This window comes from Saccopteryx leptura, chromosome 5 (assembly GCF_036850995.1).
Source record: "Saccopteryx leptura isolate mSacLep1 chromosome 5, mSacLep1_pri_phased_curated, whole genome shotgun sequence".
In the NCBI taxonomy this organism is placed as follows: Eukaryota; Metazoa; Chordata; class Mammalia; order Chiroptera; family Emballonuridae; genus Saccopteryx; species Saccopteryx leptura.
Genome location: NC_089507.1, coordinates 146319930 through 146392018, shown reverse-complemented (window position 1 = coordinate 146392018; position 72089 = coordinate 146319930).

Below are 72089 nucleotides of genomic sequence, written 5' to 3'. Positions count from 1 at the left end.
AAGTACCAGAGCCGATCGGCACTTGAAATCGGGGGGGGGGGGGGGGGGCATGAGCACAGTCCAAACCAAACCAAGAGAATCCTGGTCAGCCCTGGTCAGAGCAGCTCCCAAGCCTCTCTCCTTCTCTCCTTCTGTGCCCCAGAGACCAGTGGATTTGGGGTGACAACATGAATGAGGCTTGCATGTTCTTCTTTCTTTTTTATTATTGTTATTTTTTTTAATTTTCTGTCTGGACAAAGTGAATTGCTACAGCCAGTGACTCCCAAGAGAGCTCCACGTGACCACATGGACACAGTTTATCAGTGTTGATCCTTCATTTGTGGACTGAGATATAGCTTAAAGAGCATTCATGTGGCATCCTCTGACTCAATCATCTGCACACGTCAGTCACTAAAACATTGCTTTGCAAAAGGAATTTCATGTCCTAGGAACCCTGGGACATGTTAATTGTATAGGTTTCTTTCATTTTTTGTTCAAGTAGAAGAGACAGAACCTCTTTGTGCCCCCTAACGCAGGCTTGCACACAGTTCACCAGACCCCTGCAGGCCTGAGATCAGCTTGACATTTAGAATACAGCATTCACGTTGATTCTGAATGCGGCCAAAAGTACCCGTCTCTCCATCAGTAAATGAATTTTCAATTTACCAATAAGAAAGTCACAGTGTTAGACAATGTTAAACCTGACTCGACTTTGCACTTGCTGTAAAATTAGTATTAATTGGATATGCATTGATTTTTGTTCCTTGAACTAATGGAGTCATTTTAAAAAGAAAAGCTTGTTTCAGTAATTAAGCAGATTAAAATAGATAACATGTACTTCTTGTTTAATCAGTCCAATAATTGAGTTCCTCTAGTTTTAAATTTGCATCTACTCCCTGTTTAATCAAAGTCAAACGCTAAGTTTATCCTACAACTAAATAATGTATGGAGAGGGTATCTGACCTAAAGAATCACATTTCAAAAATCATCACAGGTACAAATGTGCTATTCTTACTTAAAGTTCACCAGGGATAGACTTTCTTTGAAAGCGGTCTGCATTCTGAGGTTTTCTCGGGAACCACACTAATGAGAACAGCGTTTCCACATCTCAGAGATGACACAAGTGACTCATATGGCAAGTGCCGTGGGCCCAAACATGAAAACAAAGCAAGCTCAGCAACATACACAATGGCATGATCACAGGCATGTATTTGCGCCCTTAAAGCCGGGCTCGTTATTTATGGTGGTGGTGAGGACTGAAACCTGTCTTCTGCAATTTTCACTCTTAAAGAGCTAAAGGGCTTTGAAATTCACAGACTAAGAGAATGGGGGCAATTCCAGGAGCTCCCAGAGGCAAAATCTCTTCATGCCTAGAGAAAGGAGAGTTGTGACTCCGAATATTCACCACGGTATTGGAGGAGAAGATCAATGTTGGAGGACTGAGGCCGCTCAACTTCAGGCCTACTACAAAGCTAAGTAAGCAAATGTGGTGTTTCTGCAAGAATTGACAAGCACATCAGTAGAAAGGAAAAGAGCCCGAAAATAGAGCCACATGCATACAGGTAGCTGATCTTTGACAAAGGAGCAAAAACAGTCCCTACACCAAATGATGCTGAGACCACTGGACATCCACACGCAGAAAAGTGAATCTAGACACAGAACTCACAGCTTCAGGAAGGTTAAACTCAGACAGCATCACAGACTCACGTCTAAAAATCTAAAATTCCTGAAAGATAACAGAGGAAAAAACCCAGAAGGCCTCGGGTCAGGAGATGACATTTTAGGTACAACACCAAAGGCACACTTGACGAGAGAAATAATCGGCAAGCTGGCCTTCGTTAAAAATAAAAGGCTTCTGTCTTGCAAAAGATAATGTCAAGAGAGTTGGAAAACAAATTGACAATGGGAGAAAATATTTGCACATCTGATGAAGGACTGTTGTCCGAAATACACAAAACAACTCTTACAATGCAACTGTTAGAAAACGAATAACCAGATTTTAAAATGAGCCATAAGACTCAACAAACACCTCCTCAAAGAAGATACACAGTTGGGAAATAATCATATGAAAAGACACTCCACATCCTACATCATTGGGGAAATGCAAATCAAAACAACAATAAGACACCACCACATACCTGTTCCAACGGCCGCAATCCGGAACGTGGACAACACCAAGCGCTGACGAGAACATGGAGCAGCACGAACTCCCAGTCACTGCTGGTGGGAAGGCAACATGGCGTGGCCACTATGGAGACAGCTTGGCGGCTTCTTATAAAACCCAGTGAACTACTCATGTGACCCAGCGATCACAATCCAGCCATAGTGTCCCTTGGTAGCCACCCAAAGGAAATGACAATGCAATGTATGTCCACAGAAAGACCTGCACCTTTATTCACAATGGCCAAAACTTGCTAAAACTTGGAACCAACCAAGATAGACTGGGTAAATAAATGGTGGTGCACCCAAATGATGGATTACTCTTTAACATTACAAAACAATGTGCTATTAAGCCGTTTAAAAAATGGAAGAAACTTAAGTGCTTATTATTACTAAGTAAAACCAGTCTGAAAAGGGTTACTACATACTGTGTGATTCCAACTATATAAATCCTGGAAAAGGTAAAACTATGGAGACAGTGAGAAGATGGTGGCCGAGGGGATTGGGGGTGGGAGTCGTGAGTAGACGTAACACACAGGGGGGTTAGGAAAATGACAACATTCTGTATCATACTGTGGTGGACGTCCGTCATTATACATTTGTCCAAACCCATAGAACGAACATCACCAAGAGTGGAACCTCACGTAAACGAGGAACTTTTGGGTGATAATGATGTGCCAATGTAGGTCCATCAGTGATAAATGCACCATCTGGTGTGGGGGGTGTCACCTATGGGGAAGGCTGTGCCTGTGTGGAGACAGGGGGTATATGGTACATCTCAGTACCTTCTTTTCAGTTTTACTGTGAATCTAAATCTACTCCTAAAAAAATTAAGTCTATTAAAGCAAACAAATGAACCAAATTGAGCCACCATGCTAGGAGGGAGGCAGAGGGGAGGCGCATGTGATGAGGTCCCTGGATATAGCCTGACCTGAGCCCACTTGCCCACTTCAGAGGGAACCTTCCTGAAAGTAGACTGACTGACTGACCTCGATCCCAGAGAGCCAACACATGGGCCCTGCATGACATAAGGCTACATGTTGGCCATACGAGCCCCAATGAAGTCATCAAACACAACAATGGTTGTTGGTGTAAGCCACAGAATTTGGGGTTATTGGTTAAACAGTAGATAGCAAGCAGGAACAGGGACTCAAGCAATGAGGACTCTCATTTTTGATCAACCAGTATTCATTGCTGGGTCTTAGAAATTGATCTGGTTGTTTTGACTTCCAGCTGCTACATTATGCCCAGAGCCAGACTCCATGGCCCTCAGATCACCCAAAGAACTTTCCAACGTTTTCCTTACAATCACCAGCCTGCCTTTCTGAGATGCTTCAGCCCAAAATATTTTCCCCTCTCTCTGTGAATAGGTACCAAGTACCAGCATAAATATAGAACTAGGGGAACAGATTTCTTGTTCTTTTTTTCTTTTCCAGAGACAGAGAGAGAGTCAGAGAGAGGGATAGACAGGGACAGACAGATAGCAACGGAGAGAGATGAGAAGCATCAATCATTAGTTTTTCATTGCGCGTTGTAACACCTTAGTTGTTCATTAATTGATTTCTCATATGTGCCTTGACCGGGGTGGGGGGGGGGGGCTACAGCAGAGCAAGTGTTCCCACGCTCAAGCCAGAGACCTTGGGCTCAAGCTAGTGAGCCTTGCTCAAACCAGATGAGCCCGTGCTCAAGCTGGCAACCTCGTGGTCTCGAACCTGGGTCCTTGGCATCCCAGTCTGACACTCTATCCACTGCGCCACCGCCTGGTCAGGCAGGGAACAGATTTCTTATCCAGGAATCTCGAAAGCTGTATGTAGTTTTCTGCTTAAAATACCCTCTGGGGAACTCACAAAGAGATGACATGTACACATGGTGACCCGATTGTCCCGAAACTCATCCTGTGTGCACAGTGGCAGACTGGTTTCCGGAGTCACCTTCCTGGGGGAGTCTGTACTTTCCTGCATAGTCGCATATGTGCTAAGTCTGACTGAGCACACCCGCCACCTCGCAGCCATCTGGAGAGAACTGAAAACCTGTCACCAAGGTTGGGCTTCTCCTCAGTGGCTGAGCTCATCCCAAAAGACAAAGCTCTGCTCAAGAAGCAGGAACCCTGCAGTGACAACTTATGGGGTGGGGGCAGTGTTGAGACATTAGAGAATAGAAGGATGCCTGTATATTTATTCAGTGAGGGGGACGCCAAGGTCTATGTTTATGGTGATAAGGGAGGGTAGGTGCAGGGCGGAAGGGTTACCAGTCCTTCTCCTTTGCCCTCGTAGACAACCAACTTGATGAGTTGGCGACGAAGTTGAGCCATTCTCCCATTTTCTCAAGGGGATGTTTCTCGGGCCACTGACCTCGAAAGATCACACCGTGAAGAGACATAGGAAAATCGGCACAATGTGAACTATCACCCCTAGTGCAGAGGGCAGCCTTCACCAGGAGAATATAACAGCGTACAACTGGATCTTAAAAAGTATAGCTCTGGAAATAACTTCAGTGCTCATGATTCTGAGGTCTGACTGAAGAAGATGCCCTTGCTCCTTCCACAAAAACAAAGCTGATCATTGGCCTTGTTCTGATGGAATTGTGTCATCGAGAGCTTGTCTCGTCCTACAAGAAGAGGACGGCCATGGTCAGCATCACATAACGCTTCCTCTGTTAGCTGGAAAAGACCACCGGCCTCTCCAACTGTTTAGTCACACCCTCTTACCTGAGTGGCATTCATGGATAATGACCTCATGGGCACGAGGCCGGTTAGATCAGCAGGAAAGCCTCCCCGTGAAAAGACAGAGCACCCTGTTAGCAAGGTCTCTCCCCCGTCATTCACAGACATCGAGGGGTCCCTGTATACCCCCCCCCCAGTTCTGATAACTCCGCACCCAGGGCAAGATGAATCCTGCTGAAGCAACACTAAATCCTGTCATCCTCCCGTTCAATGTGTGTCCCTTCATCCCTGCTGTCTGTAGAACATAGGCCATCTGGCCTCTCAGAGCTGACCTCCGTCAGCCCACCTGCACTTGGCCGTCATTCAGGTATTTACTGTTTACTTGTACATGTTTCTCTGCTTGCCCATTGTCCCTTGGCTTTAATCGTCCACCTGTCATGGCTGCCTTTCTCTCCACCTGCTTGTCCAGAACACTTAAGAGGAAGGAGGTTAAGTGTTCTTTTCCCCATGACACCACCTCTGACCCTCCCCAAAGGTTAGGACTCCGAGCTCTCCTGTATTTACCAGTACGCTCTGTCTGTAACTTTTCTTGTACAGGGCAGAAAGGCCTGCCCTTGGACGTGGTGAGACCCACATTTCATAGCCTCCTCTTGACTGGAAACTCCCCAAGGGCAGGGTGACACTCAATACAGTGGGTGCATTTTTTGGTGAACAAATATATTGAAGAATAGAACACATTTTTCCTTCCTCATCCACCTGCACGTACAAAGTAGAGGACTGGCTTCCACAGAGAAAAGCTTCTGTTATCAGCAATCAGATGAACTGACATTTAAATTTCATGTGGTCTTCACAGAACCCTTTGAGGAAAAACACCTTTGTGTAGGATACCAGGTCCTATGCTTTTATGGGTTAAATTGTGTCCCCTGAAAAGGACGTTGAAATCCTAACCCCCAAGACCTGTAACTGTGGCCTTATTTAGAAACAGAGTGTTGGTGGATGGTCGAGTTCAGATGAGGACTTTATAAAGAGTGGAGCTTGGGACACAGAGGTACACGGGCAGAATGCTGAGTGCAGATGAGAACAGAGCGCAGGGTGATGTGCCTACAGGACAGAAAAACACCAAAACACCAGCGATGCTAGCAACTCACCGGATGGGCAAAGAGGTGTGAAGCATTCCACCTGACAATCGACAGCTTGTGTTCAGACATCTGCCCTCCACAGCTGTGACACAGCACGTTCTGTTGTTTAAACCACCCAGGTTGTGGTACTATTACAGCAGACATAGGAAACGGATGCCTACACTACATCCACTTTACCTTAACGGGAACCTGCCAGACTGGTGGCCAGCAGTGGTGAATTCCCTCCGGCATTGTGTGAGTGTTCTGTCACTTTTCGTCCCTGCAAGCACCAGGAATTATCAGCCTCCTCAACTGAATCCTTCCTCGTGGTTATGCCATCCATGGTCTCTCACTGTGTTTCTAATTTTTATTTCCCCAGTGACAATGGATGGTTAGGGTCTGATTTACCATTTTCTTATCTCCTTTGGTAGAGTTATCTCTTCATCTGTTTTCTTCATGTTATTTATGTGGTTATTGGTCTTATTTTTGGTGTGGTAAGATACAGTCTGGGTACAAGTTCTTGTCAAGTGCGTGTTTCGCAAATGTTTCCTCTCGATCTGTGGTTTCTATTTTCATTCCATTGCCAAGGTATTTTGAATGCAAAAATAAAAAGTTTTTAGTTTTGATGAATTCCAGTGGCTCAATATTTTTCTCTTATGGTCAATTCTTTTTGTATAATAACAAAAAAAAATTGTTCCAAAGACACAAAGATTTTTCTGGGTTTTCTCCTAAAACTTTTATAGCATTAGCTTATATATTTAGTTCTATATTCCATGTTGACTTTAATTTTTATGTGCACTGTTTTTTATATTGATGCTCTATAAGTCAAGTACAATTTTTTTAAAACAAACCCCTTTCCCACTGAACTACTTTGACACATGTGTTAAACATCAATTGATCTTACATGTGTAGATCTATTTTTAGACTCTCTATTCTGTTTTATTGATCTATGTGTCCATCCCTAGGCCTCACACTTCCTTTATTATCATAGCTACACAGAGATCATGACATCAAGTACTGAGCCTGGGCTTCCAGGTTGATTTCTTTTCCTTTTATTACTTTAAAGATGCTGCTTTTTTGTGTCTGGTTTTCATTCTTTTCTTTTTTTCTGCCAGGACCTGGCTGCCATCTTTATCTTTATTCTTCTGTGTGCCATATATGCTTTTAATATGAGTACTTTAAAAGTTTTCCATTTGTTGCTGGTTTTAAACAATTAAACTGCAGTGTAGTTTTGTTGTTGTCCTTTTGTTTTGTTTTGTTTTTAGAGAGAGAGAGGTAGGGAGAGAGAGACAGGACCATCGAGCTACTCCTGTATGTGCCCTGACCGGGGAATTGCACTTCATTTTTCTTATATTTGGGTTTTCTTTTTTTTTTTTCTTTTTTTTTAGCTTCTTGGGTCTCTAAGGTTAGAGTTCTCATTAAACTTAAGCAATTATTTAATTTATCTACTCCTATGCTTTTCTCTGCTGTGTCTTGACCCATTTTCTCCAGAATTTCAGTTAAATGCGTATTGGGTTAGTTTATGTTTCCCTGGGCTCACTCAGTGTTGCTCACTATTCCCCCCCACCCCAATCATTTTCTCTGTGTTTTATTTTGATTAGCTTTCATGGCAATGTCTTCACGTTCCTATGCATTTCTCCTGCAGTATCTAATCTGCCTTTCCTCTCATCTGATGCCGGGTTGTTTTTTTTTTAATCTCAAGAGACACAGCTTGTCATTTATCGAAGTTCAATTCGGACCCTGGTTATAGCTTCATGTTTCTTCCTGAAGTACATAACCTTCCCTCTGCCTCTCTGGGCACAGCACACCGTGGTGCTGGGTTCCTGGACCCACAGTGGTCTTGTCTTGTGGACACAGCTCCACAAGTCACACACACTGCTGTTTGGAAACCCATGGACTTCTCGGAGAGTCCTGTTTTAACAATATGAAGGGAATCACCCAGTCAGTTCACAAACTGAATATATGGCTTCATCTGGGGCTCAGTCAGCTCCCAACAGAGCTGTAGGGGGTCATAGTATTTGTAAGTGAACCAGCTTGGTGAAACATCAAACCACTAGTCAGTGAAAATAGTATGCTCATACGTTTTTACAAAGGAATGCGATTCCCTACACCCTCTCTTATATATTCTTCAATGCTGTTCTTCCAAGTGCATAAGCATGACTCCAGAGCTCAGATAGGATGTGTAACTTCACCAAAGCTATGTGTCTGATGGATACATTTTTTAAAAAGATAAACCTGGCACGCGGGTTATCTAACTCCTAGTTAAGGCTGCTTCGGTTTTCCAGGTTATATCATCAGCATGTCTGCAAATGCTTTTTTAAAATCCCTGGGTAGACCCCACCCCCAATCCACTCTCTCCAACTTTCCAGGCCAGGCCACTTGTCAGAAGTCCTCAAGTGGGGGGAGTGAGTGTCCCTCTAGATGTCTACACTGGTGAGCCAATGACCATCTCAGGGTCACACCTCTGTTCAGCTCAGAAACCACAACTGCTGTTAACCTATGGCCTTCCAATGCTGTGGGTAGCAGAAGGCTGTCTTCCTCCTGCTCTTTGTTCTGCCAGTCTGTTTTTGATTGATTGAGCTGGATAATTTATTCCCTGCCCCTAGGGTCATGGATAATCTTGATGCATAGAATACAGTCAACATTCAGTAAGGGCTCGATACATGCCCGTTATTAACTTAAAGTGCAAAAGCCATATGCAATGCCATGCTGTAGAACTGGGAATTTTATATCAGCTCAAATAAATCTGAAAGAGTTCCAGGCTTACCTGTCCCTAGGGTGGCTGGCTGCCTTTTACAATGAGCGTGTCTCTGTGAAGAAAGGCGGCCCAACTCCCTAGCTATGTGGGGAAAGAAGTCTCCAGAGCAAACCTCATTGATGCACAGAAATCAGGCACAGAAGGCAAGGTTGGGAATTACATAATACAAGGCGGCTTTATTATTTTTTTCAGCATGTAAAACAAAGCATTGACAATAAATCCCTCCAAGTGGCTGAAAATCAACCCCCGCATGCACCTAGAAGGATCTAGAGGGAGCTTGCTTGACTAATACACAGATGAATTTGCAACAAGTTTATACAATGTTTACCTGCAAATCAATGCTCCCACCATCCTTAAACATAGCTAAACCTGTTAAAGTTGCTGGAAAAGTCGCTCTGATACAATACTAACGCATTCATCTCAGAAGAAGAATTTCCAACAGTTTCAATAAGCAATTTTACAAAGTCCATTAGTGAGATCCTAGTGCACGAGGTCGATTTCTACAGCAAAATCTCTGTGGGAACACTCTTCAAAGACCCTAGACGGCAGATGGGTGGGCGCACCATGGGAAGTGTGCATCCTCCTGTGAGCATGCACTTCAGGGGCCATCATGTGCCCGCGCACAGGAGCTGCACCAGTGTCTTTGAAATGCATTGTACCCCTCAAGTAAACACAACTCTGCTTCACTGACATTCCTTCCACAATGTGTCCAACCAACACTGTTCTCCTCCTATAAAAAGCTAACTAATGCCTAGGCCATATGACCAACTCTCAGCCATCTTGCAAAGACACAGCGTGCTTCCGCGGTCAGGCTGTTGGCGTGGTGATGTCCGTGCAGTCCAACTGCGGCATTCTGCATCCAAGGTTTGTCTTCCTGGTGCAAGTGTTCTAGCAAAAGCTTATTTTATTTTGAGAACTGCAGGGAGGTAGATATTTGATTTCAGAGAGCTCAGAGGGTCCAAGGGTTTTTCAAATGTTCCTGTGGGTCAGCTAATATAGCTAACATTTATTTTACTGCCCCCTAAAAAGGCCCTCTTGAACTTTTCCTCTGCTTTTTTGTGCCCCCAATTAAAAATTACTTATAGAAAGCTCTTTTGTAAATAAGTTCTAACAGATTTTAAGATAGTTTTGTATCTTATATCATATATAACGGTATAGGTTATATATAGAGACAGAGACAGAGAGAGACAGAGAACTGAAACATGTATATCCCTAGGACAAGCCAAGCACTTTCCCTAGGGTGTCCTTTCTTGGCTCCTCTCTGCACGTCTGGGACCCTATCACCAGAGCTGGATTTAATGACAGGTACACCAGAAAACCCCAACTTGATCCTTTTTTTCTAATGACACCAAGTTTGGTTTCCTATGTGCCATTTTAACATGAATAGCACATAATATTTTTTATTTACTTAAAAATATGGTTTAATTGTATTTTTGTTTTTCCCTGTCTCTCTTTTTTTTAAAGGAACCCAATATTTTCTTCTGCGCTCAGGGCCTCACCCGACCTTCATCCGCCTCTGTCTTCACCTGCTGGAAAGGGCTTACACACACATTCTCTGCAGAGAACACGCACTTCCCTCCCCAGGAACCCTCACCTTCTGCGTCGTCCATTCTGTGTTGTCTGTGCAGCCCCGGGTCATGTGCCACCTGGCTCCCCTTGTTTGGAGAGATTCTGTTTTCAGGTAACTGCACATTTGTTTGCCCTGCTCACTGCCCTAGACCCCTACTCAACCCGGCACAGGGGTCGTGTCTCGTGGGATACCCCAATAGTGCTTTGAACCGAACCACGTTGCAGTGACGATGGACCCATTAAAGATCATCCCTGTGTCGGTCGATGCCGAGGCGATGTGGTGGAAGACTGGATCTCGTCTATGCGGGTGCAAGAGGGAGAGGCCTCCTTCCCTGTGTGTCTCTGCCAAACTCTCAGAGGAAAATCTTCCAGCCTCTACTCAGGCTTCTCTTTCCTTCGGTGTTGTTCTCCTTCCCATCCACCGCTCATGACAGCAGACACTCCAGGGGATATATAGGTGGAGGGGGTGTCACCCATGCCCTGTGCCGGCAGGGAGCAGGGAAGAACGTGAACATGACACACGTGAGAAAGACAGAGCTGTCACAGCTCAGCAGCAGGCTCAGCACCGGCACTGACATGCAGAGGTCTGGAAACGCGCTCTGTCCGGCAGAGCCTGCCAGCTGTCCCCAGTCAACACCTCTCCCGCACCTCAGCCGCATGCTGCAACTGCACACACTGTGGGACATGCTCAGAAGTGAGCTGTCGTGCATGACTGCTTCAGAAGCACTCCCTGCAAAGTCAGTTCTGACTCTCCTTCTGCGGCACAGTCCGCTTGTCCACTCGACCTACATTGGCTCGTCATGTGGCCTGTCACCCAGCAGGCTGACCACGGTGGATTGAAGACAGATTCCATGAGTTAAACTAAATATCCCCATACCCTCATCACCATCTCGGTCATTTAATAATGAACCAATTCCTCTTTCAAGTGACTTGACTTTCACTGACTCTGAGAAAACAGAAAACACCAAGAGCGATTTGGAGACAATTTGGAAGCATGCCAGGCAACCCCCGCTCCTGGTAAGCTCTGCTGGAGGACGCACCTTGGGGCTCCAGGACGATCTCCCCCAGCTCTGCTGCTCCCCGTCTTACAAAGTGTCGGCCTTCTCCAGGGAGTGCAGCAACCACACGGGACCACATCCACGACAGAGCTGTGGATTCACCTGCTTTTCTAAGAAAACTGCTGCCGTTGTCGTACTAGCCTTCAAATTCCATCGCAAACAGCTTTTTCTCAGCCGTGCTCTCAGGCCCACCTTGGCCGGGTAAATTGCTTCTCTGGACGTGACTTTGAACTCCATGCAGACAGTAAACCCCGCTCCTAGGTTCCCTTCTAAAGGGGCTGTCAGTGTGGGGTCTGCCCTGGCTCCTGCTGTTGCAAGTCCAAGTACCACGGCGACCCTGAGCTCCGCCTACGTCCCCACTCCGTCTTCCCCCAACACACTTGCAGGTGAGGAAGCTGACATCCTGTGACATGCTTGTTTCGCCGGATGTCCCCTTCACCTGTTAGAGGAGGCATTGCGCCCATCCTTGACTGTCCAATTTCTTCAGCTTAGCTCTTAGGGTAGTTTTCATACATAACACGTTTTTGTTCTTGTGTTCTTGTTATCATAGAATCATCATCAGGAAACAGTACCTGGTGGTCCAGAACAGGGGTCGGGAACCTTTTTGGCTGAGAGATCCATGAACGCCACATATTTTAAAATGTAATTCCATGAGAGCCATACAATGACCCGTGTACGTTACACATTATCCAATAAAAATTTGGTGTTGTCCTGGAGGACAGCTGTGATTGGCTTCAGCCACCCGCAACCATGAACATGAGTGGTAGGAAATGAATGGATTGTAATATATGAGAATGTTTTATATTTTTAACATTATTATTATTTTTATTAAAGATTTGTCTGCGAGCCAGATGCAGCCATCAAAAGAGCCACATCTGGCTCGCAAGCCACAGGTTCCCGACCCCTGGTCCAGAAGGTGGTTCATTTTTTTTCTTTTATAACAGCCATTCAATTTGACAGAATCCCTGCAAACATTTCAGTTTTATAGGACTTTTAATCGGCAGTGCACAAGACGCTAACACACACTTTGACAACCACCTTAACCATTTTGCTTTGTTTGATTAGCAACGTTGACATGTCCCTGTTTTCAGGAGGAATTTTAATAGCTGAGATCACCCAGCAAAGATATTTTGAAGCAGCGTGCTGCCTGTCATTGAGATTCACCGTCCAAGACTCATCCTACGGCAGGGAGACTATGGCGTTGGGTTGGCTGTTGGACGTAACTGCACAAAGGATCCTTCTAGCTCCAAGGTTTCTAACACACATGCACCTGTTTTGTTGAAGCTCACAGCACAGGCAATTCTTTGGATCCTAAAACTAAACAAATAGACATAAAAATACTGTTGGCAGGTGTTGAAGAGAGTGCAAGGAGGGTTTGCGGGGGTCTTGTGGAGTAGTGGATGCTGGGCAGAGATTCTGAGGTGTGGGAGCATTTTATATTGCTTCTCAATAAGTCCTCATTTGAAAATATGTTTGTAGACAAGGTCTCTGTGGCTGTATTTAGTTTAGAAGGAAGACAGAAATGATTAAAACTATTTGGAATTGTGTTGTAAAGTACAGGGTGGGGCAAAAATAGGTGTATAGTTGTTTGTATGGAAAATATACTGCTCACAAAAAATTAGGAGATATTTTATTGCTTCATATTCATTTTGAAATTCCCCCTAATTTTCAGTGGAATAGAATAATTGGTAAATAACCATACAAGAATAAACTGTTTCACACACTCACAGGTGTAAACTTACATTTGCCCTGCCCTGGAAAATAATCTCATTTGGAGTTATCACAAATAGTGATTGAGTAAGGTAGGAGCTGATGACTCCTATTTTTTTTTATATTTTCCTAGGCTTTTTTAAATCCTTCAATGTACAACAAAAAAAAGAGAGAGAGAAACACAGAACTATCACTCCATCTCCCAAAATATTCTGGATAAAATTTTTTCTTACCTTGAATGATTGAGAGCCAAGCACTTCACTGCGAAGAACTTTTGCATTGATTTTTTCTTCTAAATTTTGGATGAATACTTGTGATGTGCTTAAAAGGACATGTTCATTTATAAATGCTGGTCAAAGTCTGCTTCTTTTTCAATTCAAGAGAAGGACAAAGAACTAGAAATGAGTTTGATTACCATGCCCCTTCCTGTTCAGTAGTACTAAGCAGCCTTTAACAAGAATGTGTGTGAAAAATGTTCCCTTCCTAATATTTGTGGAAGTCAGTACTTTACATTGTATCCAAAGGCACTTTAAGCAACACAAAACTATTTAGTGTTCACAGCCTGGCTTTCTCCCAGGAGGGCAAAATTTAAGTCCACATGGTACAGTACCTTTCTTACAAGGTCAATATGCAACCCTCCTAACTGTAGAGCTCTGACTCTGGAAACACTAATTATAATACTATGAAATTTGGTGAGATACAGACAGTAGGACCTGAGACTTAAGACATTCAAAAATAAATTATGAGTAAACATCGTTTTCATTTTGCATTAGCAAATTATGAAAAAAAAAGGCAATGATTTTTGTTTGCCTTTAGAAGTTCCAGTTCTTTAGCTCCGAGTAGATGGGACATTTTAGGATTTGCTCAGCAATTCTTTTAGGAAGATGCATCGCTCTTCAACAGTTCTGAAGCCGTGCCCTTGGCCTGTCCCACACCTGTGCCGCCCTCCGACTGCGGTTCTCGGTATTCTGAGGGTGAGGACCTCTATTACTCTCATGTTAGGTGCATGGTTTAACAATGTGACCATGTACACTTTTCCCAATCCCGGGCCTGGCATGTGGATGAGGTTTGGCATTCCCAGTGATAAAGGCAGCCCTTCCAGTTCCGCCAACCTGAAGCAGGCTGCTCAGAAATGTGGCCCTTCCTGGGCGGAACCGAGCAGGCTCACCTCACCTCCTCAGCACCCTGCCACCTGCCTCACTCAGCCACTCTTTTCCTGTCCTTGGGGCTCTCATCGACAGATTCCTTTAACAGTCGCAGTGACTTTGCAAGCTCCTTGATATGAATTGAAGACATTTCTTTGAATGTCCTATTGTTCATCATTCACTATTCTTTAAAAGCAGAGATAAATAGAACTCACACTTTCCAGCATTACGTAGGTAGTCTTGACTATATGTATGGCAGGCACATTGCTGGATCTGAAAAACCCCATATGCATCTTCATCCATTCACTTCTAACTCCCCCGGGCGGAGGGGTATCTCCAAGCAGCTGCTGAGAAATCTTGCCTCTGAAATATGTTTTGTTTGTCTTTGATGGAAGGACCCTTTCTAAAAAAACACTCAGCTTTACCAAGATATTATATATATAATATACACATTTTGAATGTACAGCTTGGTGAGACCTGACAAATGCATACGTGGGGTATAAAATGATCAGTCCGACCATATACAATGCATTTCCATCACCTGGAACGTTCTCTCTGGCCCTGTGCTGTTCACCCGTCCACCTTCCCCTTCCCCACATGACCAGTGATCGGATCTCAGTCATTGCCACTATGACAATAAGTTGATTTAGCCCGTTTGAGAATGAATGTTACACAGTAGTTCATTTTATGAACATGGTCAACCACGTCCCCTCTGTTCCTTTGATCCACTTACTTAACTTGTCTGGGCCCCGAGTCGCTGATGTGTAAAATTGGGATTACTATAGCCAGCCCCCTCACCCCATTATGTGCTTGTGAAGATAAAATGGAGAAATATTTGCCTTATTCAAAAAAAATCAACTAAATAAAAAACTAAATGTAAATAAAACCTTAGCTGATAAAGTGACTTAAAGCAATGGCCTTCCCTTATTGAATCCCGACAGCCCCCCATGGTGACCATATTGTGGGTGTGTCTGTGTTTTTTATAATGAGGATATGACCTCAACGGATTCAGAGTTTTAAGGGTCTGGGCTGGATTTTCTGTTTCCAGGTTCTCTGTGCCACAGCCCACTGGGGTTGGGGAAAAGAGGTGAGGTTAGGAAGAGTCACAGAGGTTGACATGCAGGTGGCCCCACTGGACTTCACACAGTGGGGCACCTTCCTGTGTTGTTCTGTCCGCTGTGTACAATATCCATGCACATCAATAGGCAGAAGCTGCACTTCATGGTCTGGGAGCTCGAGAGACCACAAGGTCGGAGAGTTTGCTGTGGCCATATGTCCACTGAGACGTCTGGACTGCCCACGAGCAGGCTGGCCGTGGGTCCCAGCACTGTGGACCTCTGCCCCTGAACCTGGCCTGGCAAAGGCAGTCTCAAAACGAAACTGAAACTCCAGCTTCTCAGTCATCTGTCTTTAATAAGTCACCCACCCATCACGTCTGAGGGAGATGTTCTGTAACTTCCTGCGTACCAGAGGCTCAGTGCCCACTCCACTCAGATCTGGTGGATTTCAGGACTCATGGCAGAGAGGTTACAGGATTTTGTAAATGCCAGACTGGACGGAGGGGGCGGGAAGACAGCTCTGACCCCAGTCGTAAAATCTAACGTGAGAGGAGAGTCCGGCTTGTGCGGTGGGCTGAGACGGTCAGCCTTCATGGGAATGGTCAGACCCAGAAGCTGATCCGAAAAGCAGCACCGCATGTGATCCCAGAGGGGGCTGCACTTGGACGCTCACACCCAGAGCTGCTCAGGGGGATTGGTGAGGTGTCCGGGCCACAGAGCAGGGGAGGGGGGAGGTGTCACGTGTCTCCCTTTTAAACAGAAAAAGCAAGCACGATGTTAAAGCTTTTCACTCTGTGGGCTGGGCACATTGGGGTGTCTCTCCTAATGTGATTCTTCAATACACGTGGATGAAATGGAAATGATTTCAGAGGTGACAAAATGTTACAGCCCAGACGACCTTCAGCGGGCTGCCCATCCAGCCTCCTCACAGTCAGGTGGAGGGAACAGCCTCGGAGTTTAGCAGCAACAATGACCCTACCGCCCAGCACTCCAAATCCCCTGTGGTTGTGCCGCAGAGAATCTGACCCTCCAAAACCCCCTCTAGAGTGGAACACAAGTTTATGAATAAGTGGATGGACAAGGAATTAGACTGTCCAAATATCCCTTCCTCCGGTAGGGTGACGGAGGTGTGTGTTCGTAAGGGGAGTGATGACCCACGTTCATGTGAGATTGAACCCCAGCCCCTCTGTGGCTCAGTCCTCTAATCTTCAGAACGTGGTCAAGCAAAGGCAGTCAGACTGACAGGGACTCTGACCTACGTCCCCTTGGCTCTCACAAGATCCGAGGGGAGGTGGAAGAGAGGACGTGCCTCCAGCCCTCGGCAGGCACCTTGCTCCGTGCCTCCCTCTGGCTCAGGAAGCCTGGCCTGCTACAGGGCAAGCTATTCCGAGATGCCACACCCGGGATTTTCCAGGGATCCTGAGCAATGAAAGGGCACATACTTGGCCACTTCCAGCGGACACTCTGGGGCACTCCCCGGAAGCACTGGGCTGACACCCACACAAGCACGCAGCTGCACCTTTCCTAGAAGGAAGTGTAAGGCCCGCAGTGGCAGCTGTGTCCTGGACCTACCCTTGTGGAGTCTGTCTGCATAGCCTCCTGGCCATGGGACTTGTCAGGCATTCCTGGGTGTGGGTGCAGATGCCTCCGACAACGAGCTGGCAAGAGGTCAATGCAATGAATGTCCACCGTATTTATAGCTGCCCCACCGCTGCTTTATTTTCCCTGGGGCTGGACAGACAGACAACTTTCATCCCAAGTTAGTTCAGGCTGCCCGGTCTTCCCACCTGGGCCTGGAGCAGAGTCCAGGGCAAAAAGCGCCGTGTGTCAGCTCTGTCCACTGTCTCCAGCAGGTGCAGTGTCTCCGCCTTCCTTCTTTCCTGCATATTGGATGGGCGAGCAGACATCAGGGTTCTCTGATCCTGAAAGGGCTGACCCTGCCCCATGTCCACGCATAGCCACTATGCAGCAAGGGTAGGGGTCACCTCAGTAACACTAAGACCATCAGGAGTCTCTGTTCACAACTGGCCCAGCTCAGGTGTCCCCTTCCAACTCTCATAGCAAGACTGACATTGCGTTATCTTTCCTAGAAGACCTCTTCCCCTCCCCAGTGGAGGGTGGTCACCCCCGTGAGCTCACAGCTCTGCACCCAACCCTCTCCTGCCCACAAACTCCCTCCGTAGCTAATTCAACAGTCTCTCCAGCAGGAAGAGTTTGAAGGACCTAACCCGGTGAGCACCACAGTAGCGTCAGAGCCAGACATTCTGGTTTGGTCTATGTCACCTGCACCCTGAGTCACTGCCTGGCAAAGCAGTTCCTCCGCCATGACCTCAGTCCCTTTACAAATGATCTTACTGTGACAGGGCCTCATCTTGTTTGGAAAGATCATTATATGAGTTAAAGAAAAACACAAGCCTGGACCTGAATATTGTTTGATGGTTGTTGAGACGTCTTAGTGTGACAGTGTGACATTCAAAGCTCTTGTCGATGTCGCCTCTGTCCACCATTGTACCCTCAAGGTTCAGAATTCCTCCTCATTTTCATATCAGGTGAGTGGTCCCTAAAAAGATATATGGGTTATATGAAGTCTGTTTCTTTCTTTTTAACTGGCAATCTAAATTATTATGTTGATGTCTCTTTTTTGACTCTGAGCACTTTGGGGGGGAAAAAAGGAAGCCACAGATACTACAGTAGAATATAAAATATATATGCAGTTGTATGTAGAACTGGAGTAGGTGATAAGGAATTGTTAGTTGAATTAATATTTTATGTCATTTTTGGGATAAATGATTGTTTTTATAAGGCACATCCATGGCCGGGATCTCCCAGCAGTCTTTGGTCTGATGGACAGACGGACACCAGCTCCCCTTAGAATGCCTAACGAATCGTTACGGTCACGTTGGGAAAAAAAGTGACTGGAACCCCACACCCAGTGTGCCATGGTTGAATGGGATGAAATAAAGTGGTGCTCAGAAATATTATACTTTGTGAAATGGATATTACATGTAAAATGTAATAAATAAGGGCAGCAGGTTTCTGAAAGACGAGATAGGTTTTATTCTCCTAACCATTTTCCACGTCTCAGTCACGGTTCACCGTTTACAAAGCATCTGCTTCTATGCCTTTCATTTCTCTTTACATATTGGGTGTGCTGGGGAAATTGCTCTGTAGATCTCCCAAAATGAGGCACCTGTGACCCTTGAGCTCCCCCAAAAAAACCTCCACCAGGTGCCTGATCTCAGCCCTGAGGTCACGGACCAGCAGAGGGGCAGGTCTCCAAAGGTGGATGGAATGTGAAGAGAGGAAGCAGATGAACGGGGGAAGGAGGGAGAAAACACATAACCCCAAAGGCTCAGAACCCACCCAGGGGACCAGGAAACGGTGCTGCCTGGAAGGGGGGGCTGGGAACGGGCTTGATCCTTGGGACCCCATGTCAGCTGTCAGGACGGAAACGCAAAAAGTCTGACAGATGCCATTGTTCCTCCCCTTCTCGGATGGGGAAAGGAAGTTCTAGGGTCCCTTTAAGTGGCTTGAATAGCAGCAGGAGGGACAGGAGAGAAAACCCACTGTCCGTGGGCAGCCTGTGACTGAAGAGAAAGGGGCGCCCCTCCAGCTCGTTTCCATGGCAACCCGGGATGGACAAATGCGGTTCTCCCTCCATCTCCTTCACTGGGCGCCACCACTGCCCCTGCCCAGAGGAAGAAAAAGCAGGAGGCAAGAGGAGCTCTGAGTGGGGGGTGGCACTGTCTGCATTGTTCACACAGGCAAAGAAGTGAGCAGGACAATCTGTGAAAGCCCCCCCACCTCCACCATCCCTCAATCCCCAACCCCCCACCAAGGCGCTGCTGAGGCCGCGGTTCCCCGAAGGAAAACTGCTTTGGCCTTCAGACGGAAACAGGCATGTCCTTTCCCCATTTATGAATCCTGGAATGACAGATTTTGTTGTTGTTTTGAATATTTGCCAGTGACATTCTAGATCACTGTCTCCCATCTTTCCCAGGGCATCAAAGCTGAGGGAGTCTTATCTTAGGTCGGTTCTGAGATTCACTCTGAAAATGCTGGGCCCACGCCCCTCTTGACACAGGCAGTCAGAGTGGGGAGGAGGGATATAAACAGAAGAAACCCATGGCCACGAATTCAATGCCAGACGAAGGGCACGCCACTGGAGGCAGAGCCCGTGACCACTTGGAGGACACAGGTGCACGGCTGTCGCCGTGGCCACCGGGGGTTAGGATGCTTCCAGAAAGCAGAGGGCCTCCAGACAGGATGATGCGTTAAAAGGCAGTAGTAATCGCTGAGGGAAAAAAAGGCCAAGGTTGGGAAATGGAGCAGTGTCTTCAGGACTGGCACAGGGGGGGCAACAGAGAGAAATGCTACAGAACTATAAGGGACCAGAAATGTGCCTTCCTCTTCTTCATGCCTATTGAGAATCATCCCCTCTCTTTTTTTTTTTCAAGTCTGGGACTGATCTTCTGAACTCTGAAGGCAGAAGTAACGTGATGTGACTGACGATTCTGCTTAATGAGTGACCTCGGCATCCGTGGCAGCAGGAAGCTGGCTTTGGAGAGGTGGTCGTTGGATCCTTAAGCCTGTGCGGTCCTGATTTCTGGTTCCAGTCCCCACCTCCCCGCAGGACCTTCTGCAGAAGCATCTACAGGATGGCAGGGTACTCAGAAGGGTCTCCTCACAGGTGGACATTGGCCCCACATCTGTGTGAAGCTTAGCCCACTCCACAAGGTCATCTTCCCTGGTACAGTTTTGCAAGGTGTCAACCACAATATTGTTTGTATTCTTCTTCCTGAAAATCTTTTGATGCAGAGATTTTTCTTTTCCTCAGAAATTGCAACCCATCTAAAGGCAAAGTGATTTAATCATTGGAAAACAACAACACAATCTTCAATTATCAGGAAGGTCATCAAGGGCTTAACAGTCAAAGAATTTTCAAAGTTAAAAGAAAAGGAAGAGTTACAAAGGTAAAGGAATTAGCCAAAAACCCATGTATACATCACACATAGACCCAGACAACAGTTTGGTGACAGCCAGAGGGAAGGGAGCGAGGGGTAGGTGGAGGTGGGCAAAGGGTGCAAAGGTGTGGAAAGGAGCTTTGCTTGGGGTGTCGTGTGCAGTTGGTGTTTTATTGAATTGTACACTTGAAACATGCATGGTTTTGCCAACCAGTGTCACACCCAATGAACTCAATTAAAAGAAAGAAAAAAGAGCCTGACCAGGTGATGGTGCAGTGGATAGAGTGTCGTATTGGGACGCAGAGGACCCAGGTTTGAAACCCCGAGGTCACCAGCTTGAGTGAGGGCTTATGTGATTTGGGAACAGCTCACCAGCTTGAGCACAAGGTCGCTGACTTGAGCAAGGGGGTCACTCACTCTGTTATAGCCCCCCAGTCAAGGCACATATGAGAAAGCTGTCAATGAACAACTAGGGTGCCACAAGGAAGACTTGATGCTTCTCATCTCTCTCCCTTCCTGTCTGTCTGTCCCTAACTGTCCCTCTCTCTGTCTCACTCTGTCTCTGTCACAAAAAAAAGAAAGAGAGAAAGAAAGAAAGAAAGAAAGAAAGAAAGAAAGAAAGAAAGAAAGAAAGAAAGAAAGAAAGAAAGAATTGTGAAATCAAATTTTTTCTCGAGGCATATTTCAATACACTTGCTCTGTTAACATTTTCAATGGAAGAAATAGATTTTCATAATAGTTTTGAAAATGTTTAATTTACTTAATTTTTTAACCAGCCAAATAGAAGAAGGAGGTGGAGGTGGAGGTGGAGGAGGAGGAAGAGGCGGAGAGAGTTTCAGGTGCTGGAAATACACAGGTTGAGTATTTCCTATTCGCCTCCATCTGTTGAGTTTGCGGCAACTACTCAGGAAACCCAATTACAGGACCTATCAGGTGAGCCACTTGTCACTGCTGGGCCATCGCTTTGACTACAGAAGCCAGCCCAGCCCAGCGGAAGGAGGAGGAAAGAACTCACCAGGCTTCCCTCAGGGTGAGGCTGGCATTATGAAACATTAAACTTGTTCATCCACAGAAAGATGTCCAGTCTCAGGAAGACTTTGCCCCTTACCCTGTAAAAAGCTAAATAATTCTGAAGACTGGCAGTCAAGAACGTAGGAAAGGTTTGAGATTCAAACAGTCTCAAGATCTTCTCTGATCTCAAAACCACGTTGCCTCTCCAGGAGTCCTGCCATGACCGTGCTTACCCTTCCTTCCCGCACCTGCTACCTCTCTGTCCCACCTCTCCTTCACCCGGCACCCAGACTGGCCTGCTCCAGGCACTGTCAGGCCAGCTGAGTAGCTGTGGCACCTGAACCCTCAATGCAGTTCGCCACCCAACACTGTTTTTTGTTTTTCAAGGAAAAAAAATCATGACCTTATACTTGAAAAAAAAAATTATCAGCTCAGTGAAAATAAGCATGACAAATGGTCAGGTTGTGTGCTTTTTTATTTTTCAAAGGTTATTTCTGGGTAGTAAGGTGATCAATCGTCCTCCTTTAGGGAGGACAGTCCTTCTTTTGTAAGTTCCGTTTTCCCTCGGAAAGTGTCCTCCTACATGTCCTCCTTTTTGATATTGGAAGACTAATCTGTAAATGTCCATATTCAATTGATGCAGAGTCAAACCATCGCATGGGATTTGACGTATTTGTATCTAAATGAGTACTTTTTTCTTACAATTATTTTTAAAAATTAATGGGCATGTAAGCATAATTATAATATAAAATATTACAAATGTTTTTATTATGCATTTATCACATTGTGGTGTATTATTGTTGCAATGAATAAAATGTTTCTTTTATTTATGATATTGTTTTCTTCAATTTATTTTTGTCCTCCTTTTCATTGTAAAAAAGTTGGTCACCTTACTGGTTAGCCTTTCTTGATATTTGAGATATTACTCACTAAGCCTAAAAGAATATTTTAATCAAAAAGAGGAAGAGAGACAAGAGGGAAATCCTCCCTTTGACCACAACACTTTGTAGGAAGTTAGTTTCTTTCTAAACACAGATGGTGTGGACACTCAGCCTTCCCAAGAGACGTTCTGCCTCATTCAGCCACAGAAAGAATTGGTTCTGAATAAAACAAACAAACAACAAACAGAAAAACAGAACATGTCTGTCCGGTTACTTGTGTCGGGAGACTGACATTGAACATGTCTGCTCGATGTGAATGTTGTCAGACTCCCTTCCCCTCTAAGTGGCCTGTTTGAACGTTGAGGCTGTCGCTCTGTCCATCTTCCTTGCCAATGTTCATCTTATCAGAGCTTATAGGCTCTGTAGAATGACGCAGTGAGGGCCAGATGACTGAGCACCAAGAGTGGCCTGCATAGGCCAAGGATAGCACTTCTGACTGCTCCCCACTGGCTGCTCTGCCCGGTCCACAGGCCTCCGTCAGTCAGCCAAAGCCTGTGAGAATTCAGAAATCTTGTCAGCCAGCTTCTGCATTATTCCGATTTAGCACCCCCATGTGAATAAGACACTTGTTCTTTGAATTTTTCAAGGCAGTGACAATTTTGTGGCATTCTTTTTAATAAATGTAATGTTTGATTTAATTTTTCACCTCATTTGTGCCTTTAGGTCTAAGTGCTTATTATGTTTCCCATTACAAAATACTCAGTGTAATAACTTGGGAAGATAAAGAAATGTTCAAACCACTCCAAGTTCCACACTCCAGAAACACTAATTATTGATATTTTCATGTCTTCTATTCAGAGTCTTAAGCATTGATTTATTGATTGGTAATATGCATGTAATTATGCTATCATTCTGCCTCCTGTTCTTTTATTTCTGATTGTAATACAAATCCTTCCATGTGATTATCACTAGCTCATTAGAAATATTTCTTTAATAACTTTTAATAACTGCATAATTATGTCCCATGATTTTCTTAGTTCTTGTTGGGCCTTCAGAGGGTTTCAAATGTCTCACTGTTGCACACAAGGTTGGAGTAAACCCTTGTTCTAGAAACGTATTCAGCACTTTAAATTACTTAAGATGGATTCCCATCAAGGGAATTATTAGGCCAAAGTGCTGAAAATGTTCCAAAAATCTTGTACACGTAGCCAAATCACCTTCCACTAGATTCCATGATGGAACTTGTATCTATTAGTAGAATTCAAGCATTGTACAGTTTTATAATTTTTCATAATTATATGGTATCATATATGTATCTGATTATTTTTTGGAAAATATTGTCGCTATATCCATTTTATTGACTGTACATACACTGTAGTTTTTCTAAAGAGAACAGTTATTATATATATGTATATATGTGTGTGTGTGTGTATGTGTGTGTGTGTGTATTATTATTATTTTTTTATATTCAGTGAGAGGAAGAGAGGCAGAGAGACAGACTTCCACATGCGCCCCAACTGGGATCCACCTGGCAAGCTTACTAGGGGGTAATGCCCTACCCATCTGGGGAGTTGCTCTGTTGCTCAGCAACCAAGCTCTTCTTAGCAGCTGAGGCAGAGGCCATGGAGCCATCCTTAGTGCCTGGAGCCAACTCACTTGAATCGAGCCATGGCTGCAGGAGGAGAACAGAGAGAGAGAGAGAGAGGCAGTCCATTCCCTCTCTTTCTTCAAGCTGCACGCCCCTGCCCCATGCCCTGATTATCCTTGAGGTGGGGAAATGCGGAGAGTCAGAGAAAAACGCAAGGCAGTGCCTGGGCTGGCGAGGGGCGGGGCTCTCCGTCTCCTAGACCCAGACTCTCTGAATGACTGGTCCTGGTGAGCCGTGGCTGCCTGGGCTGTGTCTGGGGATGGGATGGGAGAAATCAGGGCCACAAGTATGGTGAGCCCAGGCCAGCCTCTGAAATTTGTTCTTTGTTGTTGTTTTTGTCCAAAACATTAAGACTTTTTTGTGTGTGAACATGATTTTTCCATTTTTCTTCCTCTTCCTCCAAACAATCCATCTAAGTGAGCTCCCGCCCCCATTCCTGGGCAGGAGACAGGGGCTCCCAGAGCTAGCCAGTCTGCTGTCCTGGGCAAGGGTGTGGGCAGGCAGCAACAGCAGGAAGGGCTTCACCAGAAAGAGAGGCTCACAGAAGCCCTCAGGGATTGGACAGATTCAGAGCTGTATTTTGGAAAAGAGCGTGGGGTTGAATTAAGTACCTTCGTTCCCCTCCACTGCCCCACACAGTTCATAGCACAGGACACAAGGTGACATGTAGAGCCAGAAATTAGAAATATCGAATGTGGCACTGAAGGAAGAAACGGAAAATGGAATGTTGCCTTGGAAGCTGCTATCAGAGCTCAGGTGGACCTGACCACGGTATTTGATTCATTTTAAGTGTGTGTCCCTAAATTTGAGAAGGTAACAATTAATTAAGAAAATGAGCATGGGAAAAAACAGTGAAATACATGGGGCTCCGTTCTGACCTCAATATGTCACCAAGGGGACCAGTGACGAAGGGGACAGAGCGGTGCACAAGATGGACACGTTCATTCCCACAGACCTCTGCCTCACGTCTCCTGTGCCATGTTTCTCTGAAATGAGCTTTGTGTGTCCAGTCTGACACAACCACGGTCGACACCCCCTCTCCCTGTGCTCCCCCCCTCCCCGAGACAGGGCTCCTTACACCCTCTCTCAGAAGCATAAGAGGCTGGCCCTTCCACATAAAGTTGAACAGAAGGTTGTCTCGGAAGTTAGAAAAAGGAATTCCTCAAAGGGATGCTTGTTGGCATTTTGTTTAAAGAAGCAAAATGCTAGGTAATCAAATGATGGAGATAACCTCCCAGACATTGTAAGAGCCCTCATAAAAGACTATTTATAGACCGTAATTCAGAAGGGGGCTCCCTCCCCCTACGTTCAAGGAAGCGGGCCCCAGCAAGGCTCAGGGCACTGACCAAGGACACAGCGCTGGTGAGCAACACAGCCACAGGAAAGAGAACCCAGGTTTTCCGAGTCCTGCTCCAGTTGCGACGAAGACTTTTAAACTTCTCCTTAGCAGAAACTGCAAGGTGTGCATGAAAAATGTGGAGAAGTAAACTTTCAGTATTTCCAAGCACCGGAAAATGAGCGCAATGCTCAGGTGGGAAGCCCAGAGCACGGGAACTCACAGCAGGCTTACTGAGAGGCACTCAGGTTCAACAAGGACCTGTTATCTCAGAGGTAGTGACTCGATTCTAAAAACCCCCTGGCCATGCCCACTTCTGGGACCCTGGGACTCTCCCCCACCCACCCACCCACTTTCACCCCTGCACTTAGAGCCGATTAAATATGACCAGCTGGAAAATGTGCTCTTTTGAACGCATGACATACAAATACAGCTTGACGTTTTTAGGGATTATGTTTTGGAAGTCAGGCTATATTTTTCTTGCAGGGAAATAAACACGATTTTTTTAATTTAGGATAAAAGTGTTTAATGTCATTGGAAAATATCATTCAAACTTATTTAAGAGCAAATCTTTTTTTTTTTTTAAGATTTAATTTATTCATTATAGAGAGGGGGGGGAGAGAGAGAGAGAGAGAGAGAGAGAGAGAGAGAAGGGGGGAGGAGCAGAAAGCATCAACTCCCATATGTGCCTTGACCAGGCAAGCCCAAGGTTTTGAACCGGCAACCTCAGCATTTCCAGGTTGACACTTGATCCACTGCGCCACCACAGGTCAGGCAAGAGCAAAACTTTTGGCAGAAATGTTGACTGCATTTTTCCCCCTACAGGCTCAAGAGTGAAGGATCTCCTTCCCTAACCCAAGTAGTTGTTTAGCTCTCCCACCTGCCCACTCATTCCAGGCCTGTCTGCTGAGGAGAAGATTTTATGGCCTCAGTGGGGCACATCTGGACAGGTACTCTGATGGTGTGCGTGCCTCCTGTGGTCAGTGGCAGTAGTCACCATGTCCTTAGTAAGTTAGACCAGGGGCATGCTCTGGACCAGGGGTCCCCAAACTTTTTACACAGGGGGCCAGTTCACTGTCTCTCAGACTGTTGGAGGGCCGGACTATAAAAAAAAACTATGAACAAATCCCTATGCACACTGCACATATCTTATTTTAAAGTAAAAAAAAACAAAACGGGAACAAATACAATATTTAAAAATAAAGAACAAGTAAATTTAAATCAACAAACTGACCAGTATTTCAATGGGAACTATGCTCCTCTCACTGACCACCAAGGAAAGAGGCGCCCCTTCCAGAAGTGCGGCGGGGGCCTGATAAATGGCCTCAGGGGGCCGCATGCAGCCCTTCTGTAGTTTAGGGACCCCTGCTCTGGACAATGGTTTCCCCTCCCGCCCAGAGGAGGAGAACAGAGAGAGAGAGAGGCAGTCCCGCCCAGAGGACTTGCTTGTGTTCTGAACCTGGCACTCCTGGCTTGCCAAGCCTTATCTTGGAGCCATCAAGTACATGTCACCGCATCTCCCATCCAGTGCCAGTGTACGCTTTCCACTTCTTCAGGATGTCTGAGTACGTTGCTGGGTACACTCACGAGGACCTCGGGTGTTTACAGAAAACAGACTCAGGGGCAGAATAGAAGGGAGGCACTGGCCTGGGGACCTGCTGAGGTTGGGTAACCAACAGTCCACTGGTACGAAGAGGGGACTCTGGAAGCACTCGGCTGGGCTCCTAATGAAGTGGTCACCTGTAGTCACCTGGAATGCCAGGTGCCCCACTGGGGACTTTGGGAGAAATGGCACTCACTGCCACAGAAGTGTTAGAGAGGTAAGTTCAAGTCCTCTCATCCCACTGTCACCTTGGAACGGTGCTAGTTAGTCTCACTTATAAAAGGAAAATGAAAAGTCCAAATGAGTAAATGTTTTTTGGTCAAGATGTGTCTGAGCCACAGTGACTTTGATGGCTGCTGTGAGAGAATCATTCAGGCAGGGCGGCTGCCAAGGACGTGTCGGCTAGAAACCAGCACACTGTCATCCTTCTGTTAGATTCCTGTTGACGTCAGGTCTCTTGCATAAAAGTCAGGGCATCGACTAGGAAAAGATGAGATTTGACAAGTTGTGACAAAGGCATCCTAGAGGGCATGGGCTACTCAGAGTGTCTTCAGACCTGCCCTGTTCCTGAGCCTCGCGTATCAGGCAAAGCATGTCCGCCTACTACTCATTTGGGGGAACTGCTGCTGCCTAGACCAAGACCTTCATTGGGCACTTTGACTTGGGCTAGAGTGACCTACTTTTTATGGTACAAATTTTTTACTGGGTATTGTTTCAAATAATTTAAATTTCAATCACCATGTGTAATAAATAGTACAGCTTTAGAATCTAATGGTGCTTGTGACATCAATTTGTAAGTGAAATCTCACACTCTGGGACTTCAAGTAAGAGTACAGCCCTGGCCGATTTGCTCAGTGGTATAGTGTCATCCTAGTGGGTGAATGTCCCAGGTTTGATTCCTGGTGAGAGCACACAGGAGAAGTGCTCATCTGTTTCTCCACCCCTCCTCCTCTTCCTTCTCTCTCTCTCTCTCTCTCTCTCTCTCTCTCTCTCTCTCTCCTCCTCCTCCTCCTCCTCCTCCAGCAACCATGGCTCAGTTGGAGCAAGTTGGCCCCGGGCACTGCAGATGGCTCCGTGGCCTCCGCCCCAGGTACTAAAATAGCTCAGTTGTTGAGCAATGGAGCAGCGGTCTCAGATGGGCAGAGCATTGCCCCAGAGGGGGCTTGCCAGGTGGATCCCAGTCAGGGCACATGCAGAAGTCTGTCACTCTGCTGCCCCACTTCTCACTTATGAAAAGTAGAAAATAAAAAAACTGAAGTACTGTACAATGTTGTTATAGCAAATCATCCATAAAGAGGAAGGACTCCATCATTGTGGGTTGTGTGCCAAGGCACTGGACCACTTTGCTCTGTTAAGAGGACACGTGGCCATATTCCATCATCTTTTATGATATTTGTGTGCCAAAATCCACTTGAAACAAAAAGGTAAGCAATGTTTCAATTCTTATAAAAGTGTCTAGTAAGATTGTTTCTTTGCTATCCCTTCCTCCTTATTCCTGACAACTCTTCCTTCTGACTTCAGGACATGCGTGTCTTTCAAAGTTCCATTGGGCTCAGGTGGCAAATGGTAATGACCTTATTTCCCCCAGCAGAAAGAAGGGTCAACACTGTCCTACAGGCCACACAACATGTCTTCAATCAAAGACTTCTCTCCGTAGTGAGATAGAAAATGATGGTGGATGCCCTGGAGAGCCATGGGCATTCCCACACTCCCCATTTCTAGGAGCAGTTGTTTTTGGTATTAAACTGGAATGAACTATCAAAGCTGAAATCCTAGTGAGGCCAGAGAAGGCCTCCCACCAACAACAGAGGTGTTTTTCCGGTAGACGGGACACGTGGTTCCAGGAACCGAGGACCAGTGGGAATAGGACCTTCATTGGCACGCTCAGGGACACACTCAACAAAATCTGATTCCTCTCTCCAGGACCCTTAAGTTCTGCTGAGTTCCAGGTTTCTGTGCCTGAGGGAGGGATGTTTCCACCAGGAAAAGCAATGATATTTCAAATGAATTATCGGCAAGGCCATTTAGGGTTCCTCGTAACCCCAGATGAACCAGCCGAAAATGCGGGCAACTGTGTTGACAGGATCTTTAACTTAGACTCAGCCTGGTGTTCTCTCAATTGATGTGTGTTCTGCTGTATCAGCTACAATCATTCTCTGCTGTTTCTACGTGGGAACTGTGACGGATGAAATCTCTTAAAATGAACCGTTGAGCCCTTCCCACAGCTCAAGTGTTGCCTGTCAAGCCACAAGCAACTTAGAAATGACAATGAAAAGAATTATGTTTTTTATAGTCTGTTATAGTCTACATGTCTATTGAAAGCATGTCTTTTTACAAACACGTACTCTGTTCTTGATTTTGCATTTTTTATTCCTATTTATTTTAGGCCAAATGGGGTGGTCCACATTTATCTCCCTCTTCATGAAATGGTATCAGATGCTTTTTCCCTCCCTGCTTTACTCTTGAGCTCTTTCCCCCTCTTGCTTCTATCCTTCTATCCTAGTCAATTCCACTAATCAACTGATTCTATAAACAGAGTTTTAAATTATCCCTGTGTGCATTGATTTCTTGTTTTCAATCTCCAACCGATCAATCAGACCATTTGACCAACTGAGTGAAACGGCCCCCTTGTTGGGCATCGGGTCCACATGTAGGCACTTTGCCCTGAAGGAGAAGAGGGCGATGTTTGTTTTTATTCTTACGATTGCAGCCTTCAACGCCGCGCATTGGAGGTACACATCGATAAGCCTTACAAAACCATCCGGGGCTCTTTCTCAGGCCGGCTCCGGAGCCCTCGGGCCCAACCGGCCTGAGAGGTCAGTGGAAATACTCGGCTGTTTTCTGAGTAGCAGCCTCCATCTTTAACTTCTAACCTCCTCCCCCCCATATCAGCACCCCGCCCCGTACACTGGCCTTCTGTCCTGCCAGACTGTCCCCTCCTCATGGTGCTCCATACGAGTTATAGACCGAATGATGCATAAAGAAGACAAAAAAGAGGAAATGGAGGGAAGGGACACCGGAAAGAGGAACTCCCCATGAGAACGACGTGGCTGCTATCCTGAGCTGTTTCCTGTACGCTTACCTAAAGAGCTATCACATGTTTCTGAAATATGAGCTTCAACGATTTTATTCTAACCTTTCCATGAATACTCTTGTGTCCTTTGTTTCCAAATAACACTTCTCAGGAAGAAGAAGAAAAAAAAATCAGGCAAATATTAAGACCAAGACAATATTGGTTGCAGGAGATTCGGATTACGAGCAGGTGTCTGGGTCCCGCCGTGGCTCCCTGAAGGGTGCGGGCCGCTCTGGCCTCAGGGGCTGGCCACACTTAGAGCACTGAGCAGCTCCTGACCCACAATGACCTTTTTCCAGTGCCTGCGGGCCTGAGTGCTTCCTGCGTTACCACACTTCCTCTGTACTGTCCAGGCGTTTTGAAAGTGCAATACTAAGAGTTCATTCTTTTTTTAACATGGGTTTCGAGCAGCTGTGACGTGAAGAGCGGAGCACAGGCTCTGCAGGGAATGAAGCCAGCGGGACTCCACTGCCAGCGTGCGGTGCCACGGTCATTGCCTCTCCTGTGACCGGAGTTTAAGCAGCAGGGTGGATTTGGGTCACAGTCAGGTAACAGCACTTCTGCTGCTGTGGTCCTTGTCACTAGAAGTCAGCATATGCACGTGTCAGCAAGGACTTGCCCTGTCATCTCAACATGCTGTCAGCATAGCCATCCATGCGCTTTCTAGGGACCGAAATCCTCCTGGGTGTGCTACCCTGTTGTAACGTCACAACTCCTCTTCCTCAGGGCCTGAGCCCGTGCCGGGGCTGAGAAATGACAGTCAGGGAATCGCCAGGATTCGCCCAAATATGCGCAGCATGCTGGGTGGGGAAACAGGATGTGAAGTGTCTCTTCGTTGCTTGTGAACATCCGGCTCATGCTTCCTTGGCTCAGGGGTACGCATTCCTAAAGCAGGTCCCTCGAGGAAGACGTGCCTCCTCCAGCTTTCTAGAAAGTTCCCAAAAACCTTCCAGCCTGATCGTGCCCAGGCAAGCCAACCAGCTGGTGAGGGAGACGCTCCACAGCCCGCCTGGGTGTGGTCCTGTGAGGACACAGTCTTTCTCCATGCGGTGGTTCTGCTCTGCACGCTGTCCCCGACGACCGAGGCTCCACACGGGGCTGTGTGACACAGAGACGGGACCCAGGCACAATGGTGGCTGTGGGCCTGTGGCCTCTGAGTGTTCCCTCACTCACTTCCATAGCAGGGACGACCAGTCCTTGCACAAGACAGACAGGAGTCTGTGCTCAGCTCCATCTCACCAGAAATGCCATCTTGGCAAAGTCTCCCCCACTCACCTCCCTAAGTGTGGACCACATCATATTTATCTTTAAATAACCAGTTTTACCACACTGCCCATCATACCCTGAATAACACGTTATGAAAGGCATGAACATGAGTACCAGTATCAAGAAAGTCAAGCATACCAAGCACTTTAAACACCTTAATCCTCAAAGCCACACCGTGCGTAAAATAATGTTAATGTTACCTTTTTTTTTTTTCTGATGAGAAAATAAGCTAGGAGGACAAGGTAAGGAACTTGCCCAAAGATAATCCCTAGAAAATAAATGCCCACACTGGAACTCAAAATAAGGTCCATACAGTGACAGGCTCCATGCTACAATTTCCACAGGTGAGTGTTTCTGTCCTAAGTGACAGGGAGTCAAATTAAAACCAAGGTGGCCCTGGACGGTTGGTTCAGCAGTAGTACGTCGGCTGGTGTGTGGAAGTCCCAAGTTCGATTCCAAGCCAGGGCACACAGGAGAAGTACCTATCTGCTTCTCTACCCTTCCCCATCCCCTTCCTCTCTCCCCCTCTCGCAGCCATGGCTCATTCAAGAAAGTTGGCCCCGGGTGCTGAATATGGCTTCATGACCTCACCTCAGGTGCTAAAAGAACCATTGCCAAGCAACAGAACAACAGCCCCAGATGGGCAGAGCATCCCCCTATATGGGGCTTGCCAGGCGGATCCCGATTGGGGCACATGCAGGAGTCTGTCTTCCTGCCTCTCCTCCTCTCACTTAATAATAATAATAAAATAAAATAAATAAAACAAAGAAGACATTTTTCATGGACTCAAGTACCTTTTTAACATTCAGCAAAGAAAGCCAAAGTTGAATTCTGCTCCTAATTGAATCAGACGAAGAGGTACTAGTGTTGGCCACAGCCTATTAACTGGAAAGTTCATCTATTCTCAGTGTAGTAATCACCAAGCGCTGACTTCGTCCTCCAAAGCTTCAGGGAAAAATCAACCAGTTTTGTGTATGCTTAGAAACAACTGGTTTTATGGGTTTTCCCTGTACAGCTCCTCTTGTCACTGAAGAAGTCTGCTTCAGTGTTGGCTGGAAGATAGGTTTCCCGTCACAGAAGTAGAAAGGATGCAGGTGGTGCTGATGGGAGAAACTGTCACCCATTGTTTTACCTTCTGATCGTGAGTTTCTCCACACAGATCACCCACACATGTCTGATTGGATTTCGCCTCTTTCCTCTCCCTCCCACAAATGTCTTTCTTTGATAGGGTTATCTGTAAGGCACGTTCTTTCAATAAATGGAAACAGTCCAATGGAAGACAAGGACAAGCCTTTCAACTGGGTTCTGGATCTTAGCCCAGCCCATTTCTTAACCAACGGACCCTTTGAAATCTCTTTCTCTTGGGTCCTTCATCGCAATGGGAAAAAAACAAATAAACACCTGAGCTTGCAGAGCACTGACTAAAATATACGTACATCAGCCAAGACAGCATTTGACCTACTGTGGTCGTCCAACAACTACTAGCTGCCTGCATTACGCTGTCCAAGAACTAGGCTTCTTGGAAACTGCTACGATGGACTACACCATCTTCTCCCCCAACCCCTTCACAGCTTAAGGTGTCGAGCAGGTGTTATTATTGTTCCTGTGATAAGAATCTGGGTAAAAGACAAACCTAAAACAAGTGTATTTACGGGGAAGTAAAAATGGTGGGTTGAACACAGGCACACCTATTTTTACATCCTCCCCATCCTCCTCTAAGACTACATTAAAATGACTTAAAAAAAGGAGGGGGGCAAAACTCACATTAAATGAAAAGAATAAGAGAGAGGACAGCTCTATATTTTGGTAGCAGAAAAGCAAATAAGTAAGAACTGATGTTACAGGTCCAAGCCAAATCCTAACACTGCTGCTGGTCAAGATAACAACCAAGCTCACCCACACCAGGAAGCCTCGCTTCCTGCATAGGAATATGAGTTGAGCTGTTGAATGACTCGGAGTCTACAACACCGCGTTCTCCTGCCTCCATGCCTCTGAGCAGCTGTCCTTCTCCCCAAGAAGGGCGGGGGGTTCACCCTCTCCAGAGGGCCCAAGAGAGGGTCTCTGATGATGAAGGGACACTTACACAAATAAGAGGAGGATGTGGTTGTCGCTTACTGTGCCTTGGGGCCCGAGATGAGACCCCCAGCCCTTTCCATGACAGGGCTCCTAGGACCGCCAGACTTCCCTTGCCACGCAGAAAAATTTTAAATCATCTCAAAGCAATCTGGCCATCCTAACAAGAGAAAAATCTAGAAATGTGGACATCCATGGGTCTCTGAAACACAGCCCAGACAGACCAGCCTACAGAGAAGCTTGGTCGGCAAAGCCTCCCTAGCACCAGGGGCCCGCACCCCGCGTTTCCATGCTCCGTGTGGATGTGAAATGAAGTGTATTTGCAGAAGCGAAGCACTTGAGGGAAGAGATGAGAGAGAAAGATGAGCAGAGAAGTGGAATAGAAAGAAGTAAACAGTGGAATAGAGGAGAGAAAGCCTGAGCTCTAACCCAAGGGGTCTAGAAATCAAGGATAAAGAATAAGGGAGGGGACAAGGTCACAAATACAATATTTTAAAAGGATGTTCAAAGGACGTGAGTGTCCAGGCTGAAAGGGCCCATCATCAGCCAGTACTCAATCTATGTCATGTTGAGCTCATTTTCTGGTTTTGTTTTGTTTTACTGGATTGTTTTGTAGTCTGTCCATGATCTCACAGTGAGGTTGGAGCTAGAATGTCCTCCTCATTCCCCACGCATTGTGGGGGTGGATTTGGGGGAGGACAGGGGGCAGCACCGTACTGTCATAGCACGGGGTGGATTGAAACGAGGAGCGTGCACGGGGCTCCACCCTGCGAGCAGCGTAAGCCCAAGTTGGTTTTGGAATGGTTAGTGAGGACGTGAGGTTGTGATTTTCACCTCTACGCTCTGAGCCCTGCAGCTCCACGGGGCCTCTGAGATTCCCACTAATCCCAAACAGCTGCCTTGCCAACGTATCCTGGGTTCTTTATGAATTCCCTCACGCAGCAAGTAGTAATATAGCACCTGCTACTTTTCAAGCCCTTGACTGCATAACCCAGGAGGCGGGGAGGGAGGTGTTCAAAAGGAAAAAAAATTATTTGGTAGCATAGAAAAGGGCATTGTGTGGAGAACGGTCTGGGAATGTGGGGAAAATAGCTCCAGGTTGATATCATGTGCTCCATTAACAAAATGTTTTTACATCAGTGATTTTTGTCTGATTCCCACCAAAAAAAACCAGACTGTGCAGTATTTATTTGCTACCTGCCCCTCACAGACAAGAGAACCAAATCTTCCATAAAGAAAACTAAGTTCTCTAAGCTCACCTAGGATAGGTCTGAGGCTTTCCATTCATCTTTTCTGAGTTATAAAATGATGTCATACCGCCCTTGAAAACGGCTCACTTACCCACCTCGCTGGGCAGATCAGGAAGCAGAACCAATACAGCCTGGCCGCACGGCTGGCTCAGAAATCTGAGTCTAGCTGTTGAGTGAGCACTCCGCTGGCTCCTCTGAATGCTGTGACCGATGGCCACCGCTGTCTTCCATGACCTCCCAAATTTACCATAGAGGTGGTGCTGGCCCTTCAACGCTGCCACGGTCCACCCCATGGCCAGCTCCTGAGCAAGCTGTCCCTAAGCCAAGGATACTCAAGCGTACATCCCATTCTTCTCTCAAAAAACCTTAATGGGACGGCACAGGCGGATCTTTGACCAGGACTGGCACAGTAACGTTGTATAGTTAGATGCACGCCGGTCCTGTGGATGGTGGGGCATGCTCACGTCAACGTGCCCTTAAAGTGTTAACTTCAGATCTGTTGAGTTAGAGAACTCTTCATACCAGTGGTGTCTGTTACCCCAGCTGCAGGGTCTATGGACCGTCAGTGGGTGCCTATCGGGGAGTTGGGATGCAGCTGCAGCTAGGAGGTAGAGCGGATCCAGAAGAGTAAACTGGTTCCGCAGCATGGGATGCGTGTCCCCAAATACTTCCTGTAGGGACAAGTGATCAGGGGATAAAGTGTAAGCATGAAGTGGGCTGATGAGCAGGTAGGAGGCACAAGCCTGTCCAGCACAGATCATGCAAACACTCCTGAGAACCTGCTACATGACAGCCCTGTGCTGGGCATATCCGAGAGGGAATCAGTTATCCTTGGCTTGAACACCTCCAGCAACACAGGGCTCACTACCTGCCAAGCACTCACCTATCTGTGGACATTTACCTTGCTAAAAAAAAATGCACACCCTTTCTGAGTATGAGCTATAGGGTGGTACTAGAAGTTTAAGCATATTACTTAATCTGAATACTCATACTTACCATATAAGGTAATTTTTTCTTCTTCTTCATATGATAGGTGGAAAATGGGAGGCTTAGAGAGGTTAAGTGACATGGCCAAGAACACCGAGGTAAGTGTGAGCATGAGCATACCACCACCGTCTGACGCAAAGCCTGAGTGTTTGTGTTCTTGCACTGAACCCTTCATGCTGCCATTAGCTCAGAGATTCACTATGTATGCAAGGTGGGAATCCCTACTGGGCCAATTTAAGTTAGAGAGATAATATTTGGAAGTGCTTTCCTGGGTCACTCGTGGAGGTAGTCGCCTTGACACAGGGGTCCTGGACTTATGGGTCTGGAACATAGAAAGATGTCGCAGCTGTGGTTACTGGGGCAGTGCTGGGCTCTGCCTCATCTGCCTCAGTTGGCCACCACACCCCAGAGAACCCCGCTCTCTGGTCACTGACTGCATGTGTGCCCGCCCCTCCCCACTGTGGGTCCAGGTTTTAGGCTGCATTGAGTGAGGAAATGGTACTTGGTGAATATGGGGTGAGGGGGTCTGGTTCATAAATCTCAGATTCTCAGATCTGGAGAAGTAAGTCCTGTCACGTCACATAAAGGTTCTAAGTTGTCAGAGAGCAACAGTGTTAGCAGGTCAGGGAGAAGAAACCAACACGTGGGTGGAGCCATATACCCAGCAGACCAGTCCACGTAGACGCTACTGCTCAACACCTGCTGTGTACGGCCCCCAAATGAGAGAGGCGCCCCCAGAGTACAAAAACTGCGTGCACACACACTCTCACCTGTCATGTGCACATTTTAGATCTCAGATGGTGGCATCTGACCAGGGAGATGCGCTTTGCTCGACAGGTAAATACTTAAAGAGACATGCATACACACCATGCATGCACACACACACAAGCACACACACAGGTACGCGTGTGCACAGGCACAGATAGGCACATAGATATGCGTGCACATGGGCACACAAAACACACATGGGTACACACCCAAGCACACACACACTATGTACACCCAGCCCACAGTACATTATCCACATGGTCACTTGTAGGATTTTTACAAAGTGAGCAGTAGATGAAACAGTAGTGTCTGCACAAATGATTTGCACAGAATCCCTGAGACAAGGGCTGGCAGTGGCAGCTGAGGGTGTTCTGGCAGCAGGAATGCCTGCTGAGCCCATGGTGCCCCGCACCGGGGTTGCTCACCGGTGCCAACCTGCATGCGGACTACAGACAGCCTGTGTGTGGACTACAGACAGCCTGCGCTCTCAGGGAAAGCCCATGCCCACGGGTCCCTAGGTCCCATTGGTGCTGCATGCGGTTCATTCTGTTCCCCACCCGCAGTCCTGTTGTGTTCACACTCAGGAGATTTAATCACTGATCACACCTCACCCTTCTGACAGGACAGGATGATTCCACGAGAAGACTTCCGTAGGACAAAGGAAACTATGCCAACGGGGCAGAAGCCGCACAGAGGACAGAGGGCTGCCCAACGTGAGGGCACTGGACGGCTGTGGTGCCTGAGCCAGCCGCTGGGTCCCTGGGGGGCTGCTCTCCGAGGTCTGACCCCAGGGCACCCTCCCCTCTGGCTTCAGGGGCACTGGCAGCAATGGGAGGCATTGCAGAAGTTAAAAGCGTCCAGGAGAGAGAAATCAGGGCCCCTCCTCTTCCCGCTCCCTCTGGGTCCCACCTGTACTGGCCAGCCTCTCCAAAAGTTTTCACCCTGTAAGTGAGGGGCACCTCCTGTCCCCAGGCAAGGCTACTTCGCCATGCCTTGTCACTGTTCCTAACCCCAGAGACACACCAGAAAATCCACCAAGAGAAGTCCTGCGGAAAGGTCAGCTGCCCCTGGATGAGTACTACGATTCTCACCATTCCCTTTCCCCCCATCTTTTATTGTTTTCCCGGTGAACTTTACCAAGGAGTACATTTGGAAATAAATATTCATTTGTTAGAACTGTCTGGCATCAACCTCCAACCTCTGTAATTACATTATGCCCAATGTTGGCAACCGAGGAGCAAAGGAGGGTGACTGTAGGAGGCTGGGGAGGGTAAGAAATGCTAGATATCAGGTCTGTAGCCAATTAGTGCGTTGGCTGAATGTGATGTCTGTGAATAATGAGTCAGCGATTTTGTCTGGAAAGCGGAGATGACTGTATTCCTTGATTACGCACTTTTATTCAATGTTTCTGAATTCGGGCTACCTTTGATAACACAAGTTACTATAAATTGCTCACAAATGTAAAATAATTTCTCCAGTCAGCACACAGAATAATAAATGTGTTCTATGCATAGCTCTCCCTTCGCCTTCATGTAGGAACTTTGCCCGCTGTGGAAGAGAATTACTTCAACCAATTACTATTTTAGTTCTGATAGTACCATCGATAGAAATAGACTCTCTTTTAACTCAAATGTGAGTCCTTAAATGTCACTTAAAATGTCATTAAAATATCAGACCTTGTTCCGGTGCTGGCAGGAGAAAGACACCGTCTCTGTGGAAGGTTGCACGTCACATCCTCGGCAACGCAATTAAAGGAGGCAGAAGTAGCCAAATGTCTCAGAATAAATCGGAGGGATTTTCATGCTAGGAGAAAGAGATATGACAGTCAGGTGACAGGGATCCTTGTTTGAAAAGGCTCTTCAGACCTATTTAATTCCTTCCTTGGAAAGAGAGGAGACATATTTGTCTTGCAAATTTCTAATTTTTTTTTTCACTGAAATTCTTGATCCCTTATTTGGAGGGGGGGGGGTTCTGAGACATGATCAGTAGACAAATGATTAATTAGTCAATTTTTTACATGCCCAATGAGTGTTTGAAAAAAATAACTCTATTCTGTTTATGGACTTCTCGTTTCTCCACTTTTTATCTATGTCCTTATCCCAATTTGTATCAGACTGACATCTGAACAAATTCACCTTGGAGAAATCTATTCAAATATATGTCTCATATAGATGCATGTAGGTCTCTACCTGAATCAAACCTTTGTATGGATTAAAAAAATCAAGCTTGTTAACTGCGTTAATCAAATCTCCTGTGAATTGTACTGAATTGTCTAGGTTTTTTATTCTGAGCTATATTGTAGCTTTAATAATTTGCTCTCTCTATTTTGAAGCTGTAGGGTTGGTAAGATAAAATTTGTATCTATTTTAGCTTTTCAAATAAACATTCTCTGTTCCATTGAGTTTTGCACTGTGATTCAGACTCCACTGCCTACGTGGGTGGAAGTTTTATTAGTTTCTGTCTAGTACATCTTTCTCTCTATCCTCAAATTTTTCGTCTCTTAGCCATTTTGTGTTAGACACTTAATTTTGAATTTTAGATGACTTTGATCCTTTGATATTTATCACACAACTCGTACTTATTAGGGCTCATTTCTGACAGCATGGTGTTTTCTATCGACCATGCTTACTTTTATTTTCTTTTTCCTATATTCCTTGGTCTGATTAAGTTTTCTTTTTCATCTGTTTCTTCCTCTACAGATTTGAATGCAATCCCTCCTGTTTCTTTACCCTTTTTTTTAGTTGTTACTCTTAAATGTTTGTCATGCATATTTTAGCCAATATGTTAAAAATCTTCTTAGTGGCCATTGTCTCCACCTCACCACTACCACCAACATAGCAGCATCAATTTTAAAAACCCAATGTGATTCCTTTCTCTCCAATAGGAATTATTCCTCTCTGATAGGAATTCTTTCTTCCAAGTGCTCGTTCTTGTTTTATACCTGTCCATTCCTTTCTTCATAATTAGCTCTTTGTTGCTCTATTGATCTCAAATTTACTTGTTTTCAACCACTTTCTGGATTTCTCTTTGCTTGAGTTCTTTCATTTGTTCTGTTTTCCCTCTTTCATGGTGTTGACTTGCTTCTCACTGTTTCCCTGAACTTGGATGGAAGAGGGGAAGATCAGCTTCTCCTCATCCTACCATCTTGAGTCCAGAAGTCTTCTCCCACTGACGTAAGAGAAGCTGTTGCCGGAACAGGCGGTGGCGCAGTGGATAGAGCGTCAGACTGGGACATGGAGGACCCAGGTTCGAGACCCCGTGGTCACCAACTTGAGTGCAGGCTCATCTGGTTTCAGCAAAGCTCACCAGCTTAAACCCAAGTTCACTGGCTCAAGCAAGAGATTACTTGTTCTGCTGAAGTCCCCTGGTCAAGGCACACATGAGAAAGCAATCAACGAACAACTAAGGTGCCACAACAAAAAATTAATGCTTCTCATCTCTCTCTTTCTTCCTGCCTGTCTGTCCCTAATCTGTCCCTCTCTCTTACTCTCTCTGTCTGTCATGAAAAAAAATGAAAATAAGATAAGCTGTTTGACAGCAACACCTAAGTGCTTTAAGAGAAAAATTAAAAATGCAAATATAAAAGAAGCATATGCTGGCTTTCTTCATTGTACCTCAAAGTTAAATGAGCAACACAAAAGTATCACAGAAAAAAAATTATAATAGGGATTATAAAAATTTATCCTGACATAATGTACAATATTTTTCTTGCAGTAAAAATAATTCTGAAGCATTTTACCAGTAAATAAGAACATTTAGGTTCTTATTTTGATTATGACACTAGAAAAATTTGGTATGGAATATTATAAGTATGTTTCTTTGAGTTAATTAAATATATGTGTATCATGACATATTCATTTATACTGACAAGCTAGTATAAAACGTATACTGTCTCTTACAATTAGTGGCTTGATTTTCTAATCAATAAAATGCATCATTAACCTAATTTTAAGAAGGTAGATACTGAAGCACAAAAAAAAGTTCATCAATTTGGTCAAGGTCACACAGGAAGAACCAGAATTTGACATTAACATATCTAAACACAAATGGCTTACATTTCTCCATGCAGGAGGTCGTTTGACCTTCTCCTATAAGGCTAACATGCTTGCTTGCTTTCCAGAGGAGAAGAAAACATCTTGGGATGCAAAAAAAGTTTTCTAACTATCACAGTAAGTAAGATTAAAAGACAGATTCTTTTTTTTGTTTGTTTGGGGTTTTTTTGTAAATTAAAATTAGAAATTTCTCTCATCCCCAAGAGTATCTTCGAATCCTGACGGGGGAAAGCAGATGCCAGGGAGTTGTGCAAGGACAAACCCTGTGATCATCCGCCTTGGTCCCTTCGTGAACATTAGTGAATCACTACGGATGAAACTGAAGCCACTATGGGACCTAAACAGGCTGAAGTGTGCCGTTGGCACAAGTCCGGTGAGTGACGTGACCCTCTAGGATGTGGAGCTGACGGTTACCAACATGATGGTCCCTGCACTGAAGAGACAAGCTCTACAAAGAAGCCTTTCCTGGTCATTTCTAGACACATGCTACATTCTGGGGGGCATTCGATCCAGGTGCCAGCTTCCAGACCGCACTTCAGAGGATCATGACTTTCCTGCTGAAGTATTTACGGGGTTCTTTCTCTCGCTCCGCCTAACACACTGGGCAGAACATAATACGTCTCTGAGGGCTAATATACCATAGGAAAATGCTTACATACTTGAGTTTCAGGCTTTTTTTTTTAATGACTGGAAAGATTAGAGAGGGAAAATGAAGTCACGTAGGAGAATAAAGAACACTTAGAGAAAGCCCAGACTATCTTTACAGAGAAAAATTACCCGAACGTTTGAAACAGGATCTACAGTGCCGTGGAATGTTTTATAATTCTTGGGTTGGAATCTCATGTGTGCTGAATGCCTGAAAGGTAAAAGTTATAAAACAGGAAAATCTTGCTCAACCAGAAATGTGGCTAATTGGAAACCCCAACAAGGCTATTAGGGGACGGTTCTCCATTGTAGAAGAAGGAAGTCATCATAAAAGGCAAAACACACATGATGGTTTGCCTTGGAGAGCAATAGAAGGTTTCCCTTCCTCCCACACGCACAAACCTATGTCCTGATACCGTTCTTTCTAACGATGTTCTGAGACCCTTTAAGATCTTCTGTCTCTTCCAAAAATTTAGCTGTAATTCTTCGATCCAACATATCCAGATAGGAACATAGGCTGTAGAAAGTTCTTTTCTTCTGGAGTTGAAGCACTTCATAATGTCTTTTGGTGAATCCTTAACTAACCAGAAAATTAAATGAGGATCCTAGTAACAACAGCACACCTAAGGGAGTGATGCTTTCATTATGAAGCTATGCGTAACCCAGTCTGTTTGGTAAAAATCAATGTTCAGACCTCCCCACTCAATACTGAAAAACAAACATAACAGTACCAATCAAAGTGAGCTAAAGACTGAAGAAGACATTTCTCCAAAAAAGAAATGCAAATGGCCAACACATACACAAGAATTACTCACCATCACTGGCTAGCAGTGAAACACAAATCAAAACTACAGGAGCTCTCACTATACACCTGTCAGGATGGCAGTGATCAAAGGAGGAAAGACAACAGATGTGTGGAGAAATTGGAGCCTTTTCTTATCCACTCCTAGTGGGAATGCGACTTGGAGCAGCCACAGCAGAAAACAGTATGTGGGATTCTCAAAACGTGACCCAACAGTCCCACTTCTCTCTGTCCAATAAAAAATCTGAAATCCAAACCTCCAAGGGATGTCTGCATTCGATTGGTCATCGTGGCACTATTCACAGTAGTCAAAATATAGAAACAACCTAAATGTCCATCAACAGATGAACAAATAAAGATTTAACAGTAATCCTTAGATGCAATAGCCTATTTCCCTGCCTATTCAACCTTTACAAAAAAAGAGAAGAGAGAGAGAAAAGAAGGAAGGAAGGAAGGGAGGGATGGAGGGAGGGAGGGAGGGAAGGAGGAGAAGAGAAGAGAAAAAGAAAAGAAGAGGAAAGACAAGCAAAGTAAAGAAAAAAGAAAATATAGAGTAGACTAACACAATAAAACAGTTGGTGTGCAGTGTCTGCATGAAGGGACAGCAGACTCTAGGGACAGTCTGGGCTTTCTCTGAGTGCTCTTCTCCTACGTGACTTCACTTTCCCTCTTTAGCCTTTCCAGTCACGATGTGTGGTTGAACAGAAAGAACAAGCTATATCTGGTATGGTTCATGATATCGCGAATATTGTAGTAGACCCTTGATAAGCTAAAAAGGCCCTCCGTAGAATTTCTAAAGATAGACAAATCATGTTAGATTATACTTTATCCAATGTACTATAAAGAAGGAAAGTTGTTACCTCATGGGACCTTCAAATGCATAAGACATTTATTATCTCCAAAGAAATCATCACTAAGCAGCAAGAAGTTGCATTGAGATGATGTTTGCTATTGTTGTCATTATTACTGTTGTGTGTCACACAAATTCTAGAAGCATCCATTCCTGTCTTCTGGCCTTAAGGGTAGATAGAGGTGAGAGAATCTTGGTGGCTGCTGTTGTGGGCAGAGGCTGACTGTGAGGACCGTGTCATCCTAGCCAGTGACTAGGCACCTGGAGTCCCTTCTCTGGGAAATGCAGAGGAGATACGTTTGGTCCAAATCAAGCTGGAATGGAACAGGGAACAATGAGAAATGGCTTTCCTGTTGGTGCTATCATTCAGCCACGTTCACTGGCATGTTTTCTATGGAAAGGTCTCCTGACAAACTTTAATTCCCCCCCCCCACATTGCCCACCTAAATTATTTTTTTACATTGAATTATGAAACAAGCTGTCTCTAGTGAAGGCTTCTGAAGTGGAACATACAGTGCAATTCTCAAGCTTGATAACGAGGACAACTTGGTCAGAGGGGTGGGATCTTGGCTAACCCTGTCCTCCTTCTCACCTCTTTGCCTTTTGTTCCTAATGCCTGTATCCCTTCCCTCCCTCCTTCCCCAAATCCGGGCTACTCGATATCCTCCAAATGCACAGATGAACTGAGCCCAGGCTGCCTGACCAGCAGTCCCCTCTCCTTGCTTCTCCGACCTCATGGACCCTTTGAATTCACCTACAAACTCGCTGGTGTGACCAAAGGCCCTGACTCTACAGGCCTTCCTTTCCTGGGCCAGTCTGCCCATGACACTGTTGACCATGTCCTTCTTCCAGAACTCCTTCATTTGGCTTTGCCTATAGGATTTCTCCTCTTGCTCCAGCATTTTCATAGGCACACTCGAAGATTCGCATCCATGGTCCTTTCTCTCTCTATTCTGCACCCTCCAGTCCTGCATTCTTATACCAATGACATGGAGATGTTGACATTTTGCCATGCCCACGGCTCTCCCTCACCTGACCTCACGTGCCCACTCATCACCTGCAGCAGCGTCCTTCTAAGACAGTTCTACCCCAGTCCCATCGTCTCTTGCATGAACTCTCCCCTCTGGTGGAAGGACCTTTCCATCTTCCTGACTGCATGACAGGCTCTAATTCAGTGGTCACCAACCCCTGGGCCATGGACCGGTGCCGGTCCGTGGGCTATTTGGTACCAGTCCACAGAGAAAGAATAAATAACTTACATTATTTCCGTTTTATTTATATTTAAGTCTGAATGATGTTTTATTTTTTAAAAATGACCAGATTCCCTTTGTTACATCCGTCTAAGACTCCCTCTTGACACTTGTCTCGTAAGTTCAACAATTATATTTAAAAATAGCACAGTTTTTGTGCCAGTCGCATAATTTTATTTTGTGTATTTATCCATCCCACCCTAAAGGCTGGTCCATGAAAATATTTTCTGACATTAAACGGGTCCATGACCCAAAAAAGGTTGGGGACCACTGCTCTAACTCCCTCTCAGGGCTCAGCTCTGTCTTCTCCTATACGAAGCTTCCCTGAGGGGCCGGGGACATCTCCCACACACTCAGTCCCGCATATTGATCACTTGGGCTCCTGTCCCTCTGTTAGTGTGACCTCCTGGAAGGCAGGACCTCCACTTTACCAATCAGAGCATTCCTTGCACCAGCACAGGGCTTGGAAATCTGGGGTCTGAGAAATATCTCAAAAAAGAGATGGAAGAGGTCTCAAACTTACAGGTCATGTAGTGTTTGGCTCATATCTTTTGTTAATGCTCTTGCCAAATTCCTCTCACAATCGTTGTGCAAACACAGGAAAACAGGGAGTAAAAATTTTCAGTAACAAAGAAACCAAATGATATTTTGCAAAGTTAGCTATAATCTGGATGACTATTCTTCCAAAGTTAAGACAAATAGAACTTGAGAGAGAGAAAGAGAAATGTCCTACTCACATCTTGTGAAGCAGGTCCACTGCATCCTTCTGATAAAATAAAGTCTTCATCCATCCTCCAAATTTTGTTTTCTGGATCAGAGACTTGAACCAAGAAAAAAAACAGCTTTGTAACCATTTCTCAGTGAGTTCACATGCTATTTTTAAATAGCTCAAGCATCAAACAATAACACACACATATGCCATTAATAACACACTATTTCTTGAATGTTCACTAAGAAACTACAACAGAAGTCAAGAAGCAAGAAACAGCCATGGTGGCATGTGCCTCTTAGGAGATGTGGCACCAACGTATGAAGACAGACTGGATGTGTGTATTTAGTTAAAGAAAGAAAACGAAAGAAGAAAAAAAGGAAAAAACAAAACTCCAAAAGGCTAACCTAGGTTTTTTATGAGAAGTGAGATTCGTTTTCTCTTTATTCGTTGGGTATTTTTAAATAATTTTCCTTAGTGAGTTGTTTTTAAATTTTATTTAGAAAGTTAAATTTAACAGGGTGACATTGATCAAGAAGAATACATAGGTTTCAGGTAAACGTTTCTATAGCATTTGAACTGTTGATTGTGTTGCGTGCCTATCACCCAATCCTTGAGTTTTTATTGTGATTTATAAGCTGGGGAAATCTATTTTAAATATTTTTATAAATGGACAGAAAGCTGCTGAAAAGACCAAAAAAAAAGGAAGCTAATATTCTAATCTGCCAAACAAAATCTTTTGAACACAAGTGTGACTCAGAGATGCATGAACATGTCCTCAACCCACTGTGTCCCCACAGCTGTACCTACCCACCACTACCTGGCTCTCCTAGGAGACAAGATGTGCCGTAGGGTTGGGGGAGGGAAGGAAAAAAAAACATTAGGAGGTATTGATTGCAATTAACTTTGCAACTGACTAGTGTGTGAATCCAGGTGAGCCCTGCTGTTTAGTAAATGGGTTGAGACACTCAGAGATTAATGGGGTTTGTCAATAGGGCGGTGGGCTCCGGCACAGAGGATCCCATCCCTGCAATTTCCCCACTTGGAAAGTGAAATGATCAGGGGAGACAGGGAGAGGCATGATGAGCATAGAGAGAATGATCAATGTCACTGACCTGCTCCCGTCCCTCAGTACTGTGCCCGAGCCCAGAGAGAACACAAAGCCCCTCTCGTTAATGTCCAGTGCGTGGTGACGATGCCCCCGCCATTAAACAGTGTCATGGAGTTCTCTTTGCTCCCTGCCTGCGGCTCCCACTTCTGGGAGGCCCAGCTGTCCTACCTCCAGAAGGGCTTCCACATGGATTTCGGGGAGCGGAAGACCTACGTAACTGCCCTGATCATGAGTGAAAGGGTCCCTGAGAGGGTGCCCCACGTCCCTACCCCTACACACCGCCTGTATGCCTGGCAGGGAACCCAGGTCAGTTGGTCACATGGGGACCGGATCAATGGGGTGCAGATCATTTCCCCTGGGAATCAATCAGAGCAGGGTCGGGAGCTGGCAGATAAGAGTGTGTGCTTCTTCCGCGTTTCTTCATTGCTTAGTAACGGACAGCTCCCTATTGATTGCTTCCCCTGCAGGGCCAGCCAGACCAGGGTCAGAACTCTGGGAGCCAGTTAGGGAAGAAGAGGGGATGCCAGCATGGTCATCGCAGGGATGAAATAAAAATTACGGACGCCCAAGGTGGAACTCCAGCTGAGAATCTCCTGAGGAAATACAATTTTTGGCAGGTTGATGAATTCAACTTAACTTGAGTCCCCTCCTCCCACCATGCCTCCCATCAGGGATATGTGTTGCAGTGAAGGCAGGTTCCCTAAATCAATATGTTTTCTCAGGGGCCACGGTGCCCTCATAAATCATCATTTGCATGACATATTTGCACTAATAAATCTACCCTGAAGAGAGGGAGAGAGGGGGCAGTGGTTAACAATGAACCGCAGCTCCAAGCCAGGGGGAGAGCCTGAAACCTGGGTTTCTACAGACACACACATTTGCACAGATTTGTGTGCTGCAGTTCAACTCAGTGTTTTCTCCCCCTGTGGATGTGGCACTGGTCAGCACAGGACAATCCGGTGGCATGTACCTGCCCTTTGGGGAAAGGGGACCGAGTGTTCTCTGGGTGAGGCAAAGGTGGGCCCCAGAATGTAGCCTGTGAATGTGTCAATGCTAAGTCCGTTTGTCTCCCATTCTTTTCAACTGTTTTTCCCAAAAGAATAAACAGGCAACAAAGTTGATTTGGTGGTTTGACTAAAAGAGGGAAGACGTGGATTTCCCAACAAACTGGAATTTTCCTCCTGAGACATCCCCTGAGGGGTCCATAACCAGGAGCCCACCCGGCAAGTCGGTGTGGAGCGAAGAAGCAGCCCAAATGGATGGAGGACTTGGTGAGAAGGTTAAACATGTTCCCAATGACCACTGCCCTGGCTGCTGTTTGGGAGGATAATACTCACTCGCGTTCTGTCCTGCACAGCGCTCAACATCAGACGCGGTGAATTATTGAAAAAGATGGCAGAAAAGAAGGGGCCGGGGGCCAGACCTTCTTGGGTCGGAATTCTCATTCCACCATTTGGTGTTCCTGGGCGTTAGCTTCCTAACCCCGGTCACCGGTCACCGGGGCGGTCGTGAGCCTCTTGTAGGGTCATTGTGAGGAAGAACTGACACACAATGTGATCATTGAAAATAAGATACGCTCAACGACAGCAACACATCTCAGAACCAGATGCATGCGACGTGTTCAGTTGTGTACATTACTTCTCTTTCTGTTTAAAGTCGGAAATCCTTGAGCTGGGGGGGGGGGGGGCTGAGAGCTTATGGATTCCGTCCCCCCCTCATTGTGCACAAGGTAAAAAGAGGAGCTCAGAGAGTTCAGACCTATTTAAGGTAACACCACCGGTCAGTTGATAGCAGAGCAGGATCAGGATAAAGAAGGGGATTTCCAATCCAGCTCTGCACTCATCAAATCTTTCTGTTAAAGTAGAGTGGTTGAATGTTTTTTTTCTGTTGACCCAAATGAGACTTGTTTACGCCAGAACATTTGACAAGTTAAAAAAAAATGAAAGAAAAGCACACAAAAATAACAAAATCACCATCGTTGCTGCAACCAGAGAGAAATGCTGGTTGTACTTTGCAGGGAGACTTAGGGCCACCCCGCACAGCACTCTGACAGTGTCCACAGGGCAGAAAGGGCCTTCCATGCAATAAAAGAACCAGACAAAAGTCCTTTTTTTTCTCTGCAGGTGATGGGTGTTCTGTCTTATATCTCCTCCCTTCCTGACAAGACATCTCTTGAAAATCATTACCTTTTCACCTGTGAAAGCAAAAACATGTGTTTCTATCCTCGTTTTCCTCCCTCCAGCCAGACAGAGAGCAAGGGGCTGTGGTTGGCCAAATGCTCCCCACGCTAGACTCCCCTCTGTTCAGAATTAATAAAGTTTTCAACTGAGCTATTACTTTATTACATAGTGTGTGTGTGGGGGGGAATTGCATGGTTTCAATTGCCCAAATGTTAAAATTGTTTGGCCTCATGAAAAGCCAAGCTTAAAATAGGTGTTTGGCTAGAAAGTCTCTCCTGATCAAAAGCATGTGTTGAAAAGAAAACAAAAAATATAGTGGGAGCCCAGGCAGTGACTCTGGGTCGGTGGACTAATAATTTATCTAGATCTGTATTATAAATCAAGCGCTGCTACGGCAATGTTTGCCTGAAGAATAACTTGTCCTCATTTTACACGATGACAGGACCACATCGTGCAATGGCACATTTTGTGTGCACATGTGTGTCTTCATGGGAGGTGCGGGCAAACATTTAGCATGCACACATGCAGATTAATTTCCAGTGTTAATCAGCATTTTCTTGACTCATTCTTTGCTTAGATGCATGTGTATCTATAGAGCTGAATGCAGATATGCACGTATGAATGTTGTGTGGGTGTGTGTGCGCGCGCGCACATTGAGAGTAAGACATAGCCATGACTATTTGATCCTGAGCCCAGAGACGGCACTGGGTATGGGTCTCAGACACTGAGGCCGTGGAAGATGGTGGCCCTCATGCCATGCATCAGGTGAAGATGCTGTGCTCGACTTTCACATACAACAGCTTCCGTCTGCACAAGAACCCTCCCAGGTTACTGTTCTCATTTGCTTTGTTTTTCAGGCAGATACACAAGTTCAAGGAGACAGTTTTAACGCAGCGTCACATAACAAGACATAAGCCCAGGTCCCCTCAATTCAAATGTTCTTCTCTCCTTCCGCATCTTTCTCCTTCACCATCCTACATCCTGGAAGGTGAGGGCCATCGCAGGAGGAGGCACATCTTCCAACAGGTAAAGAAGAAGCAAAAGCATTGAGCTCAGAGCAGACAGATGGGGAAGGGAAGAGAAGGCATTGAGCGCCACAGGAGGTGCACTGAGAAGTCTGCAGCTACAGGCACTTCCTGGAATAAGCGACAAGTTCAAGAGAGAGTTGGAAGCCTGGTCACTTTGATCTTTCTGCCCAGCGGTGGCGTGCCCGGCATGCTCGATACCCAGGGACCCAGGGCATTCTCAACATGCCTGTCCACACGACAAAATAATTTCCAGTGTTAATCAGCATTTTCTTGATTCATTCTTTGCTTATAAAATACATGGTTTTAATAGAAGACTAAGTTTTAATTTATTTTTAATTGATTGTTCTTAGAAAGACAGAGTGAGAAGCATTTCTTTGTTGTTCCACTTAGCTGAGTCGTGTGTGCATTCCCATAGGAGCCCTGAGTGGGGATCGAACCCACAACCTTGTCGTTTCAGGATGACTGGCTAGTCAAATTGAGCTAACCAGCTAGGCAGGCCTTCATTTTAAAGATAGCCCACTCAGCGAATGGTTTTGTGCGTGGACTAAGTCTGCATTTACCAAACAGAGTGATCCTATCTCGCTGTTTAAATGTGTGTTAAAAAGTAGGAACCCCATGTGCGTCCACAGAAGACAGAATGGAAAGGTATTCCAAGTCTTTTTTTTTCCCTTCCTCTTTCCACTCACGGTGATAGATGTAAATGTAAATCAAAACCTACTAACCTGATAGGAATATATCACCACCTAGTGCGGGAGACCACAGCATCTGGCCTGAGCCTGCTGGGTCGCGGGAACCACTATGAACCGGTCCACAAGGAGGTGTGTATCTGAGGCCCCATGCGTGGGGTCCTGGCCAAGAGCTGGTCCTCAAAGCTCCCACCAGGCCGACAGCCCTGCTTCCTCATTCCCAACGTAGCTTTTTTTTTTTTTTTTTTTTTTTTTCATTTTTCTGAAGCTGGAAACAGGGAGAGACAGTCAGACAGACTCCCGCATGCGCCCGACCGGGATCCACCCGGCACGCCCACCATGGGGCGGCGCTCTGCCCACCAGGGGGCGATGCTCTGCCCATCCTGGGCGTCGCCATATTGCGACCAGAGCCACTCTAGCGCCTGGGGCAGAGGCCGAGGAGCCATCCCCAGCGCCCGGGCCATCTTTGCTCCAATGGAGCCTTGGCTGCGGGAGGGGAAGAGAGAGACAGAGAGGAAAGCGCGGTGGAGGGGTGGAGAAGCAAATGGGCGCTTCTCCTGTGTGCCCTGGCCGGGAATCGAACCCGGGTCCTCCGCACGCTAGGCCGACGCTCTACCGCTGAGCCAACCGGCCAGGGCCGTAGCTTTTGTTTATTTATTTGGTTGCTCTTATTTTGTCCTGCCATCTACAAAACCACAGAGAGGAGAAGGTGGTTCTCTCGCATTTCATAGCACCTCACCAGTACCCACGTGTGGGGAGGAGATGTTGGGTCACGAGATATGTTCTTCAGCTTGCACACGGACAGAGGAGAGGTGACGTGCCCAGGGCCTCATGGCCACAGAGTACAGGAAACAAATTAGAAACCTGGGAACTGCCGCCCTCAGCCCCGTGAATCCCCTGCAAGCACATCTGGGGACCTAGAACAGCGTTAGGGAGATAGGTGTGGGGGAAAAAACTGCGTGAACCAACAGAAAATAATAACATCTCAGATGCAGGGTTTTGGAAGAAAATTCAGCTTATCCTTGTCTTTGGCTTCATGCCTCCGGCAGCCCCCTGCCCATATGCACCCGCTGGGAGAGATAATTTAGAAGACAGCAGGTAATTAAGATGTTTCTTGGCCCCCGCGAAAAAGTTCCAGGTGACTTTTCATAGTACAATGGGTTTGAAAGCGTCCCCGTGTGGTCTGAGGATCGTTAACAGCTGTCGGGTAAACTTGAAAATCAAATTAAAATTGAAAAAAAAAAAAGGCATTTTAAAACAGGAAACAGCCTTACCAATTTAACTTAAATTTCTCATTTTACAGATGAGTAAACTGAGGCACAGAGAGGTTAACTGACTTGCTGCAGAGCTAGAGTACCAGAGTCGAAACGAGCAGCCCAATGCCCAGCTTGCTGAGTTCAGCTGTTGTACTTATTGAAGGAGACTGCAGTCTATTTGTGATTAACTACACAGTTGTAAAAGGAAGTCTGCCATTAAAATACACTTAAACTGGTTTTAAGAAATGCTTAGCCTGACCAGGCAGTGACGCACCAGATAGAGTGTCAGACTGGGATGTAGAGGACCCAGGTTTGAAAGCCTGAGATCGCCAGCTTGAGCGTGGGCTCATCTGGTTTGAGCAAGGGGTCACTCGGTCTGCAATAGCTCCCCAGTCAAGGCACATATGAGAAAGCAATCAATGAACAATTAAGGTGCCATAACGAAGACTTGATGTTTCTCAACTGTCTCCCTTACTCTCTGTCTATCCCTATCTGTCCCTCTCTCTGTTTCTCTCTGTCTCTCTCTGTCTCTCTCTCTCTCTCTCTCTCTCTCTCTCACACACACACACACACACACACACACACACACACACAAAATGCTTAAATTCTGAGTAATTCTATGTATACAATACCACATGTATCAACATAGCACAACAGTATCCATACAATATTAAGCAGGTTTGACAATAAATAAAAAGCAATTTATAATCCAGGAATGAAAAGGGGAGAAGGAGACACAATGCAGGAGGCAGAACCATTTCATGCATTTGTTATTCGTCTGGCAGGTGTAAATCTAGGGTGTGCGGACCGTGAAGAGGGGGTGAATGAAGCTGTTCTAAACCCGTGTGTTAGCCAAAGGGACATAGCACGGGACGCCTGCTGTCAGAGACGCGTACACCTGCAGCAGAAACAGAGAGGAGACACCGTTGGCGAGGTGTAGGGCATTTCTTCGAGGCTGGTCTTTCAGCAGTTCAGACCCAGGACTCACACCTCCAGTGGCACCTAGATGGGAAAGAGGAACAGAAGGACATCTGTGCCCTCACCTCTCGTCTCTCTCCTGCGCACTCTGCACTTGGTCCTCGTCATTTCCGCGTAGCAGCCTCTGGCCTTTCACCGTGCATTTCAGGGCGCATTTGTCTGTGGTAAGCCTTCTCCTCCTAGGGGCTAAGTCCCATGTGGGCAGTGTTTTACGTCGTGTTTGCTACGGTATTACCAGTGACCACAGGGTGCGTCTGACTGGAGAGGCTCAGTAGCTGTTTTTATTTTTTTATTTATTTATTCATTTTAGAGAGGAGAGAGAGTAAGAGAGAGAAAGAGAGAGAGAGAAAGGGTGGAGGAGCAGGAAGCATCAACTCCTATATGTGCCTTGACCAGACAAGTGCAGGGTTTTGAACTGGTGACCTCAGCGTTTCAGGTTGACACTTTATCCACTGCACCACCACAGGTCAGGCTCAGTAGGTGTTTTTAAATGAATGCTCAGGCAGTGATGGAATTGAGGCTGAGAGCTGATAAGTACCTGAAATTTATCCATAGTGACTTAGGACTCATGGTTGGTTGACTTTCCAGGACACTGTCTCCTTGACCCCATAAGAACTGTTTGGTAGACAGGTTATCTTCACCCCACCATGGCCATGAAAAATAAGAGAGTCCCACCAATCCCCCCACAGGTCCACAGTGATGGATGGCTCCATGACTTGACCTCAGGTCTCCTGGCTCCTGCCCAGGATTTCTTTGGTGCCAATGGTCCTGCCATACATGACGTCACAGAGGTCAAGCAGTGGGTTGAACAGTGGCACATTTCCAGTGACCTTCCTGTCATGGCGACCTTGGCTTCATTACCTCAGACTGCTTCCCAAGAGAAGCCACCTCATAGTTTGTGGCTCATAAACGACACACACACACACACACACACACACACACACACACACACACAAAGTCTCTTGGATGCACCATCGCTCAGATGGACTCAGTGGACAGAGGAGAAGCCAAGAGTGTGAAGATCATGGTTAGCTGTGTTCCAGGACTGAGCTTCTAGTGCAGGGTTGGCCCAGACAGTCCACCTGGCCTCTCTGAAGATAACAGAGATAGCTTCAGGTGGCAGCCATCCATCTGCCCCGACTGTCCTGGTTTGGCCTTGGAGGTCTTTGAGAAATCCCTCAGCGAGCCAGGCTAGGACAACCAGTCATTGGTTCCAAGAGAAGTGACCCTGAGCAAAAGGATGGCTCAGAGTGTATGGGCCCCCAACCCCCAAAAGGTGTCACTATGGTTACAGCATGGACAGTGTAAGCATGGCAGCTCCTCAATGACTCGTTCTAGATCACCTGGAAGGAAATCTCCATGGAGTCCCACCTCCTGTCTGTGGTTCCCAGACCTCGTTCAAGGTGGAGTTTCCACAACATTCAGTGAGAGACAACAGTGAGTTTTTCCACTTAATGAAAATCCTCCGCTTTAAAGTATAGCCTTCCTTTTTTCCATAGTTAAAGTTCCATTCTTTTATCAGAAGGTGATAGTCAGTTTCTTACCCCCCCCCTTATTAAGCAACAGAAGGAGTTGCCCTTTTTCAGTCACTGCCTCAACTTCTGGAATTTCCCTGGTTCGCCCAGCCTTCTGGACAGGCAGATGAGCTCTGAATGTATGCTGCTAGACTGTCCTGTCACACCACAACTGAACTGTCCCCACCACAAGTCAGTGGCCCCTGCAAAGCCCTACCTCTCAGGTGTGCCCTCCCAAAACCTTGGCAGGGCTCAGCCCCCAGACGCCATTCCTCCTCCTGCACGGGCTTTTGAATTTGCGGCAGGGTGAGTCCTGCCTCTCTCCATAAAAACTCTCATTTCTTTGAAATGCCCTCTTGCCACAGAGGTACAGAGGGCAGAGGCACAGGGGGCACATTCAGGGAAGGCCATCAAAGCTGGCTCTTTGTCATTGCCAGTTTGTGTCCTCAGGTGTGTTGGAAAAGATGGTTAACTTAATAAAAAATATGGTAATCTCTCACATTTAAATAACTGTAAGGTTAGCTCAAGGTGAGGCTTGATGGGAATCCATTGCTGCTCTCCTGGGAAGAGAAAGTCCTCTCTTCACCAACCTTCCAGGAAAAGAGCAAAGCCATAAAAAAACAACAACAAAATAAAATAAAACAAAAAAATGAAACAAAACAAAAAGCCCCCACGCCTGAAGTATTTGCTGGCAGCCAGAGAGAGTGGTGCATTCCATACTTCATCTTCTGGTGCAAGGGACAAGCGAGGTGTCTTCGGTCTCAATGTGAAGAAGACAAGAGGTTGGGAAGCTCAAGGACATTGCTCAAGGTCACACACCCAGGAAAGGGTGAAGAGCTGCAAGCAGTGACATAGAGCCTGGCTCCTGCAAGGGACTCTGCTGCTGTGACCCTGGACCCCGTCCCTGTGCCCTGACCTCGTGGGGGTGCATCTCCTCTTTGTTTTCTTCTCAGAACACAGAAACTGGGATGCCAGGCTCCCTGAGGGGGCAGGAGGGCAGTAGGAATGAATGGGAGAGAACACCTTTTCCTTTTCCAAATGTCCCTTAGATTCGGGAGTGTCCCACATCCGCAGGAAGGTGTCTCCCCATGTCCTCTGGGTGCCTCCTGTAGGCCGAGTCAGTTTTATTGTTAATAACGTGATGGGACCGCCATGCATGTCGGTCTTCAAGAAACCCAACAGCGGAATCTATTAGAGGGAAAGAAATCAAGCTTTGTGCAGTAAGCAGACAATGAGGAAAACGGGAACTTACATGTTGCCCAAAATCTGGCTCCTCAGAGATTGACACAAGAAATGGGCTTCCGGGGTGTGTCCACATACCAAGAGGGGCTTCCTGAGCAGAAGATGAACCCCCCACTCCAGGTCTTGTCCTGGCTTGTGCGGCAGGGAGGGCTAGGGTTTGGGGAAGAAAGCCTGTCCTTAGATGTGACCTTCACTTGATTTACTGTAACTGACAAGGCAGCCTGAATGGAGTTCTGTTCCCCACAGTCGCCACCTCCCATCCCTGCTCTCTGAGGACTGAGGTGTGGAACCCTCAGACAGATTCCAGCTGGATTGCAGTCCAGCCTCTGAGCCCCTGGGAGCCACAGGGGAGGGTGAGCCTCAAGGGCCTCAGGGCACTTCATGTTCCCCTCCGTCCCTTAGAGACTGGACACTCACATTTTGGGGCTGATCAATGAATGACTGACCAAGAGTTCTCTTTCTTGTAAGAGAATAGACTTGGTTCTCCCTCTCTTCATTTCCAGTTTCTGTTTACACAGACCCCCCACCCCCACTAACTCCCAGATCATACCATGCCTGAAGGAGCCCTCCCTTCTGGCCCACCTTTCCGGACTCCTCAGTCTCTCTCCTCAAGTGAAACCCCAATGAGCCATGATGTTTCCAAAGCCTTACTCCTTGTCCACCTGCACTTTCCATTACCTGGGGACACGGAGGTCCCTTCCCCTGCATCCCCCTGCAGAACACCCATCTTTCCCAGTCAGGGTCCAATGCCCCCTACGTCAGTTTGCTAGGGCCACAGTAACCAAGCACCACTGACCAAGCAGGTGCACAGCAGAACAGAACGTAGTGTCTCACGGATAGGGGGCTGGGAGTCAGGGATCACGGTGGGGCAGGGTTGGATCCCTCGGAGGCCGCGGGGGAGAGGCTGCCCACGGCTCTCTCTCAGCTCTGGTGGTTTGCTGCCAAGCTCTGGTGCTCCTCGGCTTGTTGAAACCTTGTCCCATCTCCGCCTTCACCTTCACATACCCATGTGTGTCTGTATCCAAACTCCCCTCTCTCTACAAGGTCACATTCACATGGAACTTGGACCCCCCCCCCCCAATGATGTCATCTTACCTTGATCATCTGTGAAGACCTAGTTTCCAAATAAGATCCCACATCCTGGGGGTTAGGCATCTATCACATATTTGGCGGTGGGGGGGTCAGCCCACAAGTGGTCTCTGTGCTGTGTTGTGCCCTGCGCCCCTCCTGGCAGGCAGAGCCAGGCACTGGCTTTCAGAGATCTCTGCTACCGCTGCATTCACAGGGCAGAGCTACCTGAGTTCCTAGTTCCTGCCCCACGTCCCCAAGCTTCTGAGGGCAGGAGCACTGAGGACAGCTTTATGTGGGGTCCCCACAACAGCCAGACACAAAAAACAAAAATACTGGTCAACGGACCAGTTGCTTTTGAGTCCTCCTAACCTACAACTCTGTCCATGTTATCTTTCCCTTGAGACTGTAAATTCCTCCTGGGTGGGAAGTGTCCCCTTCTCTCTCATTTCCCAGGGCACCAAGTGGGCCAGGGGCCCTGGGGAAGTTAGGAAGGGCCCGATTTGTCCAACAACAGCCCCACCTGGATGCTGCATCTACCCGGTGCGGGTCCATAAAGACGCGACGAGGGCGAATGGTCTCGGGGCCACGAGCGCACCTTCCACAGGAGGAAACAGAAGCCCAGTCTCTCCCTGAGTTCACTCTCCTCTCAGAGTAGGATTTTCTTTCTGGAACTTCTCATGAGCTGAGCGCACCCTGGGTCTGAGAACTTGGGGTGGGATTTTTTGGAATATATGTAGGTGGCTGATCACTTGGTCCTCTTGCAAACAAACATCTTCCGCATTTAAACAAAAGTAGCGAGTGTCCCAAACTTGAGAGGCCAACCCTCCATGATAAAGCATGTGACTTTGGGGGGGGGGGCGCTAAAAAAGGAGTTTCCTGGCTTTCATGAGTCTATTGTCTGTTTAACAACCTCTGATCTCAGGTTTCAAAGTGTGCTGGGAGCTCTCAGCAAACATCCTGGACTTAGCCTGGAACCCCAACTGCTAATTGATGGGGGACAGCACGAAGGAAGGAAGCAAATACTTTCTTCACCTGGCCCAGGATTCCTCACAAAGATGCCGCCTGCCAGGCACGGGTCGTTTCTGGTGAGGAGTCTTTACGGCCCGTCACAGCCGCCTGGTGCCCTGCCCCGCGGCGTGTGCTTCCCTGGCTGAGGCTTCGGGGGGACACAAAATACACACCGGGAATGGGGACGTGCTGAGAGATCGGCTGTATTATTGTGGTGGTGATTTTTAAATGACAGCTTTCTTGCAGTATAATGGGCACTCCTTAACATTCACCCTTGCAATAAGCAATTCCATGCTCTTCACTGAGTCGTGAAACACCACCACAGTGTGGTTCTAAAACAATGATGTCATTGCCCCAGAAAGAAATCCATCCCCACTCTCAGTGACACCCCTGTCCTTGGCCCTGGCCACCACAGATCTGTTCTCTCTGTCTGTGGGTAGAAAGGAAGGTTGGCTTGAGGAACTGGCTTGTATACATAGCACTTTGTTCTATAAACAAGACAACACCCACAGACTCAACACTAACACAGTCTAGCTTTTTAGGAAACGTATCTCTACTTAATCAAAAGAAGAAGTGTACATTTTCATGAGGATGGATGGATTTATTGAATGCCCCCTCTGGAGAGACCAAGGTGGTAGGAGGCTCTGACAGCCCTGTGCCTCAGTTTTCTCACCTGTACAATGGGGATGATATTAATAGGGTTGTGAAGATTCGAAAACATGAACACATAAAAAGTGAGGCTCAGCGCACAGAGAATAAGTCCTTCTCTGCTCACCACCACAGCGGCTTCCCAGTGTCTGGAGAGGCATCAGATGCCAGTGTTCCCCACAACTGCTCAGACAGCGGGGCTTCTGAGAGCAGAGAAGATTCTTTCAAGCGTGCATACCAGCCTATCTTAGAAATGTCCAAGATCAGTAGTTTTTAACGGCCAGTCAGTGTAAACTATGGAAAACACCTTTCAAAACACCAATTGTCATGAGCAACACGTCAGGTGCGTGGAATGCGGGTCACACTCTAGAACAGTCAAGACCGTGCTGGGTGGCGGCACTGACAGATCCAGCTACTTGGAAAAGTACGTGTCACCTCAATATGCTTTGTGCATCCATCGTCTAACCAGTGCCTTTAAAGCAGGCGATACTCATCATGGGTGTGGGCACCGTGCGTTGTAAAAGCAGTGTGATTGGGGTGGGTGTTTCTGAAGCACACACAGCCTCCGCAGGGACCTTGTTGTGCTATGTGCCATCAGGTCGGCTCTGACTCCCGGATACCCCACGAATGAGTGACACTCAGTGTCCTGTCCTCACAGCCCTGCTCAGCTCCTGCAGACGCATGCCTATGGCTTCCTTTATGGAGTGATTCTGTCTCACACTAGGTGTGTTTTTTTTCTTTTTCCTTCCTTTTTTTTTTTTTTTGACAGAGACATAGAGAGAGACAGAGAAAGGGACAGATAGGGACAGACAGACAGACAGACAGGAAGGGAGAAAGACACGAGAAGCATCAATTCTTCATTGTGGCACCTTAGATGTTCATTGACTGCTTTCTCATATGTGCCTTGACCGGGGGCTCCAGTAGAGCATGTGACTCCTTGTTCAAGCCAGCAATTTTGAGCTTTAAGCCAGCTATCGTGGGTTCATATCTATGATCTCAAGTTCAAGGCAGTGACCTCACGCTCAAACTGGCGACTTTGGAGTTTCGAACCTGTTTCCTCTGCATCCCAGGCCGATGCTCTATCCACTGTACCACCACCTGGTCAGATACGTTTGGTCTTCTTCTTTTCCTGCTGTCTTCTATACCCCACCCCAATTATTATTGTCTTTTCCAAAGGACCCTGCCTTCTCGTGATGTTCCCTGTAAAACAGCTTCAGTTTCGTCACATTTGCCTCCAGGCCCCTTACACTTTTGTCACGAATGATACATGTTTCTTCCTTCAGTCCTGCCTTGGCTCATCCCAGGACAAGAGGAACTTCTGTGCCCAGAAGGCTCGCTGCTGTGCCCAGAACCTGGTTCGACGCTTGTCACATGGATGTCCCCAGTGAGAATACATAGGCGGCAGAAGGGACAAGATGGATAGGGTCACCGAGATTAGAGCGAATATTAACGAGCAACTGCAGATGTCTTCTGTGACTGACGTTAACGAGGTGCAGACTCTGCGTTATCCTCCTCCTCACATCAGAGGCTGAGCAAGCAAGAGAGCACATGACAGCCCTCGTCCCAGGTCCTCGGTCGGTCGCACTGCCATGGCTGAGGTCACAGAAGTGACTTCCCTGGAAGAGGAAAGGGAGCATTGGTGAGGATGAGTATCAGGAGGGCCCCTCCTTCCGTGATGAGTGTATGTTGTCTGTCTGCACTGCCGTTTTAGAAACTTGAAAAACACACAATCTTGCCTATAAGGCGTGCAGCTGGTTACTTCCTGTGTCCACAAAGGTCCACTTCGAGGTGTCTGAGTCTTCACATGCTGACCTTACACACAAGATTCTGTCCTCAGAGAGCGGCTTATAAGTCTTGTCCCAGCATGCAGAGGTGGGTCCCCGAGGCTGGGGCCAGGTCATCACACACGCACAATGGGGGCCATTTCAGGGGAGAACACAAAGACTCGGAGATGGACAGAACCGGAATTCAAAACAACTTTCCACTAACATGGAGTCAATGCTACCTGGATGGTCCCTTTCTCAGAGCCTGGCTGGGGTGAGGTCTACCTGTGACTGTTTGGCTACAACATCCTGACCATAGAGTGACCCATAAATGACTTGGAGCCATGGAGTGAAGACCTGTCTTCCCCAAATAAACTGCATATTTTATTCACCTTTTATTATTATTATGATGATGATGATTAGTATTGCTGTTTTCCTTCTGGTCATGTTAGCAAACTAAAGAAATGATCCAATCAATTCTACAACAATCAGAACGCCTATGGTTCAAGTTCAGAAGACTGAATGGGTGCCCTCAGGCTGCAGATGGGGACCCCTGTGGTTAGCAACACACAACACCTTCAGGTAAAATCTCACCGAGGAGAAGTCATTTAAAAAGATGCATCTGTAAAAACCATGGAACACGCCGACCAATAGGGAGAGGTGAATCAAATCATAGGGGAAACATAGAACGTACAATTTTTGAAATTATTTCTGAAAAAAATTACTAACGTCAAAAGCCTCCTCTACACAATTAGGCAGTGCAAAGCAAGGGATGCCAACAATACTTCGTATTTCGTCAACTCCGAGGTGCATGTGTGTGCATGCATCTTTACGTGGGTGCAGAGGGCGGGACTGCATCAGCATTCAATCACTCTGCATGCTCACCATGCACTTGTGTGTGCTTGTGTTTTGTCTTAGAATTACCTTTCTTCCAGAAGTCTTCGTAATGTATGTATATAAAAGATAGTGAAATAATTTTAATCTTAATATTATTTTCCTTTTTTCTTGCAACCTCAAATCATAAAAAAAGGATTTCATGGGAGAATTCTTGTGCTTGTTAAAACTTTTCTAGACTAGATAGAAAGAACGGCTTCCAAATTCTTCCCACAGGTCCAGGGTCAAACTGGCAAATGACAGCATAAATAACCTACATCATAGTCTGGGCATGTTCCAAGGTGCCTTGAGAGTGGTACCCAATCCTCTGTACACCTTTGTTTCACCTTGTACACACATATCCAGCCTGGTTTCTCTTTGGGATATCCTCATTGTCACCTGGGTCATGGTGCAGGAAATAAGGGTGACTTGAACGCAAGCACTGTGACACTGGGACAAGCTCCTTGAAACCAAGAGAGCAGATCGTTGCACGGACAGATGGACAATTCACATCCTGAGCAGATGGAGCCAGATAGAGCAGTGGTCCCCAACCCCCGGGGACCGCGGACCAGTATCGGTCCATGGGCCATTTGGTACTGGTCCTCAGAGAAAGAATAAATAACTTACATTATTTCCATTTTATTTATATTTAAGTCTGAACGATGTTTTATTTTTTAAAAATGTCCAGATTCCCTCTGTTACACCTGTCTAAGACTCACTCTTGACGCTTGTCTCGGTCACGTGATACATTTATCCATTTCACCCTAAAGGCCAGTCCGTGAAAATATTTTCTGACATTAGAGCAGTCCATGGCCCAAAAGAGGTTGGGGACCACTGAGATAGAGGGAGATGGCATCACGCTATTCAGAATGGCACCTAAATTGAAATGAGTAAATGTACGCATTATTGTCTATTTCTGGAATGTTCCATGTCACATTTTTTTACCATGGCTGATGGTGGATAACAGACACTTCAGAAAGTGAAACCATGGTTAAGGGGAACTCGTCTACCTATAATTAGGTGGACATGTGTGCTTGTATAGGCACACAAATGAATGCATGTAACGTTTCTATTGGCCTCTTTCTTTTTTTTTTTTTTTTATTCCTCCCAGCATAAAAACTCCTCTCCTTATCTTTGGGAAATTCCTTACCTTGTAAGTGTTGGTGTTTCTCACAGTCGATAATGAAAAAAGACTAGGACACAAGTTCCCAGCCAGTTGGAAGCAACTGTTCAGAACTTGGAATCAGGAAGGTGCGACAATCCCCTTGGTGGCGGCCACATGGCATTTCTGGGGAGGTCCCAGCTGGGCTGACACAGGTGCAAGCTGTGAGAGACCTGGTGTTTCCCCAAGCAGCCCGGCGGCCCCACTGGCTGGCCTCTGTGACCTGGGCTTTGGGCATGGGGCTGGCTGCTGCTATGAGGCTGATTTGGCTTCTGTGTTTCCAAAGGAGGCTCTGCAGCTTTCTGGAAGATTCTATCGTTCAATACATTTGTTTTCTATTTCTTAACCAGAGTTGATTTTTACTGTTGCATCTGAGAACTGGGCTACCTGGGGTGTTGGCTACAAGACAGTGAGTTAGGGACAGTATCAAATGTGACCTTGAGGACACATGAACGTACAGTTCAGAAAGTGCTACAGACACACCTCACACGAAGGCCACTGGCGTGGAGGCCAAAGGAATCTACAACTACCCATCCAGGAAGCTCTGAGTCCATTAGTGGACTCCACTAATAGGTCAAGAAAAGTAATAGCTAGTAAATATTTTATTAGCATGTTTTTCAATGTTGCTAATGGGAAATGCGACTATGTCAAAAGCAGCAAGAGTCACAGTCAACATCCAGCTATTACTCAGTGCTTACTGTCTGCCGTTTCCTAAGACTTTTTGTGGAATAATTTAGAGAAAGTCCAAGGGAATTATGTGGGCAGCTGTGAATAATAATTGTATTTTCTGTTGCAAACCATCATATATTCTTACCACGAGGTTTACCTACACTACATATTCAATGCTAATTTTCATCTATGGGCTAGTAAATTTATGACTATGTTAATAGGCTAATATTTCTCCATTTAGAAATGTCATGGATGGTTTTTACATGTGTTTTTTAAAAATATTAACTACTAAAATGCATTAAATATAAGAGTCATTACATGGTATCTTTCATCCTGAAGATCATTAGAGGCCTTTACAAACAAAGAAAAATAATCAACAAAAAAAGAAAAAAAATACTCAAAGCTAATAAACCCACCATCTGTCACCAAATGGAGCTGTAGTTGTTTCTTTTTCTTGGCCTGTGTGAAGTCTGACCTCTCAGGAAAAAAATCAAGGTAGAATGAAAAAAAACTTTAAAATACATATTTTTCTTGGTGATTCATATAATTTGCTGATTTTCTTTCAAGTAATGTGGTTTTACATACTTTGGAGTTTTTAAGAACGGGAATAATTGGAACTAGGAATATAGTTATTTAAGGTTTGGAATGAAGAATGGAGTATTAGCCAAGGATCTCCAAAGACACAGAACCAATTAGATAGGTAGATAGATGATGATGATGATGATGATGATAGATAGATAGATAGATAGATAATAGAGGATAGCAAATAGATTACATACATACATACATACATCAATAGATAGGTTGATAAATCGATAGATAAATACATAGGTGGATGGATGGGTAGATAGGTTAGATAGAGAGATGATAGATGATAGATAGATAGATAGATAGATAGATAGATAGATAGATAGATAGATAGATAGATAGAATGTAATATGGGGATTGACTCATGCAATTATGGAGGTTGAGAACGCCGTGTTCTGCCATCTGCAGACCCAGGAAAGCTGGTGGCTTAAATCCTTCTGGGTCTGAAGGTCTGAGAACCAGAGAAGCCACTGGTGTCAGTCCTGAGTTAAAGGCTTGAAAACCAGGAACTCTGATGTGCCAGGCCCAGAGGAGGTGGGCATCCCAGCTCTCCAAGTCAGGAGACAAACAAATCCAACCATCCAGTGCCCATTTATGCTACTGACGTCTCAAAGGACTGGCGAGGGTGGGTTTTCCTTATTGGCAATGAAGACCAATTTATTCTGGTTTGCCTGGAACTTTCTGAATTTTGCCCTGTAATGCACAATAAGCCAGAACACCAGGATACCTGGAATTACCTGAATTCCAAAATGGTGCACCCCAAAGCCACTGTTTCCCGGTTCCTCTTTAACAGCTACCCTAGATTGGTTCTGGTCAAGACAGAATGATTATGTTATATGGTCCCCAACTGCAGTCCCACAGCACCAAACAAGAAACTACTGCTGCAGATTCCTGGTAGAAATCAAACATTTTGTTTTACCGTCTAGATGAAGAAACAAGGCACATAACTGGCACATGTTTAGTAGAAGAATGCAGCATACATGGTAAGAAGCAGACATGATGGTGTCAAGTTAGTGATGACTTAAACAGTTAGCAATGCTATAAAATAAAGAGAGAGAGGGATAGAGAGAGAGAGAGAGATCCTGGATTGAGCGATCAGAAGAAGGTCTATTAGAAATTTCTCGATATTGGAACGCAAACTCCATCCCAAACTGTCTCAACCCAAAGTCAAGACTGACAAGCTCACCTGCTATGTCAGATGTAAGATGCCTTCAGGTTCTTTGTCTTTGAGGCTCCACCTCAGCACACATTTGGTTTCTCTGCTTTGCAGGCTGTACTATCAGCTTTAACTTCAGCTTGGCTTTTCCTCTGATGGCCACATGGACACAGGCGCTCTAAGTTTCAGAACTCTCCAAATCACCATCCAGAAGGGCACAGCAAGCCTCTTCTCCTTGACCTGAGTCCGATTATCTGCCTGTCTCTGCTGATCAGCAGGTGGCTGGTGCTATACCAGTAACTCATAGGAGCCATTTCCCAGCCCTGGTGATATGTGGAGAGAAGGGGCTGGGATCAAAATAACCTAGTAGGGGTGAAGGGGAGGTTGAGAATGTGATCACAGTGCCACCACAGAGAGCTTCCTGGGAAAGGGGGAACTCAGAATCTGGGAGAGTCCAGTGCCCCAGACGACACAGTCAAAGGGCGACTTCTCATCCATATTCATAGGGAAGCCAGGGTCAGTGTTACATCACATACCATGTCTCCAGAAGCCAGATGCCTGAGTCCAACCCTAGGCCTGTCATTTCCTGGCTCTGAGAGCCTGGACCCATTATTGAGTCCTCAACAACGGGGACAAGAGGACCCTGTTCATCAGTGGAGTGAAGAGGGAAGTGCTATGGAATGGAGCCCTCTAGAATAGTGAGTGCCTCATTCTCAGAAGCCTCTGTTGTGATCAGCATGACTGTCTCCGGACCAGGTTCCTTTCTTTGCCCCATAGTATCCTACCTGCTCGGGGCCCTGGAGAGATACAGGAAAGAGAAGGGGCCAGAGAAGCAGCAAATTACATGTGTAAGGGGCAAAACATGCAGAGCAGTGTCTCAGACGATGACTGGTCCAGAAGGTGAGGAAAAGCAAACTGAGTTTGGGGAATGGTCTGGGATCAGGTAATAGAGGCCTTGAATGCCATGTTAGAGAGTTTGGGTTTTACAAAAAGCCTAACAACATCTAGACTGTTACTTAGGTTATTACAGCATGTCCCCCCCCCAAAAAAAATTCAGATGTATTCCTATAGCACTGACTACCTCCTAGAGCAGGGGTCCCCAAACTACGGCCCACGGACCACGTGCGGCCCCCTGAGGCCATTTATCCGGCCCCCGCCGCACTTCCGGAAGAGACACCTCTTTCATTGGTGGTCAGTGAGAGGAGCATAGTTCCCATGGAAATACTGGTCAGTTTGTTGATTTAAATTTACTTGTTCTTTATTTTAAATATTGTATTTGTTCCCGTTTTGTTTTTTTACTTTAAAATAAGATATGTGCAGTGTGCATAGGGATTTGTTCATAGTTTTTTTTTATAGTCCGGCCCTCCAACGGTCTGAGGGACAGTGAACTGGCCCCCTGTGTAAAAAGTTTGGGGACCCCTGTCCTAGAGGCAGATGTCCAGTTTTAAGGGACAGAGGCCTTTCACATTCTCATTCTTATTCAAACGGGCCTCTGCTTTTACCATTGATGATGGGTCACTGTATATGTCAAATTGGCTGGGCCACAGTGTGCTGATATTTTCTCCAACATTATTCTGGATGTTTCAGGTAGGATGTTGTTGGATGAAACTAACATTTACATTGGTGGATTTGGAGTAAAGCAGATTGCTCTCCACACTGTGGGTGAGCTTCCTCCAATCAGGTGAAGGCCTGAAGAAATCAAAAAGACCAACTTTCCTAAGCAAGGGGTGGGGGGGATTTTGCTAGCAGACTGTCTTCAGACTTCATGTGCAACATCGGCTCTTCCTGTGCTTTCAGACTTGAGCTACAAATCAGATGAGTCTCCAGCCTGCTGGTCTATCCCATCATATTTTTCTAGACTTCCTAAGCCTCCAAAATATGCTTACTTCCTATAATAATTCTCTTTCTATGTATATACACATTCTGTTGGTTCTGTTTCTCTGGAGAATCCTGTCTAATACCCCTAATATCAAGCTGCCATAAAAGACTAATTCTCTAAGCGAAATTTGATAGGGAAGAGGGTGGACCCATCAATACTAGGTTGCCTCCATAGTCTCCCTGTAATTGTTTGAGGTCTCCTGTTAGTTATTCTCCCAGACCACTAACTGAGCCAACTGTGTCACTTCTGCTGGCCTAAGTCCCACATGGGAACCCCTCTAAGCAAGGCAGCAGGCCATACGGGAAGGACCCCAATTACACCGCCCACCTGGGTTTCTGTGTAGCAAGAGTAAACCGATTTCCTGGGCCGGCCAATTTCTCCTACACTTTCTACTTCACAAATTTCCCACTGACCTTGGACTTCAGCATGAACATCAGCCCCTCTGTCTCCTAAGCCACCATGGGTCTTTGCTCACGTCTAGTTGAGTCAATGGGCAGCAACGCCCTGCTGTACCTACACAGGTGTTTTTCCATCACTTGTTACTGTCAAATTGTACGTCATTAACATGATCAATTGTCATTCTAATGCCCAATACCATCTCCTCCTGCTCTTTCGGTCACGTGTGTGTGCGTGTGTGTGTGTGTATGTGTGTGTGTGTATCTGTACTGACATTCCAATTTTGAGACGTCTGCCATCCACAGTGTATGGCCCCTCCCATAACACAGGGGCTAGCCGTGTTTTTACCGGCTCCCTGCCAGTAGGTAGGAAATGTCCTTTTTGTTTTGTTCTTTGTTATCTCTGGCAGAGCACCTCCATCGTCTGTCTTACTCTGTATGCTGAAGCAGATAAGAGGTCGCCTGTCCCCGCCTGGGTCTCTCCTTGCCTTCCCTCTTCCCTTTTAGCACCCAGCTCTGGGGCTCACATCATTTCAGGCCAGTTTTCCACCAGTGAATAGAAACCCATGGGTCTCAGATCGCTTTGCAGACGTTAATCCAGCAACAGAGCACCGAGCTGAAAGAAGGATGGTGAGCCTCATTGTGCAAACACACAAAGCTCGAGGGACATGACACTTGGCCATTATTTGATTTACATATGAGGAAGTTCTGCGGCAACACCCGGTGTGGCTAAGTAATGTCCAGGGACACGTTGCAAGAAGCAGCCAAACTTAGGCTGGATGCCAGGCTGCTCGGACGAGAGCCTGGGCTCCTAGGACCACACTTGGTCCCGGCCACTGTGAGCTCAACGTGGAAGGGGACCTTCACCTGGGACAAAGCAAAGGAGACGGACTCTCTGTGCGCCCTCAGGCCAGCCCAACTCTCAACTTTAAGGACATTTCTCTCCAGAGGTCTTTTCCAACAAATAAAGTATGTAACGTCACCAAGAAAGTGTCCCTGATCTCCCTTAGACAGCCCCTTCCCCTTCTCACTCGTCCCCATGAACGACCTGTTAGCCAAGCAAAAAACGGGATTTATAGGCTCTGTTCCTTTTCCTGCATGACTCTCTTTTCTTTCTCCGAATTCAACCACAACCTTTCTCTTTTCTGCTCTCGTTTTGCATCCGTCCTTCTGCTCCCTGGCTGTCCATGATCACCCTCAGTGCACACAGCATCCAGCACATGGCCTGCTTTCCTGCTTTGCCAAGGTGAGGGTCACCTGGTCAACCTTGCAGGCTTCACCCCAAGGTCTCCCCATTCTCTGCTGGCTATCCTGACTTGGCGAGGCCTGCCCTCCCTCCCACCAAGCTCATTTATGACACAGCCAAACTCCTTCCACTTAGTCTGCTGACCACGCTCATCAGCCTCAGTTCAATTTTTTAGATCTCACAGACTCGGATGGAAGTGTGGGTTGTGAGCCACGTGGCGATGGCTGTTCTGTCCAGAGACTCAGATGCAAGGTTCTGTTCTGTCCCTTGGGCCTCTGTGTTTCCCCATAGTAAGGACTCTTTGCTTGTACTATTGCCTGCTGGCTCTTGGACCGAAAATACTTTTTATTCGTAAAACACTAGCAAGTGAAAGGGCTTGGGCAAAATGATTCTTCCTGAACTTTCAGGTTTGATTTAACATTACATCGAGTAGAAACATTTCAGAAAAGGCTGCATAGCCCCTCGCCTGTGACACAGGCCATGAGGAACAGGATGCAAGTTCTGTCGATTGACTCGGGTGCTGCGATTGCCAACGCTGATCTTCGCCACCTGAAGGAACACAGCGACGACGCACACAAGAATCACGTGAGTGGAGCTGCCTGTTCTCCTGTGAAAGGCTCCTGCACTTCTGAGCTTTCTGTTTGCTTTTTTTGTTTTGGTTTGGTTTCTTTTTTTTTTTTTTTTTGCTTCCTTCTTAGTCTGTCTTCCTCTCCTTTTTCCCCGGACAGCTGCTCTCTCGGGTGCCCACTCAGTGAGTTAGAAAGCCACAGTTCTGACTGTTGGAGACAAAAACAGGACGACGCAGTCCACGGGGACCTCTTCGTCTCGAAACGCCGTATCCGAGTCCAAACAGACCGTCATCTAATCCAGCTGTTGGTAAGGCTGTGGTGAGGGAGCACCTGGAAGGGTCATTTGTTGGCAAGGAACCATGACCCGCTTGAGATACGTAACACACGGGGACAATGGGAAGCCTCTGCAAAGGTAACGCGGTCCCCAAGCAAATCTTCAATATAGTTTTAAAAAAATAATCCTAAAATTTATGTGGATAAATCTAATGTTCTGATTTTAATGGTAAAGGCCTTGACATGTCTTTCTTTCCTTCTTTATTTATTTATTTATTTATTTATTTTTAAAGTTGCTTCAACCTTTGTTTTACTAACCTCTCTCCATCTATTTTCCAACATTTAACATATCCCTCTAACTCTTTGGTGATTAAAACTGGTTTTAGTTCTATTCATCGGGATAAAAGAAGCATACACTCCACTTGAATAACCCCAAGAACGTAGGGGTTGATTATGGTTTTGGTTGGCCACATTTAAAAGAAAATCTAAGTAGCCCTGGCCAGGTGGGTTGATGGGTTGCAGCATTGTCCCAATGCATTGAGGTTGTGGGTTCGATCCCCAGTCAGGGCACATGCGGGAGCCGGCCAATGGATCAGTGGAGCAACAGGTCATTGCTTCTGTCTCTGAAATCAATAAATTTAAAGTTATTAAAAGAAGATCTGAGTTGACAGTGACTTCTTGTAGGTGATGACTTAGTGGTTGGCAATGATTTTTGACCAAGGGTTGCAGAATTCCTTTCCTCTGCTTCCTGCTCACACCTGGGGCTCCAGCCATCACATCTCTACCCCAAATGGAAAGAGCAAACCCAGCGAGGCATGTCCCTGTCCTATGCTTCTCTGGGAAGGTGTTCTTTATTTGAAGGTTTCACTGAACAACTTTCCCTAACATCCCCTTGATTAGGACCATTGTCACAGGTCCCCACTCTCCACAAGGGAAGGTCATTTATGCCTAGTCATAGTGCCGTTCACTTCCAAGCAAATTTTTGTTAGAAAAAAAAAAGCCAAGTAACTGTCGGGCAGGCTGTTAGCGTCCACTGACTTATCTCTACTACACTGGGCCCAGAAAGCCACCACACACCTCCTGTCCCCAGATATGTGGACTTCCATCTTTAGGGGGCCTCACAGTACTCCTTCCCTTCTCTCCTCTCCTGTGCCTAGCTTCCAGGTTTTCTTTCCACTTGTAATGCTTTCTTTCAGTTTGTAATTGCTCTACCAGTCAGAGTCCCTCATGACCTCTCTGCCTCCAATGCTGCTGAGTCCTAGACTAATCTGCGCTTCTCAACCTAAATCTGGAAGGGATCAAATGAGTGCTCAGTTGTGACGAAGCCTATCATCCATGAGTCTCTCCTTAGTTGGCAGCCAACCGGGCCAATTGGCTCCAGTTTGGAGGCGGACCACTGGGTGAAACATGGACACCAGTCCTGTTGGCAATGGGAGTGTGCGTGCAATCCTATGGAATGGGCCAGGGAGAGCAACTGATTGGAATCTACGGTACCTAAACGCAAGCTAAACGCAAATTGACGATTCCTTCATGGAGAAATCTAAAGGGTTCATCTTATCTCCTACTTCTGTTTTAGATTTACTAATGTGCTGTTATGATCAGATCCAGTTTTGTGAGGCCATCCATCGATGACAACATTTTTAGCTGTGCTGTTGGTGCTGCCTTGGCTCCCTCCACTCCCCCTAGTCTCCAAACATCAGGATGAATCCTGTTTGTAATCAAGTCATTGTGCTTCAACCAAGGTCAGAATCAGGATTTAATTACTATCAAGTCAACAAGCCACTCACGTCATGAGAGCATGTACTTCCGGGAAGAACCAGTGAACCTTTTGACGACAATATGGCCACCCATATTTGGGTCAACACTTTCTGGACAGGTATCCTCCTTTATGGCATTTTATAGAGCAGCAAGTCACCAGGGGCGGGTCACACCACCACGTCCTCTCACCTGCACTAACTGGAAAATAGGGAAGTCAGTTTGCACATTTTATATGTTTTCTTAAAAACCCTGACATTAAGATTTTAGCCAGAGATGTCTCTTCAAGAAATTGAGCTCTTGAATTTAAAATAATTTTTATTTCTTAAAAACCCATATCATTGAAAACTCAAGTAGTATAACAGATAGTGGCCAGAGTCCCAGTGAAAAATTAGAAACACCCGTCAAGATTCGTTAGTGCTAACTTTAAGGAACTTCTTTTACTGGATGAAACTTATACAGGGTTTACTTTCTGTTTCCTTCAAGGTGTTAAGTAAAAATAAAATCTACCCAGGTGAAAGACATCCTAAAATACTCCTGAATGAAGTTAAAATCACTGAAGAGACTGTAGACTTATTAGACAGGGTTGCCATAAGATGGATCTGACATTTGTTTTTTGACTAGTACTAAAAATTGGTATCACGAAGAACCTGAGTGGTTGTGTTAATTGCGCACTTGGAAATTTGTTACAATACAACACAGACGTTTCTACAAAACCAAATTTAATATACAACAAACACTCACCATGTAAACACATGTTTTAAAAAATCTGATAATTCCAAGGATCACTTACAGGCTTCCATAAAAGCATTTCATATCAAGAATCTCAATACAGAATGATTTCTATGTCAAAATTCATTTACACTGTAAATTGTTTATAGGGGGAAAAAAAGACACAGAGAAATGGAGTTTGCTGGCATTGAATTCAACAGCAGCGACTGCCCTGATAAGTTTTCCTTCATTTCCTACTTCAAACATTTCTGACAAACCATGTTAATCTACCCTTTTATATACTTTGTCTAGGCTCTTTTAATCCACTCGATTGGCAAGTTAAAAACAAAAAAACTCAAGACATCATTTCCATGCTTTCCTGTAGCTGTTAGCAGCTCTCCAACCTGCCCAGAGCACTCCTGTGGGGTCTGCTCCCTCCCGTCCGACACGCGGAGTTTTCAAGCCTGTACGCATCCTTGCGAGGACACCACCACCTTCAGAGTTAACAGTAGTTATCAAATGCAGAACTGGAAAAAAAAGTCACATGAAAACCACAAGGGCAGATCGATCACACGACTTTATTAGTCTTTTGGAACAAATGGAGTCCTCTGTGGAAAACTCTGGCAGAGGAGACACCGGGGTAGACTCTTTTCAACCCTGAGCAATAACACTGCGTACCAAGGAGGGTGGGGTGGGTCAAGAAAGCTGCTTCGACTGAAGCCCAGCACAAGCCACTGATATTCTCTATGTGATCAGGTTTTTACAAAAAAATACATAGTTTTCAATAAATAATGCTTAACTTTACAACTTTGATACAGCAATGTCATACACTGTGTCCACACACTAAACTCTGCATGCTAGATAGCCTACAAGACGAACCTTGGCCATGCATTTCCCTAGCGCTATCACACTCCCTCCCCCAGCATACTGCCCAGGGGGAGCTGCTGACCCCGTCCTCACAGCGTCCCGGGGTGCGCTGGCATGCAAACTCTATAAAGGTCCCAACCCCCCCCCAACAAATCACTCAGACTTCTAAACCAAATAGTGTTCCAGCTTTTCTGCTCCCAAACCTGGAAGTGGCTATGAACGTTATGTTTCATGTGGCCTTTCGAAAACACAGATCTGTTGACCGCATCCAACTGTCCTGAAAATGTCAGCTGGTCCTGTTCTGGTGGCCATGACGTAGTGAGGGATGCCGTCATAACCACAAGGAACCCCTCCAACCGGAAAAGCAGGCCTCCGTGTTAAAAACAGTCCATTCAAAAAAATAGTGTCATGGAAAAATGCAAGACTCTCAAACCCACAACATTATGTACAAAGAGTAGAAGTCGACAGCATGGGAAATTGATGGCAATGCAGAGAAGGTTTCTCCTGACGTGACTCAGCGGGTGAGGGGAGGGGGCACTGTGGTTTTGAACATACGCTGGATGAAGGAAAATGTGTTAAGAGGGCCCTTGGTCAGTACCTATTTGATCAAAATTCTTTATAAGGTATATTCTTGTTTCCAGGTGCTATTTTTTTAAAGAAGGAATGGAGTCGTTCCAATAAAAGAACCTGTAAGCATCCAAGTTACTTCAAGGACCCTAGAGTCAAATTTTTGTTTTTTACACATTTTCCAATTTTTTTTTGTCATATTGCTTTGTCATGTTCACAGCACAGAAAACCCAAGACTACGTGACTCAAGAAAGAAGTTTGATCAAACAACGAGAAGGGAGCCTCCAAGCACATCCAGGTTGTTTTCCAATGCTCCTGTGGAACCACATCTCAACTCACCGTATTGCTTTTTAGGGGTTTGCTTCCTCTACAGACGTGAGCTGCTCGCAGCTGCAGGCAACTAGCAGTTCCCAAGTCATTGAAAACAGTCCTATCTGTGCACTGGCAGAGAGGTATTGAAGCTTTGAAGAGTATCTCTACCCAATAAAGTTATTACTTTTATACATGGT